The 60881-nt window shown below is 44.2% G+C and overlaps 1 protein-coding gene and 1 long non-coding RNA gene across 6 annotated transcripts; one reads left to right on the forward strand and one right to left on the reverse strand.

Moving 5' to 3' along the window:
- Window positions 1-7911: 7911 nt before the first annotated feature.
- On the reverse strand, window positions 7912-23565 carry LOC127461011 (uncharacterized). Of its 5 annotated transcripts, none has more exons than XM_051768235.1 (8): window positions 23424-23565; window positions 14111-14201; window positions 13400-13459; window positions 12651-12758; window positions 10375-10446; window positions 10178-10270; window positions 8923-9070; window positions 7912-8648 (listed from the first exon to the last, which is right to left on the reverse strand). In XM_051768235.1, the coding sequence occupies exons 1-8, from the start codon at window positions 23439-23441 to the stop codon at window positions 8330-8332; spliced, it is 909 nt and encodes a 302-aa protein (XP_051624195.1). In that variant the 5' UTR covers window positions 23442-23565; the 3' UTR covers window positions 7912-8329. The 5 variants fall into 5 exon arrangements, with proteins under 5 accessions (XP_051624195.1, XP_051624193.1, XP_051624194.1 ...); XM_051768233.1 differs by lacking the exons at window positions 13400-13459; window positions 14111-14201 and adding exons at window positions 22619-22687; window positions 22796-22867 and having other exon boundaries at window positions 23333-23451; XM_051768234.1 differs by lacking the exon at window positions 14111-14201 and having other exon boundaries at window positions 23333-23443.
- Window positions 23566-23758: 193 nt separating this feature from the next.
- Window positions 23759-37906, forward strand: LOC127461022 (uncharacterized). Its single transcript, XR_007899954.1, has 4 exons — window positions 23759-23829; window positions 24531-24791; window positions 36642-36712; window positions 37797-37906. It is a non-coding gene; the product is annotated as an uncharacterized LOC127461022 (long non-coding RNA).
- The last annotated feature ends 22975 nt before the right edge of the window (window positions 37907-60881 follow it).

A 60881-nucleotide genomic window follows, 5' to 3' on the forward strand; every position in this document is an offset into this window, starting at 1 on the left:
ACAGATAATGGATCCTCCTATGTGTCTGCAGACACAAAGAAGTTTTTTGAGCAATGGGGGATACAACATACCACTGGGATCCCTCACAATCCCACAGGACAAGGTATAGTGGAACGTGCCCACCAAAATGTCAAAAATTTACTTAAAAAACAAAAAGGGGGGAGTATTGGCATGTCCCCCCCAAGAAAGATTAGAGAAAGTAATGTATGTTTTAAATTTTTTAAATATGATGGAGGAACAGGATACTCACCTAAACAAAAGTCCTGTAGATCGCCATTTTAGAACAGTTTCTCCATCTTTGTCAGAACATAAAGCAAAAGTAATGTACCGGGACCCACTAATGGAAAAATGGACGGGCCCTTTCCCCTTGGTCACCTGGGGGAAGGGCTACACCTGTATTTCAGGTTCTGAAGGACAGAAGTGGGTCCCTGCTCGCCGAATAAAGATCTTTCAAGGATAAAGAAGGAAAACGCAAAAGAAGACATCCATGCTGCCGTTTCACCACCTCCTCCTGATCCTCACGGTCGGACTCATCCCTCGGACCACCACAATACCATTAAGAGAGTGGATGAGTCAACCGGCAGAAAATTTGTGGGTAACGCTGGCCAAGGCCACTGGCACGGACACCTTGTGCCTGGCCTTGACCAGCGCAGGCAGTCCATTCAGGACGTGCCTGGTAGGGATCCCAATTACTCCACCTGAATGGAATGCGTTTGTATCCCAAACGCGAGTCAAGGGACCCCTACCACTTAATTCCCCCAATTTAGCACAAACCATTTCAGCGCTTACTTTTGTAGACATCCCGTTCCAGGAAATCGATCTCCTTGGTTCTCTACCCTCCATGACTTGTGTTGTTTTCCATAGATATACCCAGCCAACTTTGTTTACACCCCACGATGTAACCCCTTATAAACCCATCTACCAAGGGACCGCTTCGCCGTGGTGCAACAGCTCGTTGGCTACCACCATACCAACGGAGCATGTACCAAGAAATATGAGACTCCCAAAAGGGTATTTCCTGCTGTGCGGAGATCGGGCGTGGCCTGGCATTCGGGCCTACCCGGAAGGGGGTCCCTGCACAGTAGGAAAACTAGCCCTATTCAACCCGGTGAAGTTTCAATTAGAAAATCAATTAGTTTCTCCAAAAAGTCGAGTTAAAAGGTCCCTCTCATTCGCGATGGGCGCACCCCTTCGATTCCCTGAAACTAAACCCGTAGCCCCTAAACCCCATTCTGGACCCAAAATTACCCCCCTACCAATTCGGCTCCAAAATTCTCTCCCTGCACCACATATGAATCTTGGAAGGCCACAGTATTGGCCTACTCCTCTGCCCTTCCCAGAGGACTGTGATTCAAATATTCATATCTGGTTCAGGGTGAAAAACTTCTGGGCGTCCTTCCCTGTCCCTGGGATAGGGACAGCACATGCCCTCTCTCTGCTCACGCACCTTGGGTGCTGGTTAACCAAGGAAGCGAATGCAACAACACAAGCGATTGAGGGCCTGCTGGCAGATACCCAGAAGTTAAAAGAGGTAAGTTTGCAAAATCGAGCGGCTATAGATTTCCTTCTCCTGGCACACGGTCACGGGTGCCAGGAATTTGAAGGGATGTGTTGCATGAATTTCTCGGATCATGCCGAGTCTATCCATCAAAGCATTAACCAGCTAAAAAGTCTGGTCTGAGAAATTCATCAAGACAGAGGCGAAGGACTCGATAACCTCTTCGATTGGCTGAAACTACCAAATTTCCCCAACTGGTCCCAGAAACTTATTATTTTATGCCTTATATCTCTTATTGGTTTGATTTCTCTATGTACTGTTTTACCCTGTTTAATTTTCTGTTTGAGGAGAATGTTGATGTCTACCATTACCGCGAACATCGCTAGCGCCTCAAAAAACAAAGAAGGGGGAGATGTTGGAAGAGATGAAACAGAATGGCAGAGATATGAAGCTTGGAGAAAAATCTATAACCCATAAATGGACACTTGCATACCGAACTGGACTCTTTTATACCGGATATGACACCCTATGGACTTGACAGTTTTGCCCCAGTTCTCCCCAGTTTATTGTTATATTGTTGTATGTTTCTGTATACCCCCAGTTGTTGTTTTTAAAATCACCCTCCATATTGTCTCCTTCTTCCCCTCACAGTTTTCCCGCCTTTTCCCTGTTTTCCCGCTCCTCTGCCTGCCATTGGTTAGTGCTTGGTGCAGTGCAGAGGTAGCTGTCATTGGCCCATTCCCCTAGTTATGCCCAAACTCCTCCCCTCCTTACCCAATCACCTTTATCCCTGAGTTGTCAGTCCTATGCTCCTCCCTAGCCCAAACTCCACCCCTAAACCTACCCTTTATAAGTTACTGTTTCCCTAATAAAGTTTGGCATTGCTTCACGAGACTCTCTGCTGTGTCCCGAACCCTTTTTGCAGTGCCCGATCCCTTTCCTTTCCCCGCAGGTCGTGGCAGTCTCTCATATTGAGAGAACTCCCTCGCTGCCACAGAGGCTCAGGCGACGCCTGGAGTGGTGATTGTCCCGGCAGTTCCCCTCAGCTGAACAGTGGGAAACAGATCCTTGGATCAGCAAACCCTATCACACCGTGAAGGTGAGCAGCCGGGGGGGGCATCTCCGAATACCTACACCTGTCTCCCACCCCCTACAAATTTAAAATAGTTTTACAAAAAAGGAGAAACAGAAGTCATTCTAAACATCATGGGACTCTGTCTCTCAACGCAACAAAAATCCGTATATAGGCAACTAAAAGATTTTATACTCGAAAATGGACATCCCCTCAACAAAAAAATCTGCAAAAAGCTTAGCTATTTTTCATAAAAATGAAGTTGTCCTGGAGAATCCCAATATATCAAATTGGGAAAAAATTGGATATAACATCTAGGAAAAAAAGAGAGGGGAAAAAGGGACACAACCAAGGCACTAATAGCCTGGAGGTTTATTCTGGTGGTGCTACAGCACCAAATGACGAATTCGAACACCAGTCTCCAAGAACCCCGAAGAAAACCTAGCAAGAGCAGATAAAAATCCCCTGATAATGAGAGTCATCAGGAGGTACAAAATGGCAGCGAGGAGGAAAAACGACGCACGAGATTTGCCTCCTTTATACAACATGGTGTCAGTGGCAAGGGAGGGAGTTCGCGTGCGTGGGAGAACAAAGCGCACGAAAAGCAAAAGCAGGAAATCTCGGCGTGGGAAAAGCACAGGTGGGAAAAGCGCAAGACGACGTCGGTCCCTCCCTCTGACATGCCCTCTCCTGCCAGCTCCACCTCCTCACTTACATCACTAGACTTCTGGGGGGAAAGTGACATGAAAAGGGGCAGGGCCAAAGTAACATCTGGCATAAACATCCACCAACATGGCGCCGCCCATAAAGACAGGAAGGCCGAAGCCTCGGGCAAGGGCATGCAACATGAGGAAATTTGGAAGGCCTTCAGGGCCCAAGCAGTGGAAGCAGGGGATACTGAATTCGTCAAGGCCTTCCCAATATATGTTGAGGAAGGACGGGCCCCAGAATGGCAGCCTATCTCATATCCTATCCTAAAAGACATTAAAAAAGCAATTGTCGAATATGGCCTTGGGGCTCCTTTTACCATCAGTCTATTGGAATAATTTTTTCTAGCTTATCATTTGATTCCATACGACATATGAACCATCACGAAAGGAATATTAACAACAGTACAAAACTCTGAGGCAGAATGGAAATCTTTAATTACAAAATATGCCAATGAAAAAATGGATAGAAGGGGAATCCCAATAAGCAATGCCACCAATATGCTTTATGGGGAGGGCCCATATGCAAAAAAGGAAGATCAGACCAGGATTGAATTGAAGTATTTAGATATCTCTAAAGAATTGGCTGTTGAAGCATTGAAGAAAGTTGCTGATGCCTATGTACAGGCTCCATCTTTTACATTAATAAATCAGGGTCCAAGGGCACCATTTATAGACTTCATCACAAGGCATAAAGAAGCCATACCCAAACAAGTAGCCGAAAAAGAAAGCCAAGATATCCTATTTCAGAAATTAGTTATTGAAAAAGCAAATGAAGATTACCAGAAAGCACTAAGACTTTTAAAGGACCTAATGCTTCTGGAAATTATAGAAACCTGTAAAAACATACCATAAAACTCACATAAAGTTGTTAGCTGCTGCCCTCACTGGGCCTCAGCAGTGTTTTAATTGCGGCCAAAAGGGACATTTGAAGAAACAGTGCCCAAAACTAAATAACAAACCTGAGCTCCCTAAAATGCTTTGTCATTGATGTGGTAAAGAAATTGCACTGGGCAAGAAATTGCCACTCCTTCACAGATATACATGGAGAGTTGTTACCACCAAAGAAATCCCCTGGCCTTAAACGCAGAGTATCATTTCATTCACAACAAGATATTGCTACTTGCGAGTCCAACTGTTCGGGAAATGGGGGAATGAGCGCCCAGAGGGTACAACGACATCGAATTCCCCCCAGCTGTGCTCCATTCTCTGCAGTAGATCACACCAACATTTATCTCTACCGAACACTGAAATGAACCTGTAAGCTTGGAATGGATTACTCTGACACTGTGGTACCCACAGTTAACATTAAAAACACAAGATCAGCTTGTGGATGTCAGCCCTTCACAGTCAGTTTCCTCAGAAGATATCTACCTGCTGATGTCATACCAAAATGCAGTCCAGAAGGGATTTGTGGTTATTCCTACTTTACTAGCAAATTTGACTGACAAAAATATTTCTATTTGTGTCTCAGTAGCTTTTCCACCTTTAGAAATCAAGGACGGGATGCCGCTAGCAAAAATGGTATTGGTTAGCGACTTGATGAATATTGCAGCAGATGATGAAGATCTAGGAGATCAAAACCTGCAGATAAATTGGATGACAACGGTCAAGAGATCGTGTCCGCTTTTAACATGTACCATTTTCTATCCTAACAGGGAGAGACCACAAGCAGTAAAGGTCACAGGCCTAATTGACACTAGGGCTGACCTGACCATTATTGCCAACAAAGACTGGCCAGTTATTTGGCCAGCAACGGATACATTTGTGAATGTTAGTGGAGTAGGGGGGTCTCAGAATCCACTGAGGAGTGTTGAAGTGGTAAAGATCTGTGGGTCAGAAGGTAGATTTGTGTCCCTCCAAACCTTTATTCTGAACATCCCAATTACCTTGTGGGGGCAAGATGCCTTAGAACAGTGGGACACTGGGCTTGAAACGACTTTTTAAGCAGGGCAACTGGGGAATTGCAACTTCCCAAAATGATTTGGAAATCCAAAGTCCTTGTTTGGGTTCACCAGTGGCCCATGCCTAAACAAAAGCTGCAAGCCCTGAATGAATTGGCAGATGAACAGCTGAAAAAAGGGCATCTTGAATGTTCCACTAGCCCATGGAACACCCCCATTTTTGTTATCAAAAAATCTTTGGGATCCTGGAAGCTTCTCCAGGATCTCCAGAAAGTCAGTGATGTCCTAGAGCCCATGGGCGCTCCAGCAGGGCATGCCATCTCCGGTGATGCTACCTGCGGCGTGCCCCATGGTCATTACAGACATCAAGGACTGTTGCTTCCACATTTTTTTACACCCGGCAGATGTTCCTAAATTTGCTTTTTCCATCCCGGCGATCAATTCTTGTGAGTCCCACTGCCGGTTTCAATGGAGAGTGCTTCCTCAGGGGATGAAGAATTCACCAACCCTGTGTCAATTATATGTTTCTCAAATTCTCACGCCAATTAGACAAATTTCCACACAGTCATCTTCCATTATATGGATGATTTATGCAAAGACAAAATTAGCAGTACAAAGAACGCTCAGTTCGGTCATTTTGGTGCTAAATTCTCATGGTCTTAATGTATCCCCTGAAAAGACCCAAAAGGAAGCACCCTGGAGATACCTCAGATGGAAAATTACATCCCAAAAATATAAGACTACAATCAGTTTCAATTGACAGAAACATCCGAACTTTATGTGATCTCCAGAATCTCCTTGGTGCCATCAATTGGGTGAGACCGGTGCTAGGGATCACAACAGAGGATCTCCATGCCTTGTTTCAGTTACTTAAAGGTGTGCAAATCTATCTTCCCCCCGATTCCTCACAGAAGAGGGAAAAGCCTCCCTCAAAATAGTGGAGCGAAAGATCTCTGAAAGACAGACTGAAGGTAAAATAGAGGGCATTCCAGTCTCTCTTGTAGTTGTTCTGAATAAAAAACAACCACTAGCCATTTTAGGACAATTTTCAAAACTGGATGTGACTTCTGCTTGTGGGAGTGGCTATTCTTCCCACATCAATTCCAAAAACCAAAAAACTCTACCAGAAATGATTGACAAGTTATGTTTTAAAGGACATGTTTGGTACTTGGAACTTGGGGGGAAGAACCAGGCTACATTTATCTCCCACTGACTTCCAAGCACTGGGAACAACTGATGAGAGTATTGATGGAGTTCCAAATTACCATGTGTGAATACCTGGGAGAAGTAAAATTTCATCTCCTGGCATGTCAATTTCTACAGAGAATAATTCAAATTCTCTTACAAATAAAAGTAATGTTATTAGATTTTCCAATCAAAGAAGTGAAAACAGTATTCACAGATAGCTCTGGCAAAACTGGAAATGCAGTCATTGTGTGGAAACAAAATGATAATTGAGTACAAGATATACATAGAGTGCAAGGTTCTCCACAAATAGTTGAACTCTCAGCAGTTGTGTGCGTCTTTGAAATTTTTGAATCTGAGCCTATTAATATTATTTCAGACTCATTTTATGTAGTAGGCATTGTAAAATGTATGGAGAACTCATATCTGAAAGAAATGTCAAATCAGTTACTATTTGGATTACTAACCAAATCGTGATGTTAAGAGATATTTCCTTGCTGCCTTCGCATGTATGGGGGTACCAAAATAAATAAAAACTGATAATGGGCCCTCCTACGTGTCGAAGGAGACTGAGAAATTTTTCAGCAAGTGGGGTGTGGTCCATACTACAGGTTTCCCTCACAATCCCACAGGACAAGGCACTGTGGAGAGAGCTTATCAGAACATCAAAAATTTACTTAAAAAAACAAAAAAGGGGGAGTTTGGGTATGTCTCCCCAAGAGAAATTAGACAAGGTATTATAAGTTTCAAATTTTCTGAACAGGCTGGAGGAACAGGACACCCACACGAGCAAAGTCCAGTAGAAAAACATTTTCAAACAGCAAACAACCAGAATAATGCTAAAGTGAAAGTATTATAGAAAGACTTGATATCAGAAAAGTGGATGGGCCCCTTCCCTCTGATTACATGGGGGAAGGGGCATGCTTGTGTTTCAACAGACACTGGACCACGATGGATACCTTCAAAACGAATAAGAATATATCAAGAACCACCACAGGTGTCATCCTTACCATCCTCACCTTTGGTGGAATGCCAACAAAAACAGTGCCGCTGGCCACATGGGTCTACACAAACATGGACAATGGGTGAAACTTGTGAAAGAAACGGGGACTGATTCTATTTGTTTATCTGTTTCGAATCTTGATAATTTATTTCAAACTTGTTTAGTTGTGATAGCCTCAGACCTTCCACCTTGTAAAGAGCCCTTTATTACTGTCATTATCCTAACCCAACCCTGGACTGCAGCACACAAAGTATTTTTACCCCTGGTTGTACCCCATTTTTATGTTTTTTAGAAAAATCCACATGATTCTGTATTCTTTTCTTCCCTTTCTCCTGATTGGTTTTTAAGTGCTGCATTGCAGCACTCCCTTATATGGTTATCCCTTTTATGGTCAACAATCCCCATTTATAGTTATGACCAACCCCTATCTTCCTTATATGTCTCCCATTTGCATGCTCCAACCTAATCCCGACTTCCTTTCCAGTACCTTCCACCTATACCCTTTATAAGCTGGTGCACCTTTCAATAAATGACCATTTCACCCTCTAACTCCAGAGTGGTCGAACCCTTATTTCCCACTGGGCTGTGACAGTCACTCCCATGGAAGACAGTTCTCCACAATCTTCTCCAATGTGACTTCATTCCATGGGCAATGATTCTCCACAAGCTGATGCCACATGGATCACTCTTCCAGAGGATGCAGTCCTCCAGGCAGCATCCAAATGAGCTCATGGACAAGCCTTTGCACCTCACGTCTCACCAGCATATGCCCATTCTAGCGGATGAAACTCCAGTTGGGAAACCAGGCTGATGTTGGGACAAAAGTGTCCCGTCAGGAGTGCAGGTCTCTCCCAGCTCCTCATACAGATCCAGCCCTGCTTCCAGCTCTGTGCATTCTATCCCAATAAAAACAGCCCAAACAGGTGAGAATTCACTGGTCTTAACAATATATTTATTTATTTATTTATTATCCACTAAAGACTCGTCATCTTCTAAAGTAAAGTACCCCTGCTGGTACTGGTAGCAGGGACACCAGGATGGTGTGGGCTGGAGTGAGTCCAGGGAAACCCAGTTCTCCCGTGAAGAGGCCCTGTCAGCCAGAGAGCAGCTGGGACAAGCGGGCAGAGGTGCGGGATCTGTGCCCATGTTCCTGTACAGCTGGGCGAGCTCTGCCGCAAAGATCCCTGGTGACAGGCGGCAGCTGTTGTTGAACTTTGTGTTTGCTTGGTCTCTCTCGCCCCTTCCTGCTCCTTCTCCTGACTCTGCTTTGCTTTTATCTCTACATGGAGATAGAGATTGAGATAAAGAAAGAGACTCTTCCCAGAAAGAATCTCTATGGGCTTGTCCTTGTGCTGCTCTGTCTCCCTGGGTCCTTCTGTACAAGAGCTTTCAGAGGAGTCTACTCATGGATATGAATTAAGAGCCCAGTTAAAGGACCATACCACGGAGATTTTGGCAAAGTGCTCCCAGGAGCTGTCTTGGCACTCCAGCACTGTGCAAACACTCCATTGCCAATGGTAGCAATAAATAACTCTTGTGAAAAGCCAACTCACGTGTCTTTCCTCCTTAGCCGTGACATGACTATACAACAGAGCGCTATCCCAAGCAGGAGCACAGCTGAGGCTGCTACAGTTCCAAGGATATAGTTCTTGCCTGGCTCCCACTGACCAGCAGTCTCAACTTTTTCCAAAGTAGCTGATCCTGGCAGGAGAAAGGACAATGCAAGAGACAATAGTGCTCTGCACTATGGGTAGTCTCAGATTCAGGTGCTTCAGGATGCTCAAGGGACTGGTGCCTCTGGCTCTGGTGTCTAAGGAGCAGGGGACAAGAAGGAACCCTTAAGGTTCTCCTGGAGAAAAGCCTCTGTGCCAGTGAGCAGCTGCACCAGCACTGCCCAGTCTGTTCCTTCAGGCTGCAGGCCAGGGCTGTGTGCTGGAGACCTGCAGTTCATCCTTGGAGAGCAGTGCAGGGATACACTGAAATACTCCTCTTTTCGCACACCAGCATCTCCTGAGCACTAGCCTCTAGGACATCTCTGAAGCTGAGCAGGTGTCCTGGTGCCCTGTATTGCCTCTCCTTCTTCCCCTGAGACTGGCACTCTGTCTTTCTCCCATCTGGAAGGTCTCCTTTTGCACAGTCTCAGGCTCCATCTCTTTAGAAAGAACATGGGACAGTTTCATTAGAAGTAACTGTCCCTCATCAGGAACACGGTACCATGTCCTGGGCACCCTGGCAAGTGGCAGGGAGGAGCCCACTGTCCCCCAAAACGAGAGGAAAAGCACAGCCAAGTTTTTTGTGAGGCAACTAGAAATGTAGAGCCAAACCACCCAAGACTGAATTCACCAAATGAGCCATTCTAGGAAACCCTTCAAGTAAGTTGTCTGACCTCACGCTGGGTGTCCAGCTCCAACCCACCCCTGACCCCGAGGTCTGGAAAGAGCAGCCAAGATTTCCTGGGACATCACTTCTGCCTTGATGCTGGGCTGTGCATGAGCCAAACACAAACTCAGCACAGCCCTGTTCCTAACACCTGGATATCAGCATCGGCACAGAGCAGCTCTGGCCAATAATGGTACAAGTGCAGCAGCAGTTGCCCCTGGCTCTCAGCTGGAAGCCCATTTGGGAGCAGGAGCTGTGCTGGACTGTCTCTGTGGCTCAGCAGCCCATGCAAGGTGTGAAATGGAGTGTCCTTGCAGTGAGGATATGACTGATCACTTCCTGCTCTGTAGGGTACAGCACATCCCTACAAGAACCAAGAAACTCAGCTTGTGTGGTTCTACAGTTGACAGAGTGGGTTATATTGCTAACCAGATGGAGCTTCTTCCAAGTCTGTCTGGATCTCCTCAGGAATTTCGGGGTGTGCTTCAGAGAATTCTTCAGGGAACTCGTGGGAATTCTTCCCTATTTAGATTTATCAAGGATATAGTATGAAGATACATTTCCCATGAACAACACGCTAAAAAGGGGTCTTTATTCTGTGCAATCGGTAAAGACTGACTACTCACTCTTTAGATACCAGCTTGGAATCAACATGGAATCTGGCTCAGGAGCTGGAAGAGGCCTTCCTTTGGCCACATCTACAACCAAACACCCACAAGAAGTTACCATCACACCTCAAGGGCAGAAAGTGTAAGGGGGTCAGGGAATGACAGGGCACACAGACAGGTCTGTGTTCTCACAGCTGCGGGGGTGCCTGGCTGCCCTTGGGACTTTGAGCTGGCAGCTCTGAAAGGAAGCAAAAGCCACAATGTGCCCACACGACCTGCCTGTGGCTCAGTGCTGGAGCTCAGCCACGAGGCTGGATAACCATTGCAATGTGATGGATGAGTGCCAAATTTCTGGCCCTGCACTGCCACTCCCCTCCTCCCTGATCATGAGGACCCTGTCTCCCCACAACCCCTGAAGCAGCTGCAGCCCCTCCACACCTCTCCGGGCTGTGTCTGCCCCACTGCCCGCACCGTGCTGCCTTCCTGGCTCACCCAGTCCTCGCCCTGGCCACACTGCCACCAGCCCAGGGTGGGTGCTGGCCCCCGCCTGCCTACCTGCTCCCTGCCCTTGCATTGGAGCAGACTGGGCATCCTGGGCTTGCAGGGCCACCAGAAAGAGGGGGAGGCAGCGGGTGAGGACCACGACCCCCAGTGCTCGCAACATGCTGCTGCTGCTGCTGCCTCAGAGGTGTCCAGAGCTGGCACTGAACAGCAGATCACAGTGGGGCTCTGTGACCGCACATCAAATGGGGTTCTGTGACCTCACGTCCCCACCGGCCCCTTCCCTCTGCTAGGCCTCCCCAAAAAACTCCCATTGCCCGTGAAGTCCTGAGTCTGCCCGCTGTTAAATTTCCTCGTTCTGCATTGGTGTGGAAGGAGCAGAAGTGGAGAAGGGTGGATCTGTTTTGGGAGGCAGCACTGTGCATGGGAGTGCAGAGGCACTTGGGTCTTGCTTACAGAAATTGCTATCATAAGCCTCGCTATGAAGGCTGCATAAAAGAGCCAAGTGCAAGTGCCTTTCCTTGGTCCTCTTTTTGTCTCCCAGCATTCCGGTGAGAAACTTGCTTTTCCCACTAGTTTTGCTCCAGGTTCATGACGTTTGAAGACAGCACTTCTTCCCTCTGCTACCCTCCCTTTAATATCGGCAGGTTGCCCCCAGACTTATCCCAAGTGACCCTGCCTTATTCCGTCCCCGACTTATTCCCTCCCCGGTTCCAATCTCATTTAAAACTCTCTCAATGAGCTCTGCCAGAGGGGAGTCACCGACGAACACACCGACGAACGTCCTTAACGGGGTGTAAATCCAGACTCTCCCTGAATCCCCTCCACGGGTTTTTGCAACTCCCCCGGTTCGTCATCGGCTCTGGGACAGGTAACCCCAAACCAGATGAAGCGGCTTCCCGCCTGTGGCAGGGCAGGGACACATCACTTGCCGCAGCCCGCGGGCCCCTGCCCCGCGCTGCCGCCATTTCGTGCCGGGCCGTGAGGGACGGGGCTGTGGGGCCGCGGGGCCGGAGCGCTCGGAGCTTCAGCGCTTCCCGGGCCGGAGCTGCCGCCGCCACCGCGGGCCCCGCCCGCGCCGACTCAGCGCCCCCGCTGGGGCGGAGCTGCCCCGCTCCAGCCCCGGGGCCGAGGCGCCTCTCCCGGACCCCAGTTCCAGCTCTTGCCGCAGCAGGAGCTCCGCGTGCTGTCCCGGCTGCAGGGAGCAGTTCGCCCGGGAGTCCTGGCTGAACGTGGCACAGGGAGCGGGACCGAGACAGGAAGACAGACGAAATAGGGACAGGAAACAGAACAAAGGGACAGCGAGAGGGAAAGCGGCTCAAGGAAGAGGAGAGAGTTGGAGGGAGAAGCAGCAGGGAAGAGAGGCAGAAAGAGCAGCAGGGAGCAGGAAAGAGCAAGGAAGTGAGAGCTGGTGGCAGGAGAGAGACTGCTGAAAACTCCTGAGCATGAAGACATAGTGAGAGGGGCAGCTCAATGATTTCTGTTTACCGCTTCAAAGGAAACAACATTGCGTTAGGACCATCTTTTCTGACTGAGCCAAGAGTGTAAGAAAAATTGCAAAAAACCCACGGCATCCAGAGGCATCTGCGAGCGACTGTCTGGCACGCTGATGGCAGCATGCTCCCCAAACACACTGGAGGCAGCTGTCAAACAGCTGTGCCTGGTTTCTTTGGACAAAAGCTTCTCAGCACTCACACCTCCAGGTTTGGCTGCTGACAGAACGAGCAGAAGGTGCTGGGAAAAAGCCTCAGGACGACAGTGATTCTGACTGGTGAACCCCAGACAGCAATTACCTGATGTGCTGGTGTCTGGCATTGCCTGTCTTTCTTCCCCTGAGAATGGCACCCTGTCACTTCCTCCCATCTGGAAGGTCTCCTTTTGCACAGTCTCAGGCTCCATCTCTTTAGAAAGAACATGGGACAGTTTCATTAGAAGTAACTCATCAGGAACATGATACCATGTCCTTGGCACTTGGCAAGCGGCAGGGAGGAGCCCACTGTCCCCCAAAACAGGAGGAAAAGCACAGCCAAGTTTTTTGTGAGGCAACTAGAAATGTAGAGCCAAACCACCCAAGACTGAATTCACCAAATGAGCCATTCTAGGAAGCCGTTCAAGTAAGTTGTCTGACCTCACGCTGGGTGTCCAGCTCCAACCCACCCCTGACCCCGAGGTCTGGAAAGAGCAGCCAAGATTTCCTGGGACATCACTTCTGCCTTGATGCTGGGCTGTGCATGAGCCAAACACAAACTCAGCACAGCCCTGTTCCTAACACCTGGATATCAGCATCTGCACAGAGCAGCTCTGGCCAGTAATGGTACAAGTGCAGCAGCAGTTGCCCCTGGCTCTCAGCTGGAAGCCCGTCTAGGAGCAGGAGCTCTGCTGTCTCTGTGGCTCAGCAGCCCATGCAAGGTGTGAAATGGAGTGTCCTTGCAGTGAGGCTCTGACTGATCCCTTCTTGCTGCATAGGCTACAGCAGATCCCCAGAGTAAGCAAAAAGTTCAGCATCCCAAGTCCTACGGTTAAGAGAGTGGGCTATACTAACCAGATGCAGCTTTCTCCAAGGCTCTTAGGAGCTCCTCTGGTATCTTCTGGGAATCTTTCACTATTTTAGATTTAAAAATGGACATTGATGTATAAAGATAGATTTCTTATGACTGACACACGGAAAAGGAGTGCTTCTTCTTTGAAATCAGTAGAGACTGACTACTCCACCACTGCTTGAGATACCAGCTTGTAATCAATATGAAATTCAATTGAGGAGCTAGAAGAGGCCTTCCTCTGGTCACATTTACAAGCAAACACCCACAAGAAGTTACCATCACACCTCAAGGGCAGAAAGTGTAAGGGGGTCAGGGAATGACAGGGCACACAGACAGGTCTGTGTTCTCACAGCTGCGGGGGTGCCTGGCTGCCCTTGGGACTTTGAGCTGGCAGCTCTGAAAGGAAGCAAAAGCCACGATGTGCCCACGCAACCTGCCTGTGGCTCAGTGCTGGAGCTCAGCCACGAGGTTGGATAACCATTGCAATGTGATGGATGAGTGCCAAGTTTCTGGCCCTGCACTGCCACTCCCCTCCTCCTTGATCATGAGGACCCTGTCTCCCCACAACCCCTGAAGCAGCTGCAGCCCCTCCACACCTCTCCGGGCTGTGTCTGCCCCACTGCCCGCACCGTGCTGCCTTCCTGGCTCACCCAGTCCTCGCCCTGGCCACACTGCCACCAGCCCAGGGTGGGTGCTGGCCCCCGCCTGCCTACCTGCTCCCTGCCCTTGCATTGGAGCAGACTGGGCATCCTGGGCTTGCAGGGCCACCAGAAAGAGGAGGAGGCAGCAGGTGAGGACCACGACCTCCAGTGCTCGCAACATGCTGCTGCTGCTGCTGCCTCAGAGGTGTCCAGAGCTGGCACTGAACAGCAGATCACAGTGGGGCTCTGTGACCGCACATCAAATGGGGTTCTGTGACCTCACGTCCCCACCGGCCCCTTCCCTCTGCTAGGCCTCCCCAAAAAACTCCCATTGCCCGTGAAGTCCTGAGTCTGCCCGCTGTTAAATTTCCTCGTTCTGCATTGGTGTGGAAGGAGCAGAAGTGGAGAAGGGTGGATCTGTTTTGGGAGGCAGCACTGTGCATGGGAGTGCAGAGGCACTTGGGTCTTGCTTACAGAAATTGCTATCATAAGCCTCGCTATGAAGGCTGCATAAAAGAGCCAAGTGCAAGTGCCTTTCCTTGGTCCTCTTTTTGTCTCCCAGCATTCCGGTGAGAAACTTGCTTTTCCCACTAGTTTTGCTCCAGGTTCATGACGTTTGAAGACAGCACTTCTTCCCTCTGCTACCCTCCCTTTAATATCGGCAGGTTGCCCCCAGACTTATCCCAAGTGAGCCTGCCTTATTCCGTCCCCGACTTATTCCCTCCCCGGTTCCAATCTCATTTAAAACTCTCTCAATGAGCTCTGCCAGAGGGGAGTCACCGACGAACACACCGACGAACGTCCTTAACGGGGTGTAAATCCAGACTCTCCCTGAATCCCCTCCACGGGTTTTTGCAACTCCCCCGGTTCGTCATCGGCTCTGGGACAGGTAACCCCAAACCAGATGAAGCGGCTTCCCGCCTGTGGCAGGGCAGGGACACATCACTTGCCGCAGCCCGCGGGCCCCTGCCCCGCGCTGCCGCCATTTCGTGCCGGGCCGTGAGGGACGGGGCTGTGGGGCCGCGGGGCCGGAGCGCTCGGAGCTTCAGCGCTTCCCGGGCCGGAGCTGCCGCCGCCACCGCGGGCCCCGCCCGCGCCGACTCAGCGCCCCCGCTGGGGCGGAGCTGCCCCGCTCCAGCCCCGGGGCCGAGGCGCCTCTCCCGGACCCCAGTTCCAGCTCTTGCCGCTGCAGGAGCTCCGCGTGCTGTCCCGGCTGCAGGGAGCAGTTCGCCCGGGAGTCCTGGCTGAACGTGGCACAGGGAGCGGGACCGAGACAGGAAGACAGACGAAATAGGGACAGGAAACAGAACAAAGGGACAGCGAGAGGGAAAGCGGCTCAAGGAAGAGGAGAGGTGGAGGAAGAAGCAGCAGGGAAGAGAGGCAGAAAGAGCAGCAGGGAGCAGGAAAGAGCAAGGAAGTGAGAGCTGGTGGCAGGAGAGAGACTGCTGAAAATTCCTGGGATGGACAGCAAGGCAGAGAGGCAGTAAAAAGAACAGGGGCACGGAGCTGGACGGAATGGGGGCTGGGAGCAGGACAGAGCCACACACAAGATCAGGACCAAGAGAAAACCAGGGGTGGATTTCACTACACCCAGTTGAATCCAGGCCTGTTCTTCTCGTGTAGTGGCATGTAGGCATCTTAGCTCCCTCATAAGGAGCTGAGGCATCTATGATATGGCAGTGGCTGTCTCCCGTGGTTCTCCATTCACGTGCATCTGCAGGGCTGCAAGCGAGGATGGCTATAAGACAACAATTCATAGGAATTGATTAAAGGGCTGAGCCAAACCTCTCTTTCAATAAGAAATTTGGGCTGCCTCCTCAGGAGGTGGAAATCTCAGAGGTAGCAGAGACCCTATGAGAGACAGTTCAGAGCAGGAGCTGGAGCTGGCTGTTGAGAGGTGAGGGACAAGGGTGAGCGGCTCAGCGGTTACTGTTTGCCACTTCGAAGGGAATAGTGTTGTGTTGAGAAAATCTTTTCTGCCTGACCCAAAACTATAAGAAAAAAAAAACAAAAAACCCAACAGTGTCGAGAGACCTCTGTGAGCATCTTTCTGGCACACTACCAGCCATACCCTCCCCACACATACTAGAGGCAGCTGTCAACCTCAAAGAGCTGTGCCTGGTTTCTTGGACAACAAGTTCTTTGTGCTCACACCTCCAGGTTTGGCTGCTGACAGGATGAGCAGGAGCGGGTGCTGGGGAGAAGCCTCAGGACGACAGTGTTTCTGACTGGTGAGTCCCAGACAGCAATTACCTGATGTGCTGGTGTCTGGCACTGCCTGTCTTTCTTCCCCTGAGACTGACACTCTGTCACTTTCTCCCATCTGGAAGGTCTCCTTCTGCACAGGCTGCATGAAGTCTCAGGCTCCACCTCTTTAGAAAGAACATGGGACAGTTTCATTAGAAGTAACTGTCCCTCATCAGGAACACGGTACCATATCCTGAGCACCTTGGCAAGCGGCAGGGAGGAGCCCACTGTCCCCCAAAACAGGAGGAAAAGCACAGCCCAGTTTTTTGTGAGGCGACTAGAAATGTAGAGCCAAACCACCCAAGACTGAATTCACCAAATGAACCCAAATGAACTAGGAAGCCCTTCAAGTAAGTTGTCTGACCTCACGCTGGGTGTCCAGCTCCAACCCACCCATGACTCTGAGGTCTGGAAAGAGCAGCCAAGATTTCCTGTCATGGCAACTCTGCCTTGATGCTGGGCATCTGCAATTATTCTGAATGTGGGGGAGCAAACTAAATAATAGAACATAAAGAGTCAGTTGTGGTGTTCAGGGCTACCTCATGTTGTAAGGGAATGTTTTTGCAATCTCCTTCTGTTACTTGAAAGATGGTAGAACATTGTTTAATTTGGGCATACTACTTTTGAACAGGAGCTTGTTGGACCACCCCACAAAACCTTTTTGATGGCTTTAAAAGGTCCCCTTAAAACTGTTGATTGTTGATGGACAGTTCTTTCTGCTTCCCAGAGGGCAGGATTGACTACAAACCAACCCATTTCCCAAGTGGAATACCGTTTTTCTGCATCCTTAAAGCTTTGAGAGTAAAATCCAATGGTTGGGTAGAACTACTATGTCCTTACTGCCATAAATGTTTGGACAGTTCTGAACTGGCAAATCCCCACTCAGTTTGCATGGAATCAGAAGGATGTATAGGTGCCATGGCCCGCGGGGAAAGGGAATGGGGACGCAGCACTCCAAATCAGGTTCAGGACACAGCTGAGGTCTGGGAAGCAATGCCAACTTTATTAGAACAAGCAGGGACTTATATAGGGTTGGAACAGGGGCTGGACTCGGGATAGGGGAGGAGCAAAGGATTGACAGCTCAGGGACTCTGGGGATAGGGCAACAGGGTAAAGATGGGCGGAGTCTGGGTGTCACTAGGAGAATGGGCCAATAGGAGCTACCTCTGCACTGCACCAAATAACAGCCAATCACAGGCAGAGGAGCAGGAAAACAGGGGAGAACAACAGGTTTTGGCGGGAAAACTGTGAGGGAAGGAGACAATATGGAGGATATGATTTTTAAAACAACAAGCTGGGGTACATACAACACTATAACAGTACAACAAAAACTGGGGAGAACCGGGGAAAAACTGTCAGTCCAACGGTTGTCACATCCAGTAATTAAACGTCTTTTCCAGTGACTTACTGTCCATTCCGGTATAGATTAGTCATTTCAAGGGTTATAGATCTGTCTCCATGCCTGGTATTTCTGCCAGTCTTTTTCCTCTTCCCCAACATATAGGGTCTTGTGATTGATGTGTGTTAGTCTCAAAAATTAGGAATTATAGGGCCTCATCATGAAGGGGGTCCAATCCCACTCTGCTCCCTTCCACAGCAGATTGCACAAGGGCCTTGCAACTATTGAAAAATTGGGAACATGCTTCCTCCAAAAGACCAACAGGCCCAAAGTCTGTTGCATGACACGGTTCGACAAGGAAAGAAAAACATTTCCTCATGCCGAAGTGGATGTGGAAAGAAGACTCAACAACCCATGGGTTCAAGCAGAGTAGTATAGCTTGGGGCTATCTCCCTTTATTGGAGATGGTTAGCTCTCTTTATAGGGTAAGGTGGGAAGGTTCTGGAAAACAGGAGGAGCAGTGGACTGACAGGGGTGACAGCCAACCAGGGAAGGAAGGAGGGAACAAGGGATCAGCAGGGGACGAGGGAAACATCTGCGATGCAGCAAACTTGAACCAATAGGAAAAAAGGGTTTTATTCTCAGGGGAAAAATATGATGAAATTCGATAAAAACTGGGATACAACAGATAGGGAACATGCATTGACAATTCTAAATAATAACAGTCTCTGTTTGAATTGTATCGTGTTATATATCTTCAAATCATATCTTCATCTGTTGTTTCAGCCATAATTTCCTGCAGTCGCCTTCCATTCAATAAACTTTTCCTCCTCGCATTCCGTGCCCTCCGCATCCTCAGGGTATGGGGTTGTAAAGGCAAGAAGGCCCTTTATTAACATGGCTCCCACCTTATATAGAGTGAGAGCAGAACTTTCTGGAACAAGGGGTGGAACTGAGTGGAGATATGCAAATGGAAAACATACAAGGAAAGATAGGGAAGAAACATATCTCTATAAGGAAAACATGAGAGGGAACTAGCCTTTTAAGGAGAATCTGCACTACAGCATCGAACAGCCAATGAGAAAACAGAAACACAAGGGAATAATCAACTAGGGAAATTTTCATAAAACCATGATAGTACAACATAGGGAAGAACATAATAAACACTGAATGCTAAGCAACAGTCCATAGTGTTTGTCACACAAAGGCTTCTTCTTCCCATGAATCTTGCAGGTTCTGTCTCCATCTTCTGTATCTTTCTTTGTTCCCATCTCCCACAGTTGCACATCTTCTCCGCTCTCAGGCATACTCTAGGGAGGTGAGGGTGTCTGGGGAATACAGACCACTGCCTCCACTCCCTCATATCCCCAAAAACTTTACCTCTTGCAAAGGGTGTTGTACTTTCTCAGGAGGGATCTGTAAGTCCAGGGGTTCTAGGTGTTCAGTAATGTTCTTTTGGATTATCTGTACAGGTGCAATTTCATCTCCTGCTTCCAAAATATCGTCGTTATACTGATATAGTCTTATCTCAGGTGTGGGAGGAATGAATGACAGTTCTTGTTCCAGTGGATGTGTACTATAGTGGGTGAGTGTTTAAACCCTTGTGGGAGCAGGTAAAAATGTATTGCTGACCTTCCCATACAGAAGCAAAACACTCCTAATCTTGATCTTGCAGGGGAACCATAAAAAGAATGTCTTTAACATCAGTAATGACCATAATTTTGTGAGTTTGTTCTTGTATGGTGGCTATTAGTTTGGCTATATTTGGGACTGCTGTAGTGAGGGACCCTGTGTTTGCATTAAGACCTCAGTGGTACACAGTTGATCTTCAACTGGCACACAGGAGTGTTATAGGGGGAAGGGGTTGTGATCACTATTCCTCTTTGGTTTAGATTCTCAACAACTGTGGTGATTCCTTCTCTGGCTCCCAAGGGTCAGGGGTAAAGTTTGTTGTTGGTTACTGGGGAGGGAGGAAGAGCAGGGGTGGTATCTAGCAGGTGCAAATGCTGGGTTTCCTTCCTGAAAGCCCCTGCAGTCCAAGACCTTCCCTTTAGGAGGTCCAGCCCCAAAAGATTTCTAGGAAATTTTCCCAAAATCATAAGGGCTTTGATCGCTTTCTACTCCCCTGGAAACCAGCATCTTACCCTTGTTGTCATTTGGGGTTGAGTGTATCCAAAAGCATCCACAACAAATATACCTTTGCATGAGGGAATGTTTCCACACCAAGAGGCATCTTCAACCTTGAGGGCAGATATTTGACCTCCAGTGTCTTTCTAAAAGGTTATGGGCACTTTGAAGGACACTTATTCGTAAGTGTCCTTTGGAATTTTTGTTAAGCTATCTGATAGAAAACCACCTTCCATCCCCCAGCTTACCTACTGGGGACGAATGAAAGTGTTTCCCACCACCTCCCCCTTTTGTGGTTCTTCTAGGGGAGGGGCTGTAGCAGGGACAACAGCTTTTATTGATCCCTCTTTTGCCAACCATGCTTTAACTAGTACCTCCAATTTTTCAGTGGGTTGGCTGTCCATCAGGATTTTTGGGATTCTTTTTTGCAAACCCAGAAGCCATTTCTCTTTCGCCTGTGTTCTTCATTTGTGTGAACATGTCCTCCTTGCCCAGGGGAGAACATTAGTTTTCTGAGTTTTATAGGGAGCATTGATGTTCTGCATTCTGTGTGCCAAATTAATTTGGGATAAGTATTGTTAGGGAGTATTTGACCGTATTTTCTTCCGTAATTAATTAATTCTTGTGCCACCTCTCCCCACTTCCAAATTTTATGTTCCCTATGGCTACAGCTGGGGGTTACAGCCCTTTCCAAGGTGGCTCTTTCCCCACTTCTGAAGCTTGCTGTTTTTCCTTTTAACTGAATGCACATGTCTCAACTTGCGTTCGCAGTTTAAACAAAGGCAAAGCTTTTTGCATTATGTCAGTTTAAGAAGCAATGGCGAATCATACATTGCCTTTCACCAGTTCTTTACAGGTCCCAGCTGGAAAACCAGGCTGATACTGGGACAAAAGTGTTCTGCCCTGGAGTGCAGGTCCCTTCCAGCTCCTCTCACAGATCCAGCCCTGCTTCCAGTTTTGTGCATTCAATTACAACACAAACAGACAAAAGAGGTGAGAACTCACTGTCTTTTAACAATATATTTGTTTATATATTATCCGTTAAACAAAACACTATCTTCTGAAGTAAAGTACCCCTGCTGGTACTGGTAGCAGGGACACCAGGATGGTGTGGGCTGGAGTGAGTCCAGGGAAACCCAGTTCTCCCGTGAAGAGGCCCTGTCAGCCAGAGAGCAGCTGGGACAAGCGGGCAGAGGTGCGGGATCTGTGCCCATGTTCCTGTACAGCTGGGCGAGCTCTGCCGCAAAGATCCCTGGTGACAGGCGGCAGCTGTTGTTGAACTTTGTGTTTGCTTGGTCTCTCTCGCCCCTTCCTGCTCCTTCTCCTGACTCTGCTTTGCTTTTATCTCTACATGGAGATAGAGATTGAGATAAAGAAAGAGACTCTTCCCAGAAAGAATCTCTATGGGCTTGTCCTTGTGCTGCTCTGTCTCCCTGGGTCCTTCTGTACAAGAGCTTTCAGAGGAGTCTACTCATGGATATGAATTAAGAGCCCAGTTAAAGGACCATACCATGGAGATTTTGGCAAAGTGCGCCCAGGAGCTGCCTTGGCACTCCAGCACTGTGCAAACACTCCATTGCCAATGGTAGCAATAAATAACTCTTGTGAAAAGCCAACTCACGTGTCTTTCCTCCTTAGCCATGACATGACTATGGCACAGGCCATTATGGTAAGCAGGAGCACAGCTGAGGCTGCTGCAGTTCCTAAGATATAGTTCTTGCTAAGCCCCTGATAGTCAGCAGTTTCGGCTTTTTCCAGAGTAGCTGACCCTGACAGGAGAAAGGACAATGCACAAGACAATGTTTGTGCTCTGCACTATGGATAATCTCAGATTCAGGGCACTTCAGATGCACAAGGGATTTTGTTTTCAGAGACTAGTGCCTCTGGCTCTGGTGTCTTAGGACCAGGGGACAAGAAGGATCCTTTAAGGTTCTCCTGGAGAAGAGCCTGCACCAGCACTGCCCAGTTTGTTCCTTCAGGCTGCAGGCCAGGGCTGTGTGCTGGGGACCTGCAGTTCATCCTTGGAGAGTGCTGCAGGGATACAGCAGAAATACTCCTCTTTTCAAACACCAGCGTCTCCTGTGCACTCACTTAAAGGACGTTTCTGGAGCTCAGCAGGTGTCCTGGTGCCTTGTATTGCCTCTCCATCACCTAAGACTGACACTCTGTCTCTTTCTCCCATCTGGAAGGTCTCCTTCTGCACAGCCTTAGGTTCCATCTCTTTAGAAAGAACATGGGACAGTTTCATTAGAAGTAACTGTCCCTCATCAGGAACACGATACCATGTCCATGGCACTTGGCAAGCGGCAGGGAGGAGCCCACTGTCCCCCAAAACAGGAGGAAAAGCACAGCCAAGTTTTTTGTGAGGCAACTAGAAATGTAGAGCCAAACCACCCAAGACTGAATTCACCAAATGAGCCATTCTAGGAAGCCGTTCAAGTAAGTTGTCTGACCTCACGTTGGGTGTCCAGCTCCAACCCACCCCTGACCCTGAGATCTGGAAAGAGCAGCCAAGATTTCCTGGGACATCACTTCTGCCTTGATGCTGGGCTGTGCATGAGCCAAACACAAACTCAGCACAGCCCTGTTCCCAACACTTGGATATCAGCATCTGCACAGAGCAGCTCTGGCCAGTAATGGTACAAGTGCAGCAGCAGTTGCCCCTGGCTCTCAGCTGGAAGCCCGTCTAGGAGCAGGAGCTCTGCTGTCTCTATGGCTCAGCAGCCCACACAAGGTGTGAAATGGAGTGTCCTTGCAGTGAGGCTCTGACTGATCCCTTCTTGCTGCATAGGCTACAGCAGATCCCCAGAGTAAGCAAAAAGTTCAGCATCCCAAGTCCTACGGTTAAGAGAGTGGGATATACTAACCAGATGCAGCTTTCTCCAAGGCTCTTAGGAGCTCCTTTGGAACTACAGGTATCTTCTGGGAATCTTTCACTATTGTAGATTTTAGAAGGACGTTAACATATGAAGATACATTTCCCATGAACAATATGCTAAAAAAGGGGTCTTTATTCTGTGAAATAGCAGAGCCTGACTACTCACCCTTGAGATACCAGCTTGGAATCAACATGGAATCTGGCTCAGGAGCTGGAAGAGGCCTTCCTTTGGCCACATCTACAACCAAACACCCACAAGAAGTTACCATCACACCTCAAGGGCAGAAAGTGTAAGGGGGTCAGGGAATGACAGGGCACACAGACAGGTCTGTGTTCTCACAGCTGCGGGGGTGCCTGGCTGCCCTTGGGACTTTGAGCTGGCAACTCTGAAAGGAAGCAAAAGCCACAATGTGCCCACACGACCTGCCTGTGGCTCAGTGCTGGAGCTCAGCCACGAGGCTGGATAACCATTGCAATGTGATGGATGAGTGCCAAGTTTCTGGCCCTGCACTGCCACTCCCCTCCTCCTTGATCATGAGGACCCTGTCTCCCCACAACCCCTGAAGCAGCTGCAGCCCCTCCACACCTCTCCGGGCTGTGTCTGCCCCACTGCCCGCACCGTGCTGCCTTCCTGGCTCACCCAGTCCTCGCCCTGGCCACACTGCCACCAGCCCAGGGTGGGTGCTGGCCCCCGCCTGCCTACCTGCTCCCTGCCCTTGCATTGGAGCAGACTGGGCATCCTGGGCTTGCAGGGCCACCAGAAAGAGGGGGAGGCAGCGGGTGAGGACCACGACCCCCAGTGCTCGCAACATGCTGCTGCTGCTGCTGCCTCAGAGGTGTCCAGAGCTGGCACTGAACAGCAGATCACAGTGGGGCTCTGTGACCGCACATCAAATGGGGTTCTGTGACCTCACGTCCCCACCGGCCCCTTCCCTCTGCTAGGCCTCCCCAAAAAACTCCCATTGCCCGTGAAGTCCTGAGTCTGCCCGCTGTTAAATTTCCTCGTTCTGCATTGGTGTGGAAGGAGCAGAAGTGGAGAAGGGTGGATCTGTTTTGGGAGGCAGCACTGTGCATGGGAGTGCAGAGGCACTTGGGTCTTGCTTACAGAAATTGCTATCATAAGCCTCGCTATGAAGGCTGCATAAAAGAGCCAAGTGCAAGTGCCTTTCCTTGGTCCTCTTTTTGTCTCCCAGCATTCCGGTGAGAAACCTACTTTTCCCACTGGTTTTGCTCCAGGTTCATGATGTTTGAAGACAGCACTTCTTCCCTCTGCTACCCTCCCTCTAACATCGGCATGCTACCCTCAGGCTTATCCTAAGTGAGCATGGCTTATTCCCTCCCAGGTTCCAATCTCATTTAAAGCTCTCTCATTGAGCCCTGCCAACTCCTAATCAAAGATCCTTTACCCCTTTGAGACAGTGGTACTTCATCTGCTGCCACCAGGCCTGGTGTCCTCTAAATGACCCGTTGTCCAACCCACCCCGTTCTGCTGGTAACATCAGGCTTGGAGCCCGGTAGGATTTTCCTCCCTCATCATTCTCTGCAATTGGCAGGATAGCAGAAAACACTGCATGTGCCTCAGATCCCTCAACAAGTCATCCAGAGGCCCTGAAATCTCTCTTACTTGTCCTCAGGCATCATGAGGTACTGATACAGGGCACATACAAAGGTGTAGGTTCCAACAGCTAAAAATTAACACAGATGACCTTCTTGCTGAGCAGCTCTTGAGGGAAAGAAATATTCATGACTTGTGTGTGCAGGGCCCCCAAGGCACAGAAAGCTCTTGGAAGGCCTTCTAGAGCACCTTTGGTAAAATTGCTCAGGAAGCACCTATTAAACCCCAAGTGTTCATAACCTCAAGCATACAGGCAATGACAGCTCTCCTCTGGGATGTTCCCAAGGCTCATAACCAGCATCCAGCTGAGAAGCTCAATGAACATGGCCAATGCCATCCTCTGGAATCAAGCACAGATCAGAGAAATCACTTCACACTCAGAGAAAGGAGGAAATGAGAAAAAACTGATTGTCCACGCTTCCATGGATAACAGGCTGTGAAAGGCTGCACCAGCATCAACTGTGCATGTTTCTCTGGGCCAGGGACCAGCAGTTCATCCAAGGGGAGCAGGGCTGCTGGGCTAGAGCTGAATCTCTTGTTTTTCCGGGTAGGTGTCTCCTGAGCTTGCCCCTCTGGGATGTCCCAGTGCCACAGTGACTCTAGTGCTGAGTTTCTGGCCCTGCACTGCCACTCTCCACCTCCTTGATCATGAGGACCCTGTCTCCCCACAAACCCTGAAGCAGCTGCAGCCCCTCCACACCTCTCCGGGCTGTGTCTGCCCCACTGCCGCACCGTGCTGCCTTCCTGGCTCACCTGGTCCTTGCCCTGGCCCCACTACAGCCCAGGGTGGGTGCTGGCCCCCGCCTGCCTACCTGCGCCCTGCCCTTGCATTGGAGCAGACTGGGCATCCTGGGCTTGCAGGGCCACCAGAAAGAGGGGGAGGCAGCAGATGAGGACCACGACCCCCAGTGCTCACAACATTCAGGCAAGAACTCACTGCTTTTATGAAAAAAAAAAAAAATTTTTCATTTAAAAAATCATCATCTTCTGGTGTAAAGTATCCCTGTTAGTAAAGGGACACCAGGACGGTGTGGGCTGGAGTGAGTCCAGGGAAACCCAGTTCTCCTGTGAAGAGGCCCTGTCAGCCAGAGAGCAGCTGGGACAAGCGGGCAGAGGTGCGGGATCTGTGCCCATGTTCTTGTACAGCTGGGCGAGCTCTGCCACAAAGATCCCTGGTGACAGGCGGCAGCTGTTGTTGAACTTTGTGTTTGCTTGGTCTCTCTCGCCCCTTCCTGCTCCTTATCTGATTCTGCTTTGCCTTTATCTTTAGACTGAGCTTTGAGTTCCCAGAAAGTCTTTATGGGCTTGTCATTGTGCTGCTTGGTCTTCCTGGGTCCTTCTCTACAAAGAGATTTCAAAGAAATCTACTCATGAATTAAGAGCCCAGTTAAAGGACCATAGCACAGAGGTTTCAGCACAGTGCTCCCAGGAGCTGCCTTGGCACTCCAGCACTGTGCAAACACTCCATTGCCAATGCTAAATAACTGGAGAAAAAACTCTTCTTCTCAGCTGTGACATGACTATGCAGCCAATAAGTATTCCAAGCAGGGCACAGGCAAGACTGCTGCAGTTTGTAGGATATAGTTCTTGCTCGGTTCCTAGTGGCCAGCAGTCTCAACCTTTCCTCCAGCAGTGGTCCCTTGCAGGAGCAGAGAGTTACACACTTTTCTGTGCTTGACTCTATGGGTAATCTCAGATTCAGGGTGCTTCAGATGCACAAGGGATTTTGTTTTCAGAGACTAGTGCCTCTGGCTTTGTGTCTTAGGAGCAGGGGACAAGAAGGATCCCTTAAGGTTCTCCTGGAGAAGAGCCTGTGTGCCAGTGAGCAGCTGCACCAGCACTGCCCAGTCTGTTCCTTCAGGCTGCAGGCCAGGGCTGTGTGCTGGAGACCTGCAGTTCATGGAGTCTCATTCATGGAGAGCACTGCAGGGATACAGCACAAATGCTCTTCTTTTTCCAAGTCAAGTGCCAAGCACTCACAACCCTGTAGGTGAAGAGGTATTCAGCCTAAGGCCTGTAGCCTGTCCTAGAGTCCCTGCAGTCTTTTGGCACACTGGACTTCAGTGAGGCACAGGAGCCCTCTGGCTGAGAGGAGTGATATGTCCCTACTGTGCCACATTTGCAAGGCCACTTGTCCAAATCTGGGAGATGCTGGTCCAAGAGGTGATCATGAACTGGGAAGTTGCAAAATCCCTTTCAGTAGAAGGGACCATCAGAGTGTGGATTTCTGGAGCCCTTGCAGTACTTCAGAAGTGTATGAACCCAACAGTGGAGGTGGTTTAAAATGAGCACGTCCATAGATCTCCACTAACTGCAATACTTACAGTGATAATTATGCTGCAAGGTGTGATGTGTACCTCAACAACATCTCAGTTCATCCACACTCAATGTGCCCTTCTCCTTGTTTCTTCCCTCTATGGGAGTTGTGTGTCAAGATAATTTTCCCCCATCCTAGAAAACTGTTTCTGCCATATCACTTACAGTCACTTCAACTAGTCATGAAACACAGAATCATAGAATTGTCAAATTTGTAAAAGATCTCTAAGTTCATAAAGTCCAGCCGTGAGCCTAGCACTACCACCTTTTTCACCACAAAACCACATCCTCAAGTGCCATATCTACAGACTTTTTGAATGCTTCCAGGGACAGTGACACCACCATTTCCCTAGGCAGCCTGTTCCAATGCTTGATAACCTTCATTGTGAAGAAATTTTTTTTAATAACCAGTCTAAAACTCACCTGGTGCAAGAGATCATTTCCTTTTGTCCTGTCACTTGTTACCTGGAAGAAGAGGCCAATTCCCACTTCACTACAATGTCTTTTCAGGTAGCTGTAGAGATGAATAAGGTCTACCCTCAGCCTGCTTTCCTCCAGGTTAACAACCCCAGCTCCCTCAGCTGCTCCTTATCAGACTTGTGCTCCAGACCCTTCACCAGCTCCTTTGCCCTTCTCTGAACACGCTCCAGCATCTCCATGTCTGTCTTGTAGTGAGGGGCCCAAGACTGAACACAGGATTCAAAGTGTGGCCCCACTAGTTCATGCTGGTGACACAGTGATATTTTGTTTGTTGCTCAGTAGTGCTCATCCTAAGTCAAAAGGACTTTTCAGTCTCCTGTGCTCTGCCAGAGAGCAGGTGCACAAGAGGCTGGGGGGAGCATGGCCAAGAGAGCTGATCTGAACTGGCCAAAAGAATATTCCATACCGAAGACCAACGTGTCCAGTATAGAAACTGGAGGAGTTACCTGGAAGAAGGCTGATTGAGGTTCGGGGACAGGGTTTGGCATTAGTTAGCAGGTGGTGAAGAGTTGTCAGTTGTTTCTCTTGGATTCCGTTTCTCTCGGATTCTGTTTCTCTCCTTCTCTTTATAATTACAGTTATTACTATTAGCATACTTAGTATTATTCAGGTTGGATTTTTTTTTTTTTTCCAAATATTAAGATGTTTTAATCTCAATCCACGAGGTTTATTTTTTACTTTGTGTTCTCTCCACCAGAGGGGTTGCAGTGGGGAGGAGTAAGTGATCATCTGTGTGGCACTTAGTTGCCAGCTGGGCTTAAAACACAACAGTTCTTTTTGTCACCCAATGTTGAATCCGAAAAATCGGTCCAAGAAACTGCTCAGAGACCTTTTTATCTTTAAGCAGCAAGGTATTTGTTTATTCAACGTTGGGAGCAAGCCAGCTCACGCTGGACAAACTTGCTCACTGGCTCCTCAGAAAATCAGCACTTTTATACAATTTTCAGATGTGATTAAATGCATATTCAAACGATTACAACATCTATCAATACATATTAATAATAGGCAGAGTATAGGTGGAGCTCAGGCGGAGCTTGGGGCGGTGCTTCTCTTGGCTCCCCATTTCGAGGGGTCGTTCCTATCTTCATCCATAGGGCAGGGGTCTCTAACTCATCTTCCTCAGCTTGACCCTTCTTCTTTTCCATTGTTCTTGACCCGCTCACTGAAGCTTGGAAAAGGCCCTGGCTCCAAACCTATTTCTCCTATTCAAATGTCTACCTGATCCTGCTGTATTTCTAATTTATTACTTCTAAGTCTATTACATGTTCTTGTACTATGCTCTTAAGCTTTGGTCCAGTAAGTAGAACAGAACAAGCACAGATCGTTTTGGATGTTGGTAACTTGTTAGCAGGCCCAAATTTCTTAGTTAACTCTTTTGGGCCTGGCCTCCTGTTTCATTCCCCCCTTTTTGTTTAGAATTTACAAATTCTTTTGTCAAGTTCTAATGGATTTTGATAGGTATTCATCACAGCCCACATTATCTGCATCCTTCTAACCATGATGCTTGATTTGTACCATAGCCAAACAATTAGGACCAGTAGTAGAATCATGCTAGCTCCTAATACCAATATTGGATGTATCAAATAGTGGAACACTTGTGATGCTGTAAGGGAGTATCCTGTAAAGATGTCCCACCAGTCATGCTCTCCCACTTTTTCTACTTTGGTTAAAAACTTTTTATGTTTTCAGTGTCGTGTTCCACTTGCCTGAGCATTCATTTAGTCGTTCCGTTTACTTCCTGGACCAGTTTTTCTATATCAGGATGTTTAAGCATTGTTTTAAAAGATTAGTGTTCATTCCTATCTGCAATTTTGGCACATCGTGATACGTTGTATAATCAGCTTCAATCAGTTGTCTAGTAGTCACTAGAATGATATAATCAAAGTCACAGCCTATTATTTTAGTAAAACAAAAAATTAGTACCACTCACTACTTCAGGACAAGTATCTATGGTAAAATTAACACAAAAGATTCTAACACATGCATATCCATTTCCTACGTAGTAGACTTGTGATTGGGTTTTAGCATGGCGGAGCATTTCAAAGGTACACACACTATCTTCAGCATCTAAGCATAAATCTTCATTTCTTACGACAGCATTTTCACAGATATATCCTAATTGTCCTTTAGGAATACATGCCTCAGTACGGACTGATTGTCACTTTTTCTTGGTGTGATTATAACTTGCCCAAACATTATGGTCTATGGGTCTGACAATTACGTTTTGGTGTATGGCTCCTAATGTCAGGATATGAAAGATGGTCTTTTCTTATCTGCACTGATAGTGAGTACATAAACTTCAATTTGTTCATGTTGAGGATTGCAAGTGAAGTTTCCTAACTGCCACCACGCTTGGTAATTTTTCTCAAATTGTGTAGTAGAACTGTTTCTAGCTATTATTTCTCTTACCTCCTGTGGTAATATTCCTGAGGTTCCTTCCCTTAATATTCTTGCAGCTACAGATTGTACTCACTGTTGAGTTTGGAGACATTGTATTGCAAGTGCAAACCTTTTATGGATGATACCAGCATAGTCAATAATCTTGGTGAAATCTTTTGCAGTGTGGTTAGCTACTAATGTTAACAATTTAACTGCCAATGATTGTGTTTCTGCCAAAGTGAGCAAAGATGATCTTAAAGGGACTTTGAATTTTCCTAGATCAGATGTAACAGCACTTAGTTTATTCACTAATACTTCTTGATCTATGGTGTTTGATACACTTAATCCTGTGCCAAACCATCTGGTTGCATCTCTTTGAATTCTGGTACAAGGGGATCTGGCCATCATCTCTGCATGCCAGCCTTTAAGGCTTTGTTGAATACAGGGCTGACAATCTTTTTGTATGTTTGGTATGTTTACTTGAAGGTTTATTCGAACCCTCTTCAGTGAATATGTGGGATCTAACAACAGCTTCTGCTCATTTGTGTGTCTAATCATGTAAGGTCCAGCATAAGTTAAATTGTGGACACTCTCACAGACTAAAGAAGGAGTTGTAGAACTGGTGGTGGTCTTAGGCAATGGGGTGGTAGGAGATTTGCTGGTTGGAAATCTCCTGGTTATATTTCCTTCCCTGAATGTCCACTGACACATCACAGAAACTGATTTATCTAGAGTGAAGGTGTGCCAACACTGATCAGCCACTAATTACATTTCACAGTGACATCAATTTTGGGTGACCATCTAATCTGTGCCTATTAAAACACTTGCATCATATGGGGTACCAGGATTTTACCAATTATTCAGTACCCTTGTTCCTTGGAGGACTATAACAGATGCATTGTATTGGTTCAGTTCAGATGAATTCAGAATATCTGTATTTATAGCAAATCATAGACTAGAATTCCCATTATAGGCCTGAGACCATAATAATTTTTGGGCAAGAGTTTGATTTAACACTAATGTACTTATCAGTCCAAAGATCAGCATTGAGGAGGCTTGATAGTAGATAATTCCTTTCCTGAGGTCCATGCTTCCTCTGGAACCCTCTTGACTCGAGAGCAGTGGATCCATGTGGGTTTCTCTTTCACCCGGATCGTGTGAAGGTGGTCATCAGCACCTGCTGGGGTCCATCCCACTTCTCCCATAGTGGATCTCCTGAAAGATTCTTAACATATACCTGATCACCAGAGTTGAATGGATGTAACTTACAATCAGGCTGCTTGGGTTGGTGTTCTAACACCACTGTAGCATTTTTCTGCAATTGTTTTCCTACAGCCGTAACATGATCGTACACATATTGATTACTGATTTGATCTACAGCTTCACTATTCACAGTTTGCATCATGTAGAATTTCAAATGGACTCAGTTTCCCTTTTGATCTTGGCTTGACCCTTAGCCTGATTAAAGCAATAGGTAAAGCTTGATACCAATGAAAATTTGTTTCTTGACATATTTTAGATTCATCTTTTCTACTTGCCCATTTGCTTGGAGTCTGTAGGACATATGGAGTTGCCAATTGATTTTTAGTGCTTTACTTATTGCTTGTACAATTCATGTACAAAAGTGTGAACCTCTATCTGAAGAGATGCTCTTAGGCATTCCAAACCATGGTATAATCTCATTCAACAAGACTTAAACCACTCCTTTTGATTAATTTTTTTTTCTACATGGGAAAGCTTCAGGCCATCCAGAAAATGTGTCAGTCAAAACTAAGAGATAACAGGACCCTCTCCCCCCTTTTCTTGGGAGCTCAGAGAAATTAATTTGCCAGATTTCACCTGGGAAATGCCTTTTGTTTATTGCCCCTTGCTGTATTTTTGTTCCAGTATTTCAGACAAAGTCCACATTGAGATGTGACTTGCTCTATTGTGATAAATAAATTTGGTCCTGCTACTCTAGTCCTTAAATGCTAATAAAGTGAGTCTAAGCCCCAATAAGTTTTATCATGTTTTACTTTTACAAATTACCACACTAATTTCTCTAATAGTATTAACTGACCTGTTTTTAGTTAACCTCACCCATTGTCTAACACCTTACCTTCATTTTCATGTATCCACTTATAATCTGTTTCTTGATATTCTACCTGTTGATCTGTGTCCAGTTTTTCTAGCACTAAAGCTGCTACTGATAGTTCTTTACTTCTTGCAGCAGCTAATTCAGCTTCTGCATCAGCTTTTCTGTTTCTTATTTCCAGGACAGTGTTACCTTTCAGGTGTCCTTGGCAGTGCATAATTGCCACCTGAGAGGGGAGTTGTACAGCTTCTAATAATCATAGAGTTTCTTCAGTATATTCCACAACTTTTCCTTGAAGAGTTAAAAGTCCTCTTTTTTCCAAATTGCTCCATGAGCGTGAACTATGCCAAAGGCATATTTGGAGTCAGTCCAGGTGTTAATTTGTTTTCCTTCTGCCAATCCTAAAGCTCGAATGAGAGCCATCAGTTCTGCTTTCTGGACTGAGGTTCCTGCGGGCAAAGGATTTTATTTGATTACCTCAGTAGTGGTGGTTGCAGCATACCCAGGAATCTTCACACCTTGTCTTATGAAACTGCTGCCATCGGTAAACCAGTCTTCTGCATCCAGGAGTGGTTCTTCTTTAAGGTCCAGGCAGCTGGAGTGCACTGCTTCAATGGTTTCCAGGCAGTCCTGCCCAACAGGTGCAGCCGAGATTCTTCTTTCTAGGAATGAAGCTGGGTTAACAATGTTAGTCACCTGAATGGTTATGTCATCTGATTCAGCCAAGATTACCCGATATTTCAGAAATTGGGAGGGTGACAGCCAATGATTTCCTTTCTGTTCCAGTACTGTAGATACTGTGTGGGACACTAACACAGTCATTTTCTGTCCCATTGTAAATTTCCCGGCTTCTTCTATATTTATGATCATTGTTGCTACTGCCCTTAGGCAGGTGGGCCATCATTTGCTTACTTTATCCAATTGCTTGGAGAAGTAGGCTACTGTTCTTTTGTATGGCCCTTGTTGCTGAGCCAGGACCCCCAGAGCCATTCCTTGTCGTTCATGCGAGAACAACCAAAAGGGCTTCGTTACGTCAGGCAAACCCAACGCCGGAGTCCTTATGAGTTCTCATCTCAGTTGTTTGAAGGCTCCACTTGCTTCGGGAGTCCAGATGAGGTTGAGATGAGTCATTTTCAGCAGGTCATATAAAGGTTTTGCAATTAGCCCATACTGATATATCTATAAACAACACCAACCTGTCATTCCTAGAAAGGCTTGAAGGTTTCTCACCCTCTGTGGTTTCGGTGTCTGGCAGACAGTTTCCTTTCTTGTTGTCCCCAGTGATGATTGTCCTTCAGATTCTTTGTAATCCAGGTACACCACTTGTTTCTGCACCGGAAGTGCTTTCTGTTGAGAGACTTGATACTCATTTAAGTCCATAAAGTTTAAGAGGTTTACTGTCCATTGGGCACATTCTTCTTGTTTTTCAGTAACAATCAATAGATCATTCACATATTATAAAAGTACACCCTTTCCTGGTGGTGACTGCCATTGTCCCAATTCTTTAGCTAATTAATTCCCAAAATTGTGGGAATATTTTCTAACCCTTAAGGTAACACTGTCCAAATGAGATGAGTTTTCTTTCCTGTGGTAGGATTTTCCCACTTGAAGGCAAATATCCTTTGACTTTCCTGTGTTAAGGGAAGGCAGAAAAAGGCATCTCTTAAGTCTAATACTGTGAACCAAATTATACTTTCTTTTAATATTGTTAATAAGGTATATAGGTTTGCAACAGCTGCATGTATGTTTTAGCTATTTTATTTACTGGTCTTAAATCCCGAGCCAACCTATGTGTTCCATTTGTCTTTTTGACTGGTAAAATTGGGGTGTTGCAATCTGATTCACACTCTACAAAACCTTAATTTCAAAAAGTTGTCTATTATTGGCTCAATTCCCCTTCTATCTTCCAGCCTCAGTGCATATTGCTTCCTAACTACTGGGTTTGCTCCTGGCCATAATTCTATTTCAATGGGAGCTACCCTTTATGGCTTTCCTGGTGTTTCAATAGCTCAAACTCCTGGGTATACCTGATCTAAAATTTGATTGACATTTGCATTACCCTGGCTTGGCTCCACATAGCTCATTGCTAAACTTAGAGCTGCTATTAATTGTTCTTCCTTTACCTTAAGTTCAATTTTACCTTGTTTGAATTCTATTACAGCTCCCAGATTATCTAGTAAGTCTCTGCCCAATACGAGTTGGATAAATTTGGTAAATACAAAAACTGATGCACTCCCATTTGTTTTCCAATTTTGAACTTTAGGGGTTTCAAAAGAAAGCTTTTCTGATTGGCCAGTGGCACTCACAACTTAAACATATTTATCACTTTTAGGTATTAATTCAAAACAGAAAATGTAGCCCTGGTATCAATTAGAAAATGTAATTCTTCTTTTTCTTCCCCTAGCTTAATTTTTACCAGCAGGTCCCCTAGCACTGGCCTGCCGGCCCCCCCTTTACTCAATACTCTGTAAGCAACAACAGCCTCTCCTGTGCCTGTATTTCCACCTGTTAATTCAGGGCATTCTTGCTTCCAGTGTCCCTCTTTTCTGCAATATGCACACTAGTTCTGACCCAGCCTTTTCTGTCGGGGAGGCAAACCTTACATCTGTTACACAAGGCTCATACATATAACTAACAGTTGCAAAACTGACAAATCTTAATTCTAGGTCTTATCCAAAGTGATGTGCTTATAGTTAACTCTTCAGCACTACCTCTCATATAGCAACTCTTAGCATGATAATACCTTTAACTATGTGCTCCTGGATGTTTCAAGGTAAGCAAGATATATCAGGTACACAATAACAATATTTGGCCAAATACAAACAAAACCAGACTAGAGGGGATATTCCCCTGGGAGAGCGTCCTCTTCCGTGTTCCCTGCGAGACGGTGTCCCGCCTCGACTCACGGGTACCCAGAACCAGAATAAACAAAACCAGAAACCAGATACAAATACCTTTTATCAATAGGCAGTGTTCTTGTCCAGCCCCCACAAGAAGCCACCGAAGAAGGGAGCCCCTTCAGGTAAAAAGACTTACCCAAGGGCGCCCAAGGGGGTCCCGTCCTCCGGGGGATTCCGCAGCCGGGTGGAGAAGGTGTGCTGCCGCGGTCGCCAAATGAATCCGAAAAATCGGTCCAAGAAACTGCTCAGAGACCTTTTTATCTTTAAGCAGCAAGGTATTTGTTTATTCAACGTTGGGAGCAAGCCAGCTTGCGCTGGACAAACTTGCTCACTGGCTCCTCAGAAAATCAGCACTTTTATACAATTTTCAGATGTGATTAAATGCATATTCAAACGATTACAACATCTATCAATACATATTAATAATAGGCGGAGTATAGGTGGAGCTTGGGGCGGTGCTTCTCTTGGCTCCCCATTTCGAGGGGTCGTTCCTATCTTCATCCATAGGGCAGGGGTCTCTAACTCATCTTCCTCAGCTTGACCCTTCTTCTTTTCCATTGTTCTTGACCCGCTCACTGAAGCTTGGAAAAGGCCCTGGCTCCAGGCCTACTTCTCCTATTCAAATGTCTACCTGATCCTGCTGTATTTCTAATTTATTACTTCTAAGTCTATTACATGTTCTTGTACTATGCTCTTAAGCTTTGGTCCAGTAAGTAGAACAGAACGAGCACAGATCGTTTTGGATGTTGGTAACTTGTTAGCAGGCCCAAATTTCTTAGTTAACTCTTTTGGGCCTGGCCTCCTGTTTCAATGTGGATCACAAAAGGTCAAGATAACAGCAGATCTGAGCCAACTGTGATAAACCAAATTTGTTTTAAGCATTTGGTTTATTAATTTAGTAGTTGCTTGTCATGTTGCTACATTTACTCTCAAGAGTTCCTATGTGTGTGCTTGGACGTGCTTTATAAAATGCAGTTCTTGCAGTGTGTGTTGCTGTGGTGATGTTTATCCTCGAGGGAGTCTGGGCTAAGACTACCACTGTATCGTTCTTTCCAGTAGTGTCTGATGATACGATAAATCGCCAGTCATGAACCTAATCTGCCAATCTCTGCATTGGCATCTCGTCTGTACTTCAGGCGCGGTCTAGTGGGAACTATCAGTAATAACACCTCTCACTGTTTCTCCATGGGGAGTTCCAGCACTCAGAGGGCGTGTGTACTCCTTGAGTACTGCATTCAGTTTTTGGGCCCCTCACTTCAAAAAGAACATTGAGGTGCTGGAGCATATCCAGAGATGGGCAACAGAAATGAAGAGGAGTCTAGAAAACTCGTCTTACGAGGAATAGTCTTGAGAAGAGAAGGCTCAGGGAGGACCCCACAGCTCTCTACAACTATGCAGAGGGAAATTGTAGTGAGGTTGGGCCATCTCTTCTGCTATGCCTGCACTGAGAGGGCAAGAGGAAGTGGCTTTAAACTGAGACGAGAGATTCAGATTAGATATTAGAAAAGATATTTTCACTGTTAGAGTGGTCAGGTATTGGAATAGGTTGCCTAGTGAGGTGGTGGAGTCACCTCCCTGGAGGTGTTTAAGAGGTATCTGGATCTGGGTGATAGAGTTCAGTGGTTTAGACATTACAGTGGTGGTGCTGGGTGGACAGTTAGACTGGATGATCTTGTAGGTCTTTTCCAATCTTGATTATTCTGTGATATTCTATGATTAATACTAAAGGACTTGTGAAATTTTCTATCAGGTCGGAAAGTTGAATTTGGCTTTTGTTACTCCCACTGTTACCCAAGGAATCTGTTCTTTCTGGATGTTTGTTTTATATTCTTTCATTGGAGGGTGATTCAGTCTGTATCATAACTCTGTTGTCTTTGCACCTTCTCCTTCAGCATTAAAATATAAAAATTATCCTACCTAGACTTCACTTTCCATTATCAGTGACAGCACAATCTAGCTAGCTAGCTAATATCTTTGGAAAATTTCAGGCTCATTTTAACATTCATATAAAATGGGTTATCTCTATGAAGTAGTTTTTCTGGTGCTTTTAAAATCACAAATAACTGAAAAATATTGAGACTGCATTGCACTGGTATAAATAAATTTCTTCAAAGCCTGTTAAAGATTACTGTAATTAATGGTGGTGAAGGGTTGTGCTTACTACTTGTCAATGTTTTTGGAAAATATATTTACAATACAGAAGTGAATTATTTGATATCTTTATATATTTGTTGTCTTTCACACACAGAAACAGAGGGGGCTTTTGCTCACAGATCTGCCATTGGACCCAACTTCTAATTGAATGGAAATTTTGCAAATGTAAGACAGCTTCATTTACAATGTCTGTTCAATAATTTAATTTTTCATGTCAAAATTATTTCAGTTCTGTAAATATTATGAAGTGTGCATAAAGGCATAATATTATGAAGGCATACCTGGGAGACATACACTAATGTTACCATTCAGTGTACACAGCACACGCCCAGAAACAACTCAAAATTATAACTCAGAAAAAAAAAAGGCAGAGGAAACCTGGAGGGAAATATTTGAATATAATGAAAAAGATTAGTGAAATTCCTTGAACAAATATGTGCTGTTTTTAAAGACTGGATAAACAATAAAATGATTAGGAAAAGAAAAACCAAAAAAACCCCCACAAAAAACCAAACCTAGCAGAAGTACATGTAAAAGAGAAAAAGTATTACAAGATTGAATATTTTATACTAAATATATTTAGAATATAAATGAAAGATAGATGACATTTTAAATTATGTGTATATGGATTATAAGAACACATCGATAGAAGACCTCCATTTTTGAGTTTAAACCAGCCTGAGAGATTAGAATGAGATTCTTGCAGTCTTTTGGCATGTTAGCTGTTTTCTGCTGTTATAAGCAGGAAAACAAACTAGATGTGTGGATCAGTTCCTAAATACCAAGTTCAAAATGAAAAAAATCTTCCTTCATTTGACATAATGGGAAATTGTCTAGAAGTTTAGTGTAGACTGATCTGAGGCAGACAGTTTTGTCTAAATCAGCCCTTCCAAGTTCTATGTATTTAAGGTAAGACCAGTATAAAAATAGTTAATTTAGAGTTAGATCAGGGATTTCTTCAGTGTTCCATGAGCACTGATTTAACCACAGTATAGACATACTCAGGTACCTGAAACCAGATTAATAACCAGATTGATAAAGTATAAGTAAATAATTTCAAGGGCAGTTTCCCTCAAACCATTTCTAATAAAACAGTTGAAGCAGCAAATCCTCCAATCAAAGAGACGAGAACAAACTTGGATGGTTTATGCTTTGAGTTAGTGCCATTGAAACAAAGATTAATACTGTGATTATTGCTGTTAACTTTTTCTTGCCCTTTCTTCTTATTACTCACATTTGTGTCTTTCAGGTTGGAATCTGGAATTGCCCCATCTTTCTGCTCCTCTCAAAGATGAAAGAATATTTTTTTTTTTATGAAATACATTGAAACAGTATAAAAATAATTTAAATTGGTGTTGTATGGGGTTTTTTTGTTTGTTTCACCTTACAGGAACCCCTTATTTATATTGGTGTTGAGTCAGGTCAGGTCATTCTCTAGAAAAAGAAACAAGGAGAAAGCATTTGTTATGCGGTATCTGCCTTCAGACTCCCTCTTCTCAGTGAACATTGAAAGTACTAATTTGAAGATCAATCAGCATGCCTTTTGCTCTTCTCTGACTCATTCTCTTCAGAATGCTTTGGAAAACAAATTGTAAATTGATGAAGAAGCCTGTGCAGCCTTGCGATTAGATGCACTTAATGGAACAGAAAAAGTACCCTGCTGTTATGTTACAAGGCTAGGTACTTAGTTTTTGTTTTAAACCTGTTTGATGCAAAGGATTTCAGTTGCAGGTCAGATGTTATAATTCAGAGGAGATGACACGTTATCTATTTTTTCATTTCAAAAGCACTGCAGTTTGCTCTTTGTGTATTACGAATACAGCAGGGTTTGGATTGCTTTTCAGTTAACTGGTGTGCTTTTGCTGCTTCACGTAGTCCTTTTAAAACATTCCAGGTTGGCTAATTTATTTGCAGTAGTAGTAGGCTTCCTGACCCTACACCAACGAACACTACAGTGTTTTTGTTCCACACAGGTGAGAAAAATGGCAGAGCAGTCAGTACTGGACAGAAGCAACAACCTGTTCACCCAGCCTGATGAGCAGGACATCAGGTCTGACTTGAGGCTAAGATTTTTGGATGACCTATTTTGGAAAATAAAATTTAATGCTCTTTTTCTTGCTGTCTTCTCCTAATCTCTCACCTACTATGGCTTCAGGGCTTCACCTCTTCAAAAGACCTCAGTTCTACAGGATGCTGAGCAATCCACTGTTCTTGCCTAATCTGACAGAAAGCTTGAGGCTCAGTGCCATGCCTTTGATAGGACTCTGTGTAGGCTAAAACTTTAGTTGTGTTTGCAAATGACAAGTTAGCTTGCAGTGCTTTCACTGCTGTAAAAAGGAGCCCAAGCCTTCATTCATGCCTGGTATTGTGATGCTATCCAGCTTGCTGCTTAATTAGGCTGTAGAATTTTTGTTTTATTTATTGTTTTCAAATAGGTACAGTGAGCTGCACTGATTTTCAGATTTTCTTCAGCCACAAAAAGCATTTGCCTAAACCAGCCACACAGCTCCCTGGAGAGAGATGAGATCCAGCTTATACTTCAGCTCAGAGAAATCTTTTCGTTCCTGTTACCTCAGTGCAGTTTTGCAGACCTTCACAGAAAATACTCTGTTCTGATGTGGCACGTTTATTTCGTAAAATAGGAAGTCACAGTGGTTTTATACACATTTGTCTGTACTTGGTCTTATGGAAGAGCCTGGCAGAGGTTTCATTTAGTTACATTTTCTTTTTTATAAGGATTATTTGCCAAGAAACATACAATTGAAGGGCTAGTGGGTAAGATTACTAAAATAATCTTGCTCTCCAGCTACTCATATTTTCAAGCTAATAAACAGATGTCATAGTTATTAAACTCTTGAGGAGAGCCCTAGGAGCCGCCCTGTTGTTGCTTTTCATATCCTTTTATGCAGTGCTATTACTCTTTAGCAAAGACACATTAATGACATCTACAATAGTGACTTCACGAAACGTTTCTTTGAATTTCCTTAACTGTCTTTACTTTAAAACTTCTCTAAGCTTCAAACTTAAAGGAAGAGTTTGTCTAGACAGGTGCTTCTGGATTATCTGCATGATTCAACAAGAATATTAATATTAATATGCTATTTAAACATCTATTTAAAATACATGAATAATTATTCTCCTTAGGCATAATTTAGGCATATAACAATTTAGGCATATAACAATGTCAACCTTAGAGTTATGAATTTCTGGGTACTTGGAGAACACTTCTCCCTTGTTAGTGCATGCTGTGTAGCTGCAGCACAGGGAGTAACACAGAGAGGTTTGTTGCAGGAGGCGAGTACAACTGACTCCCTCCCCTCAGATGGCCATGGGTCGCTGTCACATGTTCAGGCAGAGGTGCTCATTTGCTACAGATGTGGTATGATTGCTTTTCATGCAAGATGACCCTGGTAGCTCCAATTTCCAAATTCAAACAGGAGCCCACCTGGGAGCAGCCAGGCCTGATGATTTCTTCTCCAGCAGAAGGGAGATGAGCTCTGCTGTGGAGCTGTCACTCTCTGCTGTGCTAGGCAGCAAACTCATCCCAGATGGTGAGTATTATTTTGATGAGGCTTTATTTATACCCTCATGAGCAAATGCTAAGGAACACCAGGCTGGGCCCTGAGTCTCCTGAAGCTTTTACATTCTGTTTTTTTTTTCTGTGTGTGTCTCCATTAATGGTATTAATACCATTTTCATGCTCATACATATTTTACCTATGTAAACTGGGAATGAAAGCAACCCTCTTATGGTTAGTAATGTCTCTATATCCTATGTGAGGACCCCACGCCTTGCTCTGAGACTGTGTACATGCTATGTTTTTCACACTAAAGCATGCTGAGAGGTTCTTCCAAACCACAGCAGATATTTCTGAACTTTAACAGGTAGTATTTCTCATATGCCTCTTGAGTAAAGACAGACTCCTAGTTTCTTAACAGTACTTCTTATAGACCTTTGAGATAAATAAAAATTACCAATATAATTCTAGAATTGACTACATTTTTATTACCTAGCAGTTTGTGACAACTCAACAAAGATCTCTAGGAAATTATGTTCCCTGCAGAAGTTGGGAGTCCATTTTTTTAGTAATTTCTAGCTTTGTAAGACAAAATCTAGGGCTGATTCAGGATAAAACACTGTCTTTAAGGCTTTATGTATCAAGGAGGAGAAGGAGGAGGAGGAGAAGTGTTTCCGTTGTTTATTCAATCCATTGGCAGCTGTCTAGAGGTGTCCAGGAGCCTTTATGACCCATCTCCAAGATCAAATATGGCTATAATATATAATAGATTCAGCACAATTTTAAAATTTTTTTGAGTATTTTTGCTGGTGTTGCTGTGCTGTGCTTGCCTCACTAGGTGGCAAACTTCACAAACTGTAGCTGGCTGGATTTTTTTTTTGCAGACCTTTAACCTCAAATAAAATAGCATGTGCTGGGAAAGCTTTGCTTGGACCTCATCCAAATAATATTTGCTTCCTTTCATGTGCAAAAAAGGATCTATTAGTGCTATAATTCAATCATTTTCTTTTCTGGACTCATCTGTGAAAAGCCCATAGCTGCTGCAATGGAGTATTTACTTTCTGTGTGTAGTGGTCTTTGAGATTATTGAGTAAGCAACTGGAAAAATGCCCCCTTTTTTCATATTTAAAAAAGAAACACCTCACATCAACTGTATTCATGAAACTCAAGCCTGGTTTGTTGATGCATAGATCAATCATTAGTTAAAATAAGAAAGAAGCATTGCCATTTCTTTCTGAATAATAAATATCTTCCGGTGCTACCATTTGTTCAATATCATTATAAAGTGCAAGGAAAGCATATGGCATTCTTCATACTAGAAAAACAAGGGGCATCTTCAAGAAACTTAAGAGGTCCCTCCAGCATATAACTCAAATGACTTCTGTGTTTCAGCAACTGTGCAATCTGATTTAAGTAGTGATGGCAGAATAAGTAGCTGGGTGGAATAGAGAGCAGGATCTGCCTTGCAACCCCATGGATGAGTGACGTTTTTACTAAGCATCAGTGGGCTTTTCAGAGGAACTTGTGTCTCAGGAGCATTTGGAAGGAAACAAAATGGATGTCTGATGCACAAAGACACTAAGAAAAGGGTTTATAGCATAAGGAGCTGTGGCAGGTCAGCCTGACCTTTATCAGGAACTCCAGAAGTACTTGTTATCACAAGTATAAGACATTGTGCATTTAATGTGCATATTTTTTGTTGTTTGTTTTGTGGTGTTTCTCACAGTAGGAAATGAGAAAGATGGAGAAAGAATCAAGAAGCAACAGAGATATTTTAATACAGGACTTGATAACAACCAGAGAGGTTCAGTCTCTGGGATGACAGTTTGGTTGAAACTGTTGTTGCAGCTGTTAGGCTTACTTTAAAGACATTGAATTTAGACAAAGAACAAAGCCCCTCTATGCCACAGCAAGTAAGTCCTCTGTGGGAATTTTTGGGGGTCTGTGATGAAGAGATTGCTGCCTCATTAGCAAGAATGAAGTGTGTTCAGGGGGAAGACTGAAACCAGTCGGGTTGGTGAAGCCCTGTGGTCTGAACGGAAATTCGCACTTCTGAGTGGTCATGATGACAAACTGTGCATCCAGTGGCAGGTCACTTAATTATTCTGTGCCTCTGTTTATTTGCACTGCCAACTGTGAGATCCTGAAACAATAACAAGGGATGTTTTAAAATCTTTTTGAACTGGAGGACCTAAACCTTCAGGGTTCATTTAAAATGAGAAAAGCATATTGGCTTTCTGTGGGAGAACTTTGTTAATCCTCTTCTTTTCGGACCTCACCTCTCCCCCTCCCTCATGTATTTCTTCACCCTTTAACCTGCATCCTCAGTAGACCTCTTAATATGATCTCCTGGTGTGATCATTTTCACATTATCTATGTTTTCTATCTCCTCATTGCTGCTCTCTCTATATACTCTTCATATTCCCCATATAGTCTGTTGATCCTGTCTGAATTTGTGTTCATCTTAATCATGTTATCTCCCAAGGTTTAAGGTGAGATTTCCTCCACAATCTGGCCCTGTTGTTGCCTCCTCTTTTTCCCCATGTGCTCCCTGCATGCACCCAACCCATTTTTTCATCTATGCCAGCGGTTTGTGATGTGGCAGCCATATTTCCTGGGAGAAAACTGGCCCCGAACAAAGCAAAGCAAAACAGTAGGAGCATGTAGCCTTCCTGGGCAGGCATAGGGATCTTTATACAAGCCTCACTGGGGCTAAAATGGGAGACTAAGACACTGTATGTGAGAGTACAAGTGCACTGGGAGGAAAATGTTCCTCTCCTAGTTGATAAGAGGGGCTCAAAGCACAGAAATGGGGAAAGGTTTTGAAATGGTGGGCTTCAAGGTCTGCTGTCCTTATAAGAAGAATGAGAAAGTTTGGACTTTATTAACTCACCACCTGGGGAAAAAATGGAGAGCAAAGATGGTACCTGGATATCGTGTTTGACAAGCGTCTGGGACACCAAGATGTTGGTGTCAGAAGGGAGATGGTGTCTTTTCAGGGCAATCCCTTGCAGCCAGCTCTGGAAGAAGAAAGAAGGAGGGCCATCTGGCTCCAACTTGGCTCATGCAGTCAGTTTGTGAGGCAAGATGAAGCGAATACTTAAAGGCATGAGGAGAAGGGACATCAAAGCCAAAGAACTGCAAAAATGTTGGGAATTTATTTCAGAGAAAGGTGGAAGAAGATTGAGGTGCATGTGTGGAGCTGAATGCAGAGAAAGAAGCTGGTAAGGAGGCACATCCATTGAGGCCCCTGCGCTGGGCTGTGTACGTGCTGACTGTGGGCAGTGTTTGGAGTGCGGGGAGGGAACAGTGCCAGGGCTCAGCCCTCCCTCCTCAGGGCATGGTACCCTATCTGGGGGAGGCGTCAGCGCACCCAGACTGCAGGAGTGGTGGAGTCCCACATCACCTGCCATGAGGGAATATCAGGCCATAAGGGTTTAGGTCTGCCTCTTCTCATGCTGACCGTGATCTGCTCTGCTGGCCAACACAACCAGTGCTTCACAAGGTGCTGACTCAACTGGGCCTTCCTTCCCCTGTGGCACAGGCTTTGGGCTGCCTTTTACAGCTGACATCAACAGTGGTGGTTCCTCTGCCCTTACAGACTGTGCCTGTTGATGGAACAAATTGAAGCAATCTGCAGTGCCCTCACAGGCCAGGATTTTCCTTTGGATCCTATCCTGATGAGGCCAATATGTTTACCAAAGGCAAGAAAGTTTAAGAAAAACAGATGAGTGTTTACTGATGTTCCATGCAATCTGAGAGGCTCCCTGCTGGAGAAAGGGAATGCTTAGCCTGGGCACCACAGGAGGCTGTAGACAGAAATTGCAAGTAGCAGCACAGTGAAGACTTTTTCTGCCTTTTTGAGGCCATGCAATTTGCAGTGTGTAGTGTCATGCACAGTTGAAAAATACCCTAATCAACACCAGTCTGTGTGATCCTTCTGGATTTTGGCAGACTCATGTTTTTTCAGAACAAGTAGTTGGGCTAAAGTACATGTGTTTGACACATGTGGCTCAGCCTGTGTGCAGAAAATGCAAAGACCACCAAAACCCACTCTGCTCTGTGCCTTTTCTGAAGCCACACACTGAATTTTCATTTGTGATTTTCATTGCCTGTAACTCTTTACTGTCCTGCTGTGACCAGCTTTATGGCTGGTGTGCTTGAAAATGTTGGAAATAAAACCTGTTAAAGGCAATGGCTGTCCTTTTCAGTGGAATTATGAGGAACCAATTTACTTAGAAATTCATGTTTTGGCACAGAAAGTGTTTGTAAACCTTCTAACAAGGTTTACACTTCTTTTAACACTTCTTCCCTCACTTCGCTATCCACTTAGCCTCATGCTTGCATCTGCATGCTGTTTTATCAGTATAGCTTTGCAGAAGAAAAAGGACCTATAGTAAATACAATATGAAATCAGGCTTTGTCTTTTCTTTTAGCTTGTATGCATTGATAAGGCCCCTTCTCGGTCATCTCTTCTCAAGGCTGAACAGGCCCAACTCTCTTAGCCTTTCCCTGTAGGAGAGATTCTCCAGTCCCCTAATTATCTTGGTCACTCTCCAGTGGACCCTCTCCACGAGCTCCATGTCTCTCTTGTCCTGAGGATCCCAGAACTGGACAAAGCAGTCCAAATGTGTCCCTAGAGCAGGATCACCTCCCTTGACCTGCTGACAATGCCTTTCCTAATGCACCCCAGGATAACATTGACTTTCTTGGCCACCAGGGCACACTGCTGGTTCATGGATAGCTTGTTGTCCACCAGGATCTCCAGGTCCTTCTCCACAGGGTTGTTTCCCAGCAGGTCAGCCCCTGCCTGTGCTGGTGCCTGGGGTTATTCTGTCCCAGGTGCAGGACCTTGCACTTGCCTTTGTTGAATTTCAGACAGGTCCTTCTGAGGTCTGCACAGCATTCTGGGGTATCTGCCACTCCTCCAGCTTTGTGTCACCAGTGAACTTGCTCAGAAGGCATCTGTCCCATTAATTCAAGTCACTGATGAACAAATTAAATAATACAGTATTGAAACTTTTGGTACAGCACTAGTGACAGGCCTCCAACTACACCCTGTGCCATTGATTATGACCCTCTGGGATCTGCTGTTCAACCAGTTCTCAATCCACCTCACGGTCCACTCATCCAGGCCACACTTCCTGAGTTTGCATCTGAGGATGTTGTGAGAGACAGTGTAAAAGGCCTTGCTGAAGTGGGGGTAGACAATATCCCTCATCCATCCAGGTAATGGTTTCATCGTAGAAGGCAATCAGGTTGGTCAAGCATCATTTCTCTTTGGTGAATCCATGCTAGCTACTTCTGATCACTTTCTTGTCACCCATGTGGATAACAGTGTCCTCAAGAATGAGGTACTCCATCACTTTTCCGGGAATTGAGGTGGAATTGACTGGGTCCTTCTTCTTACTCTTTTTGAGGACTGGGGTTGCATTTGCTTTCCTCCAGTCCTCAGGAACCTCTCCCAATTCACACAGCATTTTAAAGATAATTGTTAAGCATCTGCCAGCTCTCTCAGCACTTGTGGATGCATCCCATTGGGGCCCATGGGCTTGTGGATGTCAGGTTTGCCTAGGCGTTCTCTAACCCTATTTTCCTTCACCAAGGGAAAGTCTTCCTTCTACTTCCTTTAACCTGGTCTCCTGCATCAGAGATTCCTGAGGGCTGGTCTGGTCAGTGAAGACATATGAAAAGAAGGCATTCAATAACTCTGTCTTCTCTGAGTCCCGTTATCAGCCCCCTCCCCCCCCCCCCGATTCCTGAAATTGTTTGTGATCATACAATCAGAAATTCCTCTACATAAATCATCTGTCCCTGTGGTAACAGTGAATGGCTGTTTTTATCCCTTCTGATCACATCTCTGATTCTCAGTATCAGGTGGAAAGAACACACTCACTCTGCTTTGCTGAGAAACCTCGTCTAAACTGTTAAATTGTACTGCAGAAAAACTGCCCTCTCTTCACATCTAATTGCTCCCTTTGACAGCTTACTTTGGAGCTGTTCTCTGCTCTCTTTGGTCTGCTGGCATCTGTTTCTGACCCTAAACCCAAACTAGGATGTACAAATCATAACTCTGCCTTGTTCCCCATGAAGCTGGTAGCTATGTAAAAGGGTTGGCAGCTCAAAGGCAGGAAGAGCAGCCATTGGTTCTCTTCTTTCCAATGCCATGCTCCTTGGCATACTTGTGGTTTGTTGGCCAGTGAAGTGAGATAAGTTAATATGCCATTGTATTGTGGGCACTACTTCCTCTGTCAGATCAGGTTTGGTTCCAGAAATGTAACATCTACCATCTTCAGTCTTGCTAGACTAGGGAGGGTTTCTGACTTCATCACCTTTTGTTCTTTGCATTCCTTTTTTTTAACTCCACAGCATATCAAAGGTACTGACTGATCCTCAAACATCATTCAGGACTACTTCATCACCATCATAATCATGCTAGCTTTGTCTTTGTCTGTGCTGGCATCTGCAAATATTGCCTTCTTATCTGCTCTCTTATTCCTAACCATGTTGCTGTACTTTTATCTCTCATCTTCACCATTTTTTTCTTTTCACTGCATCAAATTTAACCATGTCCTTCACTTTTAAGGCTTTCCAGCAGTGCTTTTAGCTTTATTTCAATGCTGTCAGCTCTGGAGCAGAGCATACAGGCTTGCTTGAGTAGCTCCTTTTTGTGTTTTTCATTCAATTGTGTCTGCACTAATAATGCCAATGTTATGCAAAAACCTTTCACTTTAACCTCTCTTTAGAGATAGTCAGGGGACAGAGCAGCTTTCAGGTTGGTGCCCCAGTGAGTGTGTTCATTTCACATGCTTTGACCCTCAGTTTCACATCGTTTTGGTTTTGACATTTGCTTTTGTATCATTATCCTCAATGTGCACCACTCCCTCTAAGATGTAGATTCTCAGACCTCTTTCATCTAGGAAATCTCTCTAACACCTTCTTGTCTCCACATCTTTCAAGGAAATATGTAAGGATCTGCAAAATTGAACCCAAATGCAGCTGTATTGAAACACACTTTCATTCACCTCTTTCACAGGACTGACTCTGCTGCCATTCCTAAATGCTAAAAACCTGGAAACTTTCTCAGTGGTGTTTCTGAGGTGTGATAACACAGCATTCAAAGTTTTGGAGGCTATCCTTACCTTTTTACTTCCTGAATAAATATTTTGGGTTAAAAGGGAAGACAACAGGGACAAGAATGTGCCATCACGAAAGGACATATGCAATGAGCTACAATTTTATTTTTTTAAAAATGAGCTTCTAAGATTTGCTGTTTCTCACTAACTTGTGGAAACTATTTGCAAGGCAATTCACTGGTCATCTGTAAGCTGAAAGTGCATGTTGTCAATTTTAATTAATATTTTCCATTTAGTTTGGAATGAAAACACCCAACTAGTGACCAAGATAACCACTGAACTTTACAAGAAACTGTGCTCATAGCAAGATCCTAGTTTGAAGGCTTGCTTCCTTCTCTGACGATGGCAAAGCATTGCACTGAAAAAATTAGACTTCCCATTTCACCAACTGGACAAACTGAGGTACAAGAAAGAAGATAAGCTGGACTGAGCAGCCAGCCTGATGTGATTCCTTTCTAATAACCCCTATACTGCACAGTAGAGTACAGGGCAGTCACAGGGAAAAGAATGAGGGTTCAGGAGCCCAGACTGGGCACAGCCAACTTATCAAAGCTAGGCTGTCCTCAGGTTTTTAGCGTCTTTATGCAATGTAGTATTTAAAGAAAAGTTTTGGATTCATGCTCAAGGAACAGCACAGCTTTCCAGCTTCAGTCAGAGCTCAACCACTGCTGTAATTTCTCACAGCTGCGGTGAGGGGAATGGAGTACTCACCATAAACTAGACAGCCAATCTATATATTTAGCTAAAGTCCTTAGCAAAGCTTTTCTGCCACCTGTGGTGAGTCTTGTTTCAGCACAATGTAAGCACAACTTCACTTAACAATATGACAAAATCTGCCCTTTATAAGTTAAATCTTGCAGAAAAAGTTTCAGAATCTTATTCTGTGTGTTACTCTGTATGTTCCACAGCTATCATGGACCAAAAGCAGCTTTACAAGGACATGTTCTTTAACAGTTTATTCTGGACATGTTTTTTAAATGAAGCATCTAACAGAAGATCACACAGTGAGCAGAGCAATACAATGTAAAGGGCAAACCCTTAGTGATCAAGGCCACCTAAAAGCCAGCAAGAACTCAGAAATAAAAGCTGTATGGAAAAGGGTCTTGATAGACCCTTAATTTTCAGGGATCTCAGCTCAGGCCTAATTCCCCATCTGCTTGCAGATGTAAAGTTAGAAACTAGATGAGATCATCTCGCTGTTGTGCTGTGATCTTTTTGCACCAGCAAGCCAAGTTTGGCACCAAGTATGCCTCAGTATTGAGGACAGGCCTTGGCAGCAGCAGAATCAGAAACCCAATGCGCAATGGTCAGTTGCAATGACCTGTTCTGGTGTGGCCCCATCTGTTGTATGACGTTGACTGTGATGCAAATACTGAGTCTTTTCATGTACGTCTCAATGGTATCTCAGGTATGTGAATCTCCTCTTCCACTATATGTGTTATTGTCTGAGAGAAGCAGTTGAAGTTAATACTCTCATATGCCTGTGGTTGCCTTTCACCATCTGTGCTGTTCATTTGTATATATGTAAAAGTAATATTCTTAATTTAGATGACTTTCAGAAGCTCTCATATGTGTTATTTATTTGGTATATTATGTTTGGTGTTGTTTGGTTGGGTTTTTTTGCTTTTAATGGATAGTCCTCATCCTGCAGTTTATCTATTAGCTGTGCAAATTCAGAGTAGCAATCAACTGAGTGCCAGTTTTCCTTGTGAAAATTAAGTATGCCTCCTGTCCTTTGCTGTGGCATTGCTGCGATTTCACAATCTTGTTTCCTCTCTCACTCGGATATCTGATCTTGCTACATTGTTGGAATTTAAAGCATGAAAGCACAATTGCAAGGAACTTATTGCTAGTCTGGTTGTAATTTCTCTTGTGATTTGTAGTTGTTATTCATGGCTCAATTGGCTTCTCTTCATCCGTTAGTAATAGAGATGCTTTGTTCAGGTAATGAAACTATTCACAAGGCTCCTGGCTGATCATTTATAAACTAGAAGGCTGGCAAGCAACATTTTCAGCTGCCAGTGAGATTTTGTTATCAAATTCTCTCCTCCAAAGACCAGAAAAAGTCACTTCACAGAAAATGTGTTACAGAATCAAGAATCATACATAGATTTAGGAGGAATGTCACGAAATAGGTTTATATTCCCATGAATACCAGCAATTTCTCCATTCGGAAGAGGTCTTCTAGCAACTGCTTTTAATTTCTCTGGAATGGCTTTGTTCAACACACATTCTGAAAAAATGTCAGTTTTCCACTGCTGAGTTGCATTCTTTGGTGTTCACCTTTGGTTGACTTCTCTGTATCAATTCCTGTGGCCTTTCCTAGGATTATTTAGGCCATTTGAAACAATTATTTTTCAATTAGTGACTATTCAAAATATTTGCAGTTATTTGTGGAAATACCTCAGAAATAGAGGTAATGTCCCATTTTTAACAAGAGCTATATTAAGGGTAAAGTATATTATGGATTCACTACTTAAAAGGTAGACTTGTACAGATGATTTTTTGGGACAAAATGCAAAACTTGTGTTAGTGCATTATGGTACTCATTTGATTGACCTTGTTTCACTTTCAATTTGGGGAAGGTATTGCAAGAAACAACTTCAGTTTCACAAATTAACACTCAATATATTAAGTCTTTGTTGGAGCTTTTAACCTGTGCATCTTGGTGAAATAAAAAGTTTCAGTATTATTCATCTTTCTGACTTTGACTAGTATATTTTACTTTAAATTTGCCATGAAGAAGAAACATGCTCTCAATTGCCACAGTTAAAATGCAGGATAATGACTTTGTAAGGTTTGACTGCTTCTGGTTTTCTGACCTCCTGCCACTGTGCTGCCTTAACACTTCATAGGTTCTGGTATGAAAAACAAAATTTACAGCCTACAAGCCCTGTATTTAGCCAGGGTTTGTCCTGTTCACCCATCAGTCTTTGGTTTCTTCTTGTCAGAATTCCATTTTTTATTAAGCAGTCAAGCTCAGTCATCCAGGAACACTGGCGACGTAATTTTGCAGCTCTTACTCCCTCAGCTGCCACTGTCTGGAGGTCTCGCTGATTAACTAATAAAGTACTTTCTGGTCTGCAGGGTGGAGGAGGAGGAAGCCTTGTTGGTATTGTTCTTTCATTACAGCATGAACATGTTATTCTCTCACACATTTTCCCAATTCCAGTGTTAGGTGGGAATCACTACCCTCTCTGTGGGAGTTCTTGCTTTGTTCCCTGAATGCCTCTAGCAAGTACTGCAACTGCACTGTAATCTTGTTTGGATTTGTTCATCAGTTGATGAAATCCATGCTGTATAGTGCAGCTTAGCCTTCCAACATTATGGATCAAACTGGGTTTTGTGTTTGAGTGAAGGAGAGAGAGAGATCAGCTAGCAATATTTACTGAATGGAAAGCCCAAAAGAGGAACCTGTTGTCTTTAGCTGAAAACTTTGTCAGGTTTTTTGCCACTGAGTGGTACTGAAGTTTTGCTAGAATGGTAAGCTCCATCCACTACATGTTAAGCCATCTTTGGCTACAAGTTACTTGGGCCAAGTGCACTGTTTTAGCAATGCTTCTTGCTTTCAGAAATGCTGGTTATCTGTTTCTTTGAGGAAAAAACATCAAGGAGGGCTATTTTCAGTATGTTCAAACATTGGTTATGGAGCTGTATTGCAGTGGTGTGTTTTCTTAGGGCTGAGTTTGAACTAAAACTCTCTTACTGGCTATGCTACTTCTCTCCAGCATCAGATAGGAGGTGGAGACCAATTGCTACCTGGGTGTGTTTACAGGCTTTCCATGAACAACTGACAACTGCAAATTCCATCTTATATCTAACAGCTCCCGAAGGCAATGTGGCCATATACTTTTTCTACACAGACAACCATTTATGCTTGAGGGTCCTTTTTTTCCCCAGATTCGATGGATTGGGGAGGTATGGAAACCCACTAAAGGATAAGGTTTCTTTTTTTTTTTCCTCTCAATGGCATTACTCTTGAAAGAATTTCTCCCCAGATGGGAGCATATGGCCCACTACAATAACATTTTGTTTCCATTAGCTGTAATTTTCAGTTTCCAGATCCAGTAAGAATTTTTGGAGTTGTTTTAGCTCTTGCCAGGTAAGATATTGCCTTTGCCTCCCTTTGCCCTTCACAAAATGAAGCTGCTTGAGGTTTAATGTTCCCTTCTCTGAGATGTTTTTTAAAGAACTTTTTTAACTGTGAAAGCCATATGTTGCTTGTCACACAGAAGACCATTAGCCAACCTAAACCTTTTGCCAAGTGCCCTGGAACCCGTGAGGTACTGTGTCTCCGGACATAACTTTCCTTTTTCATCTTTTCAGTATCTCCCTGCCTTTTTCAGGGATCTGGCTGTAATTTACAGCTGGTTTAACTAAGAGAATGTAACACAGCTTACATTACAGCTTAAATTTCATCTTCAGCTGCTCTAGGAATAAATCACATCCTAGGCTCCCTTATCAGCACAATGCCACGAGTGCTGTTACTGACACAGAACAAATTGTTTCACTGCTGCACCTGACAAGGCAGAGATGTGAACATGATATGCCCTTGTACAGTCCATACTTGAAATATCTCCTGTATGTATGTACATTCATCTCAAAGAGGATGAAAACACAGCACTTTAAGACAATTTACTACTATTAGGTTTGGTTCCCTCTGTGATGTACTTAATTTTTTTTTTAATTATAAATTTGACCAAAACAGCAATCAAATGCATGAGTTCACAGGATTTGTATTAATGGTCTTCAGAATCATTAAATGTAAAATGTAGTAGGGTGCTTACTCAGGGTTTTTTGTTATTAATAAGAAGCCTGTGTCAATTTTTTTTTAACAATGATGAATTTTAGTATTAGAATGGATGGTATTTGTTATTTTCCATTTTGGAAGAAAATAAGTTTGGGTCAGAATGCAGTGGACTCTAAAACTGTCTGGCAACATTTCAACTATTTTGTTTCAAGGAGAGTTGGATTCCTCTACAAGTATAAACTTTGTCAAAAAATATATGTAGTACTACATAAAACTCTTGAACAGGAGATTCACTGTTTTTTGAACATTGAGACCCCACCTGAGCAAAGTAGCTTAGCAGTTTTAATGGAAGAATATGACCTGTGTACTTGCCCCTATTTGGTGATCTCTTCAGGGCAAGAACTCATTGGCTACTTAAAAACACAGCTCTGATATTGGTGTACCCTTTTTTTACAAATTTTGAAGTGTCTTCAATACATTTCCCAGTTATGAGTAAGAAGTTTCTGTTGCATATCTTTTCTTTCTTTTTAAAGCTTTAGTGGACTAAAAATGTGATGCATGGAGGCAAGAAGCAAATCTTTCCATGTGAATAGATTTCTCTGTTGGCATGGAGAGCAGCTGTCCCCTCTGGAACTGATATGGAACTCCCAAGGAGGGAATAACAGACATTACTTTCCTGTTCAACTGCCTTTCTGAGGCTGTGCCCTATAAGTCAAAGACTTCTGGAGACCCCAGGAACTTTGTGTTTTTCCAGGAACTTTGCATTTCCCCAAGACCAGACTCAGATCCAAACTCCTTGACTTGGACCTGTCATTTCCAGTAACCTCTGCTATTTCCATGGAAGCAAAGTCCTAAGACTTAAAAAATAATTCTTATGTCTACATGGTAAAAATGCTAATGCTTCAGAAAATAGGCAGCCATGATTTAATAGAAAACCCACTAACCATTTTACCAGACTCCTGTTTAACTGCAGGAGAGCTTTAAGAAGAGAGGCAGTTGTCCATGCAGGCTGATGGAGTGTAAGGATCCTCTTGCTGAGATTGTCAGAGCACTGATATGATCACACCATATATTGAATGGCATTTGTATTGGCAGCTTCCAGCAAATTTAAGCTTTTGTCCCTATGTTGCCTGTGGATTACTTTTAATAGATAATTATTTACACAGATCTGTGTTCTACATTAATATACACATGTCCCTAATTGTATTCTGTAAGTCTGCCAAATATTTACTTGTAATTTTTTTTTTCACTGTTGGCTTGTCCTTTCTTTCAGTATTTCGTTAATATAGGATTAAAGTTCAAACTAATGCTGTCTGCTTAGCGTCTAGATGAGAGCACAGAATGTGGTTTCTTTTAACAGCTGTTGAGCCTTACTTTAACTTCCTTTCTTTCCTATGCACAAAGCTCAGAATAAATATTGTTAAGTCTTACAGAATGGGGATTTTTTTTTCCCCAGCACTTAAATGTTTGTCCAGGGCAAAACTTTTATTAATAAGGTGCAGTGCACTGAAAATTATTAATGGCACCTTTACGTGTTACATTTCTGGCTATCTTGGGGGCTTTATTATCTATCAGAAGAAACACAGAATTTGAACTTTGTTTTACTTTCTTAAGCCTCAGTATCCTGAGTTACACCAGAGGTCCCAACACTGTTTCTTTGTCACTCTTACCAAATGCATGCCTTTGCTTCTACCTCTGGAGAAAATGGTGAATGAGCAGCGTGGTAAAAAGATGGAGCAAAGTTGTACACGTCCAGTCACACTGAGAAAACTGCTAATTTTCACTAAAACAAATAAAGTATATTAAGACATGGTCTAAGGGAGATGTGCCTGAGGTTTCATGGTTATCTGTCTTTCATGGAATCATCTGGGACACTAAAATTATACTTAACTGGCTGCCTTTGGTAAGAGGAGATCTCAGTGCAATTTGATTGAGTCTAGCCTTCTCTTGCTGTGCTAATTACAGAGTAGTTTTATTAGCTCAGACTAGATAATGTGACTTTTCGTGGTTTGATCTTTGGGCAAGGTAAGTCATGTAACACATTTAGACTTCTCGAACAGGTTCCCCAGGGAGGTGGTCGCAGCACCAAGCCTGACAGAGTTCAGGAAGTATTTGGGCGATACTCTTGAGCACATGATGTGACTCCTGGGGATGGTCCTCTGCAGGGCTACAGGTTGGACTCGATGATCCTTATGGGTCCCTTCCATTCTGCGGTTCTATGGTCTCACAAGAGGTGGATAGTGCAACCAGTACAATGTGTGGAGACCACAGTCCCCCTAGAAACATTTACCACATAAACTGGGTGTGATTTGAAAAAATGAGAGGAATCTTTTTGTTCAACAGGAACTTAAAGTTCCAGTCACAGGAAACTGAATCAAAATGCAAGGATTAATAGCATTGCTGTAAGTGAAATGCATGTGCTTTTCTGCCTACATTTAGGTTTGTCTCCCTGCTTATTTTGCTCAAACTTCCAGAGCTACTATGGAAATAATGAATTGAGTATAAGGACTCCTTCAACTCTGGAAAAAACCCAGCCTACCAGTGATTTTGAAAAAAGAAACAGATATACCATGTGCAGGTACTTTGTTCAATGTTTTCTTAAGGTCAGAATATGGCTAGGATGATTAGTCCATGTAAAAATTAAACAGGATATCCTAATAACAAGTGCTTTGTTTTTTTTCAAGAGCACATACTACATATCTGTGTTGAATTAACAGATCGACCCTTCCTATTCTGCACAGGAAGACGTCATCCAGTGCTCAGAAACACAAAGGAAGACTATAACTATGCCTACTTTTTCATGCTGTGTTATCAACATGTCATGTTATCAGCCTACATTCTTCTTGCCCCAAGACAAACATCTTCCAGTTAAATGAGGTTTTGTCTGTTTGCGAGCAACCATGCACTGAAATGAGTTTATACAGTGAAATCTGACTAGTAAATATTTAATTGTTTTACACAGGAAACAAAATATTTAATACTATAATTATTATAGTATTTTGTGGTGGACTGAAATATAACTTGTAAAAGAACTTCCAAATCTGCTTTTAAATCTATTTTTTCAGCTTTTCTGGCTTTTAAAAAGAGCTGTTCTTTTTTTCCTCAACCTACCTCTCTGATTTTAGGAAGAGTCTCTTTGGTTATTTTCTTCCCTAAGAAATGTCTGGAATAATTGCTCTGCTCTATGCGGGTTCGGGTGAAGGATTCCTGGCCCAGAAGGCAAATCACATATGTATTGTCAGCATGTATTCTTTGACAGACAGGAAGACATTTTGAAGTGTTAGACAAACCATTATTACAAATCAGGATAAAAAGCTGTTAACAAAAGCTTAAAAAAAATTAAAAAGCTTAGAGGTTCCCCAGTCACTTTTTACAATATCTTTTGCCTGGGTTTTCTATTTCTTGACTCTAGTGAGAAAAAATTTTGCCAGTTTCCTATATACCTAATGCAATTTGAAGCAGTCAAGATCTGATGTTCTGACCAAAATGGAAAAGAGTTTCTGCTGAAATAGACCTATCTCATCCCCAGTTTCTCTCTCTCTTGTACACTTCCATCTTTGCAGAATTCTTTAAAGGAAATCCAAAAATTTGAACTTCTTTTTTTTTTTTTTTTCACATCCCCCTAAAGGATATTGTAGTGAAAGGATGAGAATAAAGGGACAGGGAAAATAAGGTTGTAAGCTAACAGACAAACTATTACTCAGCCTTTACTATAAAAATTATTGTGGACTGGCCGCTGACCCCTGAGCTCCCTCTGCTCATGGCAAAAATTGTGGGAAACACTTTTTTCATGGAGAAGGGGCAAATTCCTTCCAAAGTAAGCAAGTGCTTCAGCACTGTAACCAGCAAGAGGTTATAAAGCAGCATTAGCAAAGAAATGTGTTTAATTGCAGTGAGTAGTGTTAAGTTTAATTTCCTAAACAAACAGTTCCTTTTGCTCTTAAACTGTAAATGATGCAATAGTTGTCAACTCTGTTGACTTTTACCATTATTAGCAGTTTGGTTTTTTGTATGGGATATTCCTGTCCTGTTCCTCCCATCCTCTGTCTTTCAGAAATATGCTTTTTAGTATCCTAATATCTTGTTTTAGCAAGGCTGACAATGGCACGCTGATTAGTCATATGGATGTAACACAGGCCTCCTAATCTTAAAAAATATTTGCTACAGGGAGTGAAGAGAAATTGTTCTCATTATAGAATCAAATTATATTGTGCGAAGCCACTATGAATAGTTACCCTGGCAATTACTTTGTTTATGGAGGGTGATATACTTGCTCCATATCCTATCATCTCCAGCATTTGGCAGTGCTCTCAGAAAGAACTGGTTTGGTTAATAGAGGAAGATGCAAACTTGGGGCCCCTTGAACTGCGTATGTTCAAGAAGTCCTGCTCTTGGTTTCAGAGAGGAATGCTGAAATAGTGGTGGTCCCTTTAAGTAGATTTAAAGGCATTTCTTACATGTAATTTACTTCTGTTTACATGAGATGTTATCTAAAGGAGGCTAAGAATTTAAACATCATTCTTCATTTGTGCTTACCGGTAAAAGCTGATTGTAACCATCTGTCGTAAAACAGACTCAGAAAGGGATGACCTTTCTGGTTTCAAGTTCTTGCCTGCCCAGGCTCAGTCCAACAAAATGAGAGAGCAGTGGAAACACTGTTGTATTGCTGGGTTCTGCCTGGTTGCTAAACAGGATAGAGGGGATGCCTCAACAGACTGTGAAAATTAAAGTATTTCATTTGGGTTTGTGACGCTGGCAGGATTTCTGCTTTGCTTACTAATAATATTTCTATTGAATTGTTAATAAATGATGAGGCTTGGATCCCTCGATAAACTCTGAATAGAGAGAACAAGATTTATTTCAGTGAGACTCCATGAGAATGCAGAATTCCACCTAGACAGTGATAATTCATTTCAGGACTACAGGGTGGACACTTGGCCTGCAGGATAGATAGGTCTTCGAAGAGTGTTTAAAATCAAGGTAACTGGAGTTTTCTAGTTTTGAAGCACAGTGACAGTAAATGTTTTTAAATGTAGAGACTGCTAAAAATACTGACTCTGGTCTTGTTGTCAGGTCTCTGTTGATGTGACATTGTCACCCGAAATCGTTAACACCAGCAGTGTGGAGATGCCAGATGATCAGCAACTCTACAAATCAGAGCACAGTAGGATGACATCCTAATGCAGGGCTGCAAATTGCCATATACATGGGAATTTCATGGCCCGGTCTGGTACTGACAAGGCTGAGAGGGATTCAGTGTGAGACACTCCTGTGAAGTGGAATGTACTAAAAATTATCAGTAGAGGGGTTCAGAATTGAGAGGAATTGAGGCTCCAGAGAATAACATCTCGGACTTGAATGAAGATTGGGAATGAGAAAACATAGCCTGAATATGGTAATACAGAAGAGACAGGACATCAGTTTGGTTTAAGATTTTTTTTTAATTGTAACTGTATTAAGGCTTTCCCCCTTTCATTTTGGCTTGAGACACAATAACTTTCTACTACTGGTACAACCTGTTTGGGCTACTCAAAATAAATACTTTAGAAATAAAAGTCTAAAATGTGTTTTGGCTGAGAAAGTTGGCTTGCATATAGATTTTTAAAAAAACGGTGGTTAAGTTGAAGAGTCTTTTATTTATTTGTATCATCGTCTCCTCTATCTTCAACCAAAATCTATGAATCCTAACGGGTAAAGCCTGGTTCTAAAGGGTAAAAATCGCTAATATAATTGTCACAGCTCTTACTAATTTTAGTGGAGATGGTCTTCCATCTCAAACCTGAAAAGAACTGTTGCTTTGTAGCTTTTCTGTACCCCTGTTTATAACATTCCTGTTAAGGTCAGCTTTGGAAAAAAAGGCACAGTATTAGAGACAAAAAAATATAATGTTTTTGCTCAGACAATTTCTTTTGTCAGGTATTTTGTTAAAAAAAGGGAAAGGCAGGAAAAAAAGGAAAGGCAGGTTGGAGAAGTGTGGGACATTTGTTGGCCAACACTAGCTTACATTGGATATGAAGTCGACATCTGCTTTACATTAAACACTGGGGTCTGGTAAGAACTTGCCCTTAATCTTTAGATGATGCTTAAAAATTTAGTTAGCTATGATTCCCTGAAGGCTAGAAAAGCTTGATTAAGCAATTCCCTGCTTCTGCAATCCCCTTGTGGGGAGGAAATCAACTATGTTAGGAACATGCAGCAGAGAGAGATCAAGAGCGTAAAGGAAACCCTCCAAAATTTGCAAATGTACAGTAATTACCAGTTTATTATTGCATCCCTCATGTGTACTAATGACCCTCCTCTCCATCTAGTAGTTTAGTGTTTTGGTTCTAAATACTACACTGTTTTAAACTATTTTTTTCAGACCAGATGCACACGCCAGCTAACAGCATGTGTAAGTCATTGCCTTCTTCAGCCACAAGCAAAACATCGTACGATTGCTTGTATGTCTAAGCTAAGTGTTTGAAGGATGAGATTTTGCTGACATTAATTTTCTGTAAAAGCGCTATGGCAGGGTTCCTGAAAGGAACAGGCTTGGTGAAAGGAAAGAAACATGCACTTTTAGCTGTTTCCTCATACTCCACCCCCACCTCGTTCAGATGTATTGGTTCATAGGAGAGTAGTTTCGTATCGTACTGGGGAAACAGATCAGTCCAAGCTGTACCTGAGGAAGAAGTGCTTCTTTGCAGTCATTCACAGGGGCCAGGTCTGCTAAGGCTGGGATTTCTGCTAGGCAGCCTGCTCCTCAGCCTCGAGCTCCCCAAGGTCCCACCCAGCTCCCACAATGTCCGTACACACCGCTAGGCTTCACCTCTTTCTGTGCCCAAGTGGATGATCCAAGCCGATGCCTGAGTGTCCCACTTTGCTGTTGTGTGCCACACGGTCCGGAGCCAACACAGCACACCTGGAAAGATTAGGTCTGTCTGATGCTCATGTCTGTGAGTAGAGTGCTGCCCTAGCAGCCATGATCTGGCTTTTCCCAGGATATATGGAGTGCACAAAGTGTCTTCCAACAGTGGCACCCAACGGTGCTACTTCATTCTGAAGTCAGTGTGAGGGGGACGTACACTATGGGTGCACCCATTTGGTCTAAACAGTCATTAAGAGAAGGATGCTTGAGCAGGGTTTGAATAGCTTTTCCTGTAAACTTGATAGCCATTTAAGTGGCTTCAACTGGGGAATCTCACTTATGAACACACTTATGAACCTGTCCCCAGAACACTAGCCAGGCTCAAATTTCTCCTGTTGCATGCATGAAAATATAGATAAGAAGTTGGTTTTTTGTTTTTGTTTGTTTTTTTTTTTTTAAAGAAAGAAGGAGAGGGCAAACTTCTCTTGGGTTATGCTTTCAATCTCATTTACATCAATTACTCTTTTAGAAATGATTCTTTCTATCTTTTCTTAGTATTTAAGAGCAATTAGCAGAATACTATAGCCTCAAAGTAGTGAAATTCAGTATGTTATAAAGACCATGAGCCAAGATCTTATCTGTCACCACAGGTAAGAGGCCTTTGATAGTGCCTGTGTAGTTCCCTTCTGTGTAATTACAGATCTGACCTGAGTATGTGATTTAAAAGGGTCAAGCTACAGTTTTTGGCTAGGCTCTTAGTAGAGTTTTTGTTGATGCCTGCATTGGCTTGTTTTAATAAAGCTACTGCGAGACTGAATAGTTCAGTAAATCCCACTGGTGAGGCTTTTGGCTTGTCCTGGTTCAAACCTTGAACATTAGTGGAGTTTGGTACACTTTGTCATGGTGATCCTATGATGCACATTTAAATATCTCCTCTTCCCAGACAGTTTTAAGTGCAGACTACATCTTTTTGATATTAAAAGCTCTTTTTAACCAAAGTGTATTTAACAAAATTTCTTTTTCAGTTTTTGAAGTCTCCTTAAATATCCAGTGATGTTGCTGCAGGTGGTGATGGGCTAAATTGCTAGGAAGTACAGCCTGTCAATTCTGATGTCTGCAGAGGACAGGATTATGTCTCCTCAAAAGCTATAAAAAATTCAGTTTTGCAGAACTTCCATCTCACTGGGCACTGTCTTTGGTCTGGATGGTTAAAGAGCAAATGTTCCTGAAAATGAACCAACAGTCACCCATTGGAAAACTCTGTCTATACTCATAATACTACCTTTTCTTCTGTTCTGGGGTTTTTTTAGAATATAAATCAAAGCTCTGGTTTTGTAGATTAAAGTGGAGTTAACTGCTTTGAATAAAAGCTTAATTCATGTCAGTTTTCAGTTTTAAATCCTCAGCTGTTTTGGCTGGTGGCTGAAAATAGTCTGGCTATCGCAGTTTTTGTGGTGATGTTGCTGAGAAGCTCTGAGGCCATCTCCTCTACCTACCCTGCTTCAGGGCCAGTGCCCTGTGGACCAAGGTAGTCACAACCTGCTGGGAGGTGAAGACAAACAGATGCCACTGCAACTCTCCTGTTACTGTAGCGCCTTAGCTCACTACTTCTGCTTAGAGTACATCTTCCAGGACAAAGCTCCATGTCGACATGGCTGCCCATCAGTGAGTGTCAAGTGAACCCATTCCGCGCCAGCCAGGGAGTGTTTGCTCAGCATGGTGGTGCCCCACCAGAAAAACTTCCTTTGGGCTTATGGACACAGATGACTCCAACTGACTGAGCATTCTTGACCTTAAGGTAGCTTATTTTTTTTGAGGTCATTCATTTTGACACTGAATTCAGTCTGGAAAGTGCTATTTTTCAAAGCTATGAATGACTGAGATGGGAAAATCAAATTTAGGTGCATACATCCCTTATTTCCATAGTTGCAGCCTGGCACACTGTACTGCTATTAAGGTTGAGTAGGTCTCTAATCACTCTACTCAGGCTCTGGGGTAAATGATTTCTCTTCTGTCTGTCTATCTATTTCATTAAATTGAATGGATATTTCAGTCTAACAACCAACACTTGAGATGTGCCTCAA

Source organism: Manacus candei, unplaced genomic scaffold, assembly GCF_025592945.1.
Source record: "Manacus candei isolate 608988 ecotype Guabito, Panama unplaced genomic scaffold, ASM2559294v1 h1tg000093l, whole genome shotgun sequence".
Classification (NCBI taxonomy): domain Eukaryota; kingdom Metazoa; phylum Chordata; class Aves; order Passeriformes; family Pipridae; genus Manacus; species Manacus candei.

Bases quoted from the DNA above. Each gene is read 5' to 3' on its own strand.
- LOC127461011 (XM_051768232.1), bottom strand. From the start codon at position 15,795: ATGAATTGTTGTCTTATAGCCATCCTCGCTTGCAGCCCTGCAGATGCA. The intron at 13,460-14,830 runs GTGTGTTCGTCG...AATCTAAAATAG, and splicing joins CCCGTTAAGGACGTTCGTCG to TGAAAGATTCCCAGAAGATA.